This window comes from Aulonocara sp. 'chitande type north' Nkhata Bay, linkage group LG10, assembly GCF_057382095.1.
Source record: "Aulonocara sp. 'chitande type north' Nkhata Bay isolate Kocher_YH1m ecotype deep benthic linkage group LG10, A_spYH_male_GT1.1, whole genome shotgun sequence".
Taxonomy (NCBI): domain Eukaryota; kingdom Metazoa; phylum Chordata; class Actinopteri; order Cichliformes; family Cichlidae; genus Aulonocara; species Aulonocara sp. 'chitande type north' Nkhata Bay.
In genome coordinates this window covers 30,742,341-30,814,429 of record NC_141353.1, presented here as the reverse complement: position 1 = coordinate 30,814,429, position 72,089 = coordinate 30,742,341, and the positions used below count along the sequence as shown (strand labels likewise).

Here is a 72,089-nt window from a genome sequence, read left to right as displayed (position 1 = left end):
AATGGCTACAAGTGGGGACATAAACTGACCTCAACATTTGAACTTGGGGTGTATTTAATATAAGCATCCATCATTGCTTAGTGTGTATAGATATTACCCAAAAGAAGGAAAAACACAGTACGTGTAAGAATAACCATAGCTGTTTCTTAATATGTAAAGTAAGTGCAGCTTGTTTATTGATTTTGGTGCAGTTTTTTATGTTCTTCACTTACTTTCTCCTGACATATTCATCGCGTTGAAATAATTAGAATAACTTTTCTTTGTTTTTCTCATGAACCACAAGTCAAATTACATTCTCAATGGAAAAAAAAAATCTTGATTTCAGATTTTTTTTTTTGTGATCAGGGCATTTGATGCATTTTCAGAAGTGACATTTTGATACTGAAACAAGAAAAGGTTAATTTCTAGAAATTTAAAATGCATTTCTCTGTTTTTCTCTGACAGGAGGCCAGCTTGTCTGTCTGGATGCTTTTTAGTGACAACACAGCCGCCACTCTGACTTACTTTGATCCCAAAGACTACAACCTCAATGCCTCCACATTGGATGACAAAGTTGTGTCAGTAACCCAGGAGCCTCAGCAACGCTGGCCTGTGGTGGTGGCAGAAGGAGAAGGATCTGGCGAGATGGTGCGTGTGGAGATGACCATCTGTGAGGCCTGCCAGAAGACCAAACGCAAAAGCGTCATCGCATCTGCTGCAGTTTATGTCAAGGTCCGTTTTGGCCCCGAGGAGGACTCTGAGGAAGAGGCGACCACGGAGGGGGAGATTGAGCTGGCACCCGTCACCAGGCGTCCAATCGTCGATCCGAACATTAGTGGACGAATTTATGAGACATCTAACGAGCAGCCTGCCAGTGTTCCCATTGATTACACCAATTTACCTACTATGAGTATCCAAGAGGAACCGACTGAGGGTGAAGAAGAGGAGGAGGAAGACTTTGTGCATTCGCCTCGCAACATGACTGACCTTGAGATTGGCATGTACGCTTTACTGGGAGTCTTCTGCCTGGCCATTTTAGTCTTTCTCATCAACTGCATTGTCTTTGTGCTTAAATACCGCCATAAGCGGATCCCACCTGAGGGTCAGGCCAACATGGATCACTCCCACCACTGGGTGTTCCTGGGAAACGGCCAGCCGCTGAGGGCCCAGTGTGATCTGTCACCACAGCAAGTGGAAAGTCCCACTAACCCTCTGGAGGGCGTACAGACTTGTTGCCACGGGGACCACCACAGCAGTGGCAGTTCCCAGACTAGCGTTCAAAGCCAGGTACACGGAAGGGGCGACGGCAGCTCTGGGGGCTCTACAAAGGAGAACGGCGAGGATGCCAGTTCACCCACCTCTAAGCGCAAGCGAGTCAAGTTCACCACTTTTACCACCCTTCCCACAGAGGAGCTGCCCTATAACTCCATCCCGATAGCAGATGAAGAGGACATTCAGTGGGTTTGCCAGGATATGGGCTTTCAAGACCCAGAGGAACTGCACGATTACATGCGCAGAATAAAAGAAATAGCCTGAGATACGAGGTGCAGCGTCGAGCCCCACTCTCGGCTTTCTAAGAAGAACGTTCCTTTCTATTTTTCTCTTTTACACCTAAGTGAAAGATAATTTTTTCACAGACTAAAAGGTCAACTGTTGTTTTGGTTAGTTTCTTTTAGTTTGCACAGTGCTGTAATCTCATACACGCTCACACAGAGGAGGACGCGAGGAAGCCAAAGACCTGACCAGAGGATCTCGATTGCTAGAGAAATCTGTAAATCTTGGCTTTTGCAAACCTGTTTCACTGGGAAGCCGAGCCATGGGCGACGAGAGAGCTGCTGCGGCTCTCTTATTTTCAGGATCTGATTTCAATGAAAGCCTGATACGGACAGGTGTATGGTACCGGTCGTGGCTCGGTGGGACTCTGCAGTACTGTACCTATTCCAAACAAAGAGGCCTTTGATGAGTAAATAACTGTCAAAGACTCTCATGAAAGCTATGTTTTAAAAAAAATCATATTTTTTCTTTTGTTTTTTTGTTTTTCGCCAAAGTAGGAAAAGCGTTCTTTTAACGGTAAAACGTTCTTCATAGTTGTTGTTGGTGCGGCACACTCATGATTTGTACTCATGTTCATTCCTTACATTTTTCTACATTTCATAGGTAGTCAAAAGCAGTGCCCTACTACTACTAGTCCTCATGGTCCTGAACAAATCTTAATGCCTTATAATAAAAAAAATGGTCACAGTTCACTCGTATATCAGCGCGGACACCCTGTTTTCTCACAACGGCTAGAGCCAGTGTAGTAAGAGCTACTATGTAAAATACTACGACTGCTCTCCAGCATGAGGAATAAATACAAAGAGCTTGTGCATTGCGAGGATCTCTAACAGTCTTTGCATGGAAGGGGATCGTGAGGCACAATCAGCAACTTTTTTTCCAAATTTGTAAATGTTTATATTGTAATTATATAATCATTCATACACATAACTAAACTGAATATGTTATCATGCATTACACGCATGCCATGCCATTCCAGGCCAGGCCAGGCTTACATACATGCAGACATTCCTCTCTAGTATATGTATATATTGCATCGAGCTGGAGCCAGTTCCAGCTCGAACATTCGACAAGCTGCTTACTCCAAGGTATACGAGTGGAAGCTGGTTGAAGTCTTGAATATTTTATAGTCTTGTGGTGGGCTGAAGGTTCCCCTCGGTAATGTTACAACAGAACTGTAGATTTTTATTAAATGGTATCACATCTGACTGTTGAACGAGGGGACTTGCTATGCATCAGACTTGTAATAGATTCCAATCTTTTGATGATTTACTTCCCTTCCCCAAGTTTGGCTGGCCCTCCAGCCTTTTGGAAAAATAATAAAAAGAATAACTTCTAATGGAAACATTCTCACTGAGCACAAGATCCTCTAAACTCTGCAGGAAACGCCATCCATCCTTAAAGAAGGTTACGGAATAAATCATTGATTCTCTTCCATCATTTAAGTCATGACCATCTCATGCTGTCACACTGTTTTCAGACACACCTTTATGTGGGCCCTGTTTCGATTCTCTATTCCGGTGAACTTGTGTGTAGAGGTCACAAATTTACTTCAAATATGAACGGTGCCAGAGCGTAGTAGCTTTTGCGGGGAAAATGCTAAATGTGCTTCTGTTACTCCAGCTGTGAGGATGATATGGGTGCGGGTGTGAGATCATGTAAATGTACCTCAGGCTTTACTGACAAATCAAAGCGGTTGAAATCAACACAGCCTAAGTGTTGTTGTGCAGAAGTGTTAATTGCTGTCTTTTAAATGTTTACTGACGTGGCTTTCAGGTAAGCTCAAGCAGAAAAAATGAAAGCTCTGGAGAGTTAAGCGTAAAATATCTGAAGACTGAAAACGTCGCCAGGCAGAAAGATGCATAGTAACCAGGAGCAGGGCTGATAGTATTTTTAATTACACTTGCCCTGTTAGCTTGTCTGCTTTATAGTACTTAGAGAGAATAACTAGAGACGACTTTAAAGGTTGATGTTATTCCAGCTCTGATCTCACATAAAATAAGTTCTTTTCAGGACTAATGAGACAAGCAGATTTGAAAAATGGCTTTCCATGTAACTCTGCTTAACTTCTGTAGTGTGCATCTAAGGGCTTGGAGTTTTCTTTTGTGTTAACTGTCTAATTTGGATCCTGCAAATAAGCAAACAAATGTGACATGCTTCTTTTTGTGACTCTATTTGTCACTCAAAATGTATTTTGTTGCCATTTTACCGCCTTTAAGACCCTGGAAAGGGTCTGGGTAAAGACCCAATCCAGAATTCCTCTCACTGTGGCAGCTGTTATGCAATACCAGCTTCTTCAGATGAAAATATAGAATTAAAGACATACTTTATCTGTACTTTAAAAATTTCACTGATTGACAATCTGAAGACACGGTCACTCGTAGCAAATACAAAAGCTGTTACTTTATTTCCCATTGGAAAACCACATGTTTCAACACTCAATGTGACTACCTACCAGCAGCTGGATTAATCCTTTCAAGGGGCCAGTTCACCGCAAAATAAATACAAAGACATATTTTAAAATATATGGTATGTGGTATTTCCAGGTATAGAGGTATCAGCAGGAGCATTGTTCTCCTTCTCTTGAATATAATGAAACCAGATGGTTCTTGTCTTGAGGCGCTCAAGGTTGTTAAAACCTCAACAGCAATGTCTGTTTCAGAAATCCTGAACCAGTTCCTTGAAAAAACCTCTACAAACCTCGCTTGGAGCGATTTCTTCTTTAAACTGTTTTCTTTCTACTGTCTGCAAACACTAAAAACGAAGCGTGCAGCTTGTTAACATTGCAGCTCAGCTGTAAATGAAGGCTTGACGCTATTTATGTTGTTTACATGATGTCACTCTGTCACTAGGGTGTGCATCGTGTCATGGGTAGATTGATGCTTTCTCCTGCACTGTGTTATGGTTGGAGGGTGTAGTTGGGTGAAGAGAAAATAGTTCCTGCTGTACATGTAAGTGCTCACCACAAGGTTTGTGGATCGCTTTGTGTAATCAGGTCATGATCTATGTGATGAGAGCTTTTTTTTTTTTCTATAAAACTGGGAAAATCCCAAAAAAATGACATGATTAAATATCACTACAACCCAGAGGTTTAGTGTAGGGTGAACTGTCCCTTTAATTCTTGTCTGAAAGTGGGCGTGAGATTATTTCTCATCACTAAACTGTACTTTTCCATATATTACTTGTATATAGACCCACAGCTGATCTACATAAATCCTGGATTGGGACTTTAAGGGTTTGATTTGCTGCATGCCCTCTCTGTGTTCCATGTGGTTGAAAAGAATAATGACCAATTCTGGTTTTAATAATTTTTAAATCTGTGTTATCGGCTACAAACGAGACGACGGTCCAAGCCCGACCTCCTTCAGCTACGACATCGACATGTTTTCCTGTGAACTAGAGAGAAAAATCAGTTTGAGTTTTGACTTCAAATGACGGTCTCTCAGGATGAATGTAGAATTCCTAACTAAGCCTGGTTCTTTTGTGATTAGTGTTAACCTGGTTAGTCTGATCTGGTGACTTTACAGATTAAGTGTCTAATAGCAGCTTCGGTTTTCACATGTTTCTTCCCCTCCTCGCTGACGTACTCACACAGTATTTAATACGTTATTTTTATTATGATTTTTACATCCTCCAGTCCCTTCCTGCTTTGGCAAAGTGTAGATATTGCTCATTTTGTATCTTCTTCAAGCTGCTAATAGAAACTTAGACTGCTTATAACATGTAAATGAAGATTTTGAATTGTATCCCCACCCTCACCCCCGCCCATGGTGAAATGTGCACAACGTGCACGGCTCGGTTGGCTGTGCCAAGTAACCACCACACTGACTATAATGTTGTAATGTACAGAGCACTGTTAAATTTCCTGTATTCTCTTGAAAGCAAACCCTTGTATTTTCCCGTTATATGTAAAGTACTAAAGAAAATGCAATACACAAATGGCAGTGTCGTCTTTACTTTGCTTTCCATTGTTAACACGAGTGGGAATTTTTTCATCATCTTACATGTTTTTGGCACGATGTGTGCTCCGTGTCAGCGTGAGTTATGTCAAGAATTCAGCCTCAGTAGCTTCATATATGAAGGGACGCTCTGACCTTGAAGGATTTTGGCTCATTGGGTGCCTAATATCTCACAGGGGGACCTGATTTATACAGCATGTGAAAGTAATGGCGTTACGCACTTTTTTGGAAGTTATCATTTGTTTATGCCGATTTAAAATTCAAACCTCTTTTTATCTTACGGGTAACAGATCCATTCAAGGGCAAGGATGTGGAGACAAAAGACGAGGTTAATTTAAAGCGACTGCTCTTTTCTTTGCGGTTTTTGTATTTTAATGATGCATCGTCTCCTAGTGCGCGTCTGCCCGTGTGTCCCTGATAGAGAGTCCAGCTTATACTTGAAGGTTATATATCAGTGCTTTTCACCCTGCCCTCAGCTGTGTGCATCTCCCGCAGCAGCAAGAAGCTTCTGCAGAGGTGGGTATAGAAACCTACTGTAGTGTGTTTCGTCTCATCCAGCGGCTCCCATCCATTAAAATCCATACTTGGAGGTGTTTACTCAAAGTCTGGAGTGTTTACTCCTTTAGTTCACTTCACTTGGGCAGCTGAGATCAAAGCCCTTTGAACTCAGGTGAGACGCAGGTCGTTAGAGAGCAGTAAGTGGGGTTTTGGAACTTGGGATATGGATGCTGACTTCGGATCGTTGGAAGCAAACGAATGCACGATACAGCGGAATACGCTCCACACTAAATGGATCTTTATATATCTGAGTCATACCAAATATTTTCAGCTGCTACTGCTGATCAAATATGAGTCAGTTGTGTCTGGTTCTGGGTTTTCTTTTAGGTGTAGGTGTGAAAAATGTATAAAAATCTATATAGAGAGAAAAGTGTGTATCAAAGTATGCCGATTCAAATGGTTGATTAGCTGGAGTTTCAAAGGAAAGGATTCAAAGGAACCTCTTACAAAGCATAAATACATTTTTAAGGAGAAAACGCAGCCCACTCTCGGAGGTGCTGCCACACTGAATCCATTTGCGTCTATGAGACTGAGTGCCCGAGGCGTCTGGGCTCTGGTGAGCAGTGGCCTCTCTGCAGCTGTCAGCAGCTTCTATAATCGTCCACCATACAGTGCGGGGCAATATGTGTTAACTTGCTGTATCTCACCTTTTGGTGATTGAAATCTATTATGTGTTTATAATAAAAATAGCATGAAGTACTATTAATACACATCTGACGCACCCCAGACATGGAAAATGTGACAAAGAAAATTAATCTGCTTTTCACTTAAATAACAGAAAGCTTTACCCGAGAGTCCTGTGGAAAAATGAGCATACCCACGATTCAGTACCTTCTAGAACCACACTTAGCAATAACATCAAGTAATTGTTTACTGTATGACTTTATCAGTCTCTAATGTTGTTGTGGACGAACTTTGGCCCACTTTGCTTTATAATGTTACTGCAGCTCATGCATTTATATATAACCTTCCACAGGTTTTCAATCGGGTTGAGGTCTGGAGTCCCATGGCTGAGGAACAAGCCCAAATCGTCGCCACACCACCACCATGCTTCACAGTTGGCATAATACAAGTGCATTATTCTTGCAGTTTTTCAAATCTTTAGCCATGCTGCCATGTTCTTTTTAGAAAGAAGAGGCTTTCTTCATACAAGCCACACTTATTCAGGCTTTTTCTAACAGACCGTTGTGAACTTTAACATTTAACATGCTAACTGAGGGCTTAGGTGTAGCTCTACATGGTCTGACCGTGGGGTGAATTTGTTAGAACATCCGCTGCTGAAAAGATTATGGCACCTTGTTAACACACACCTGAATGCTTCAGAGCAGCAACCTGCCAACATTTTTATTTTATAGAGGTGCTCATGCTTACTCATGATCACCTGATCAGGTGCATTTGATCAGTGGCTCTATTTACGCTCTTAATTCCCAGGGAAGCAGGAAGGGTGTGCTTTTTTGCAGGCTTGCATAGAGTCCTGTGGAAACTGTCTTGTTCACATGACTGTATATAGCAATGATGCTCAAATAAATCATTGCCAAAGTTTCAAATCATCAGTGTAAATAATCCCTGTGAGGCCTTCCGGCTGCTCAGTTTTGGATTTGTATAATTTCACCGAGAGCCAGTTTCCCCAACATGGTCATGTTGGGCACACAGCTCTGGCTGTGAGCACACAAGCTCCACCGATTGGTTGCTCAAATCTTTTGCCTGCACTCAGAAGAAAGCTGGGTGAGAGGGAGAAGGTTAAATCAGACCGAGGATGAAATAAGGGGCTGCAGGAAGGCTCAAGATGAAATAAATAAGAATTATTTTGAAGCATGACTCATGAAAAGCTACTTTAGTCCAAGAATACAAATACGGAGCTGGAAATGAACAGAGCACGTCCACTTTAAATAGCATCATATTGTTGATGATGAACTAACTCCTCAGCCTTTTTTAACAAACTGCAACAGTTTTGTAATATTCTTCTTTTTCACTGCCAGCAAATTGTTTTATACAACACATGAAGTGATCGTAAGAATTACTTCCTATTTTTCACCATGATGGTGATGGTGATGGATTGTTGCAGCATTAAACGTCAGTAAATCATGTTCTTGGGGTTAAATAACACATCCCCTCTATTTATTTATTTATTACTGAGTCAGTCACACATAAGTACTTAATGCCAGGTAAGTACACTATTTGCTGTTTTTGAGTAAAATTGGACAAAAAACTGTCATCGTTACCTCTAGGAAAAATAAAGCTACATATTTTGTGACTGAGAGCTGTAGGTAAGCAGGAAATGATATTATTCATGTGTGTTTTTACTATTTTTTTCAGAATTTACAGTCAGTCAGGAGAAATATGGCAGCACAGTCTCTCAAAATATCTTTGCACATACATGCGTTTTCAGATTTCAGCTTTAAGTAATGAGTTTAATGACGTGCACTTCAGACTAATAAACAATCTCCATAGTGAGGATGTCTACAGTTTCACTTCCTGCATTAACAGTCTGGATGCAGCTTTCAAATGGTCCGGCCATACTTACAGGCTATGGTATGATATAATGCTAATATATGGAAAAATGTACAGCGCACATTTATGCCATTTTGTCATCCGATTCTCTGCTGGAAATCTAATTTAGCAAAATTACGCACTTGATGCACAGACAAAGAGTACAAGTGCACCTCTGGCAATAACAGGACTTCTTTGTCTAACTTATTATTTTTCTGATGTGGCACGACTGGCGTTTCAGCAGTCGAGTAAATTTAGCTCAGTGGTAATTTGGTTCAGCGTGGAGTGCAGAGTTGACTCAAAGTGAAATCAATCTGCAGCCCCGCTGTGACTATACCAGCCATTTATGCCTTATCTAACCTGTAATAAAGGTTCAGTTCTGCACTGGGGGTGCCAGAGTACCAGAATTCACACCAGACCTCTAAGGAGGAATCCCACTGCCGAAGAAAAATGTATGATATCCGCAGTGCACTAATGCAGCACTTAAATACTTTGACTTTGGTTTAATTACAGCTATTTTCTTTATATTTTACAGATAGATTGATGGGAGGAAAAGGGGGGGAAATGTGAATTTCTGTAGCTGGTGTTGCAGCTATATTTGTGGCCCAGTTTTTGTGTTTTGTAATGGCTTTGTTATTTTCTTGCTGTGGATAACAGACCAGTCATAGACACTATGATCTCATGTCAAGATATTTCCAGAGTGGCTAGAATGAAACCTGACAGCAGAAATATCTTTAACTATATAAACCATCAACGGCAAATGTCAGATTTTGGTGTCAGTCCTTCCGAATCAAAGACACGGGCTTCTTTCTAGACAATTTTCAAAGAGGTTCAGCAACCATACAGGGAGAAATCCATCACAGGAGAGGCGGAGATAATAACTTCACACTGACAGCTGCCTCTATAGACTAGAAATACAATGCTGAGACAAGACATGTTGCATTTTACATAATAGGCGAGCGCCACAACTCATTATGTAACTGGTGAAACTATTGATGTGGCTTTGCTGTTCCTCGTCTCCTCTGGAGAGATGACAGTAAAACATCACAACCTGAAATGGACCCGAGAGAACATTTTTATTCCCTTCAATTATAACTCCTTTTGTGCAATATACAATGCAAGTTAATGGAAGTTGTGTGTCTGGTGCTTTTTAATGTTTCCGCTACTCTCAACTAGCTCCTTTTGGAAAAAAAACAACCGTTTTCTTATTAGTAGATCATGTTTGGTAGCCAGTTCTCATGAAGTGGTATAAGACAGATCAAAGTGCTGCAAGATTTGTGGACTGACCAGTTCAAAGCACATTGGTGTAATTATCCCACAACAGTAAAAGACAAATATGAAAATGCAGAAGAACTAACGGATACGTGATTTCCTGTTTTCTTTCCTGACATTTCCCAAATGTCTGCACCGTCAAAATGATAAAATATTTTAGTTTATATTGATAAACAGTGATCATACCATTAGTGATAAAAAGTTCACGAGGATTAATTTGCATCTGTAGAGCACTGTGCAAATGTCTCGAGCGACACCTTGTTTGTGTTTTGCTATTTTGCTGTACGATTTTACGAAGCTACGTTTATTCTAACACACTGTGAACTATGTTAAGAAAGCTTTCTTGTAATTTCTTTAAGTAGTCTTCTTGAAGGACATTCAAAGCTTATCTGTGGATCTTTGCTGCCTTTTGTTCCATTTTCTGTCAAGATTATCCCAAACTACTTCGATGTTGTTGAGGTCCAGGCTCTGGGGAGGCTACTCCATGACTGATGGGGTTCCATTGTGTGTTTTTCTATCCGAGTATGCTTTGACTGCTCTGGCAGTATGTTTTGAATCATCGTTCTTGTCACAGAACAGGTGTGGGTGTGTTGGGCCCAAATGCAGGACTCGTGAGACAGGATATAAACTCAAAAGAGCAGCTTTAATCTGGAATTCTCTTTCAAAGTAACACAATACAAAACCAGGCAGAGCTGGAGCCAGAAAAGCAAAAACTTAGAGACAAAGGGAAACCACACAACAAGGGAGCATATAGAGGGAGCATATAGCACGAGGGAGGACATGACAAAAAACTGGGGAAAACTGAGGGCTAAAGTACACAAATGAGGCAGTAAGGAAGCAGGGAAACAACCGGTGAAATCAAGACAGGTGAACAGAATCTAACTAATGATACAAATGGATACACAACTATACACAACGCACATGAGAAAAGAGACTAACACACATTTTTGTTATTACCATTTTTATTATTACAAGACATGATTTAGAGTATAGACCTGTCTAGTGGATGGTTGTGGCTATTGATGAAGTAGCCACATCCATTAAATACATGTATGTGTTACATACATGTATTTAATGGTTGCAGCTTGCTAGCCAAGCATTCTAAAGTATAGTGATAACCAGTGTTGATCAAGTTAATTAGTAACTGATTACTTCTCCAAAAAAGTAATCCTATTACTTAAAAAAAAAAGCAATAGACCTTTCAGTCCAATTCTATTTTTTCTGCATAATCCATCATATAAAATTGAATCTAATGAAAAAGTCTCTCTTTAAAACTTGTTTTATTAGTTTTTAATCTTTTAACTTTATGCACATTGCATCAAGCAAAAATTAATTATCATGCAACTGTCTTTGACTTAAAGAAGTTTGTTTCACATTTAACCCTCTGATGTATGAATTATGAAAGCCTTGGTCAAGATTTTTTTCTTAAGTGCTTTTATTCTTCTCAGGACATGAAAAAAAATGTTCAACTCTTTTTTTCCCCAAAAATATGTTTTTTTATAAAGTTATAAACTTGTCCACTCCAGTGGACTACATGCGCCTGAGCACTTAGCATGAAATACTGTGAATTTACTATAAAAATTAATTACCTTGTGTTCTATTGTAAATATACAAACACTTGTTTGCTTGTATCCTTTGAAAAACATCTCAGCAATTTTTTTGGAACTTTCAACTCATAAGGCCCCAATGTTTAGACGTAAATAACAAAACCAATCAACAGTCCTAGCTGTGAATCCTACACCTGAATATGGCAAACTATCTCCAACAAGAGAAACATTTTTGAGTCTACACAGTTCTATAACGATGCAGGACAGTATTACCAAGCCCTTAGTAGCATGCTGGAAGAAAACACAAACTGACATCTTAGTCTCTGCATCTCCAAACACTTCTGTGTTCATCACACCTAGGCTGTCCGTAGTTCCTATGTCTCTGTTCTGCTCTGGCAGCCACTCTCATCATCACTGGACTTATCACTGAACTCATCATCACTGCACTCATCAATGAACTCATCATCACTGGAGCTGGATGGAATTTCCTGGACTATTCTGTACGCTGCCTTATTCTTTGCTGCATTTGAAGTCTACAAAATATGATAAAATAATTATTATAGTAACTCAAACTACAGCTGATCTGCACAGAAATATACATTTTAAATGAGTAGCTTATAAATGTAACAATTATATGCTTACTTATAACCAAAACAGTCCCAAAAAACAGTGAGACAATTTATGACTTATGTTAAAAAAATATAGTGGGTAATGCATGATGTCCACTACAGTGGACACATGGTTAATCGTAGTTTTCTACATATTAGACATAACAATTTCTTATTCCAAACAGATAATATCCTTCCCTAGATGTTACTGCATATCATCATATTTTTTTTACCTGTTGGGCTCTTTTAGCATAGAAGGATTGACAGGATATGCCAGCAGTGGTCGGCAGGGGTGACAGTTTGTCTGCCATCTTTGATTCAGAGGAAATTTACTTGCAGTTGCACTAACTGAACACTGAATTGACCTCAATGGAGCATGGCAGCAGAGAGCACTCTAGAGGCTAATATGCAGTTCCACCATAGAAACCAATGCATTAAAGAGATATGCACGTTTTAGTAGCTGTCCACTCCAGTGACCACTATGCATCAGAGGGTTAAACCGATTGTCTGCATATTCGAGCATATAAAATAAAATAATTAGAGTGTGTTTACACTCACTCTTTCAAATAGATGCAAGTAAAACAGCAGAAAATAAATAAAATCAAAAAATTCAGCAGCACTAAGTCCTGTTGCTCTTAAATCTATCTTCACCTGTTTAGCAGGAGTGGAGCAGGTGGAGGTTTGCCCGGTGCAGCAGCGGTCATGTCAGTGGGAGGATCCGGGGTTTCTCTGTGAATTTCACATTCCCGTGGCAGTGTGCTAAATTGCTTGCTCAGAAGTTTAGGGGTTTTTTTGCTGTTACAGTAACGCGTTACTCCCCATCTCTGGTGACAACTCAGCCTTTTATGCTCTCATCCAAACGTAGTCACTTCTGGCTCCAATAAACCAATGTGACATGTTGAGGTTTCAAAAAATGTGGATTTTAGAGAACTATAACTGCGGCCACCATTCTGGAAGCACTAATGATTTCCACGTCCTTCCCATATTTGTCATATTTACTGAAGACCTTGAAATTGATCAAATCAAACTCTGCACTCTTCCATCCATCCCTGTGTACTTAAAACCACAATTAGATATTTCGTGCAGCTTTGACACAGACATATTGCACTTTAGGTAACAGACATAATTCACAGCTTTAAGTACTGTGAAATCATTAGCTGCTGTGAAGCAAGTGTGTCCTCCCACTACTTAACTTGCAGAACTCCAGCATGCATTACCTTTTTTTTTTTCTTAATCTGAGGGATTGGCTCTGCAGACCGAGCGCACCTTCCAGCTTCCTGGTCTTTTTGTTTTTTTAAATTCCTCTGTCTGGGTGTTTGTTTGTTTCTTTGTCTTTTGGGGATTGTTTTGTTTCATAAGGGGGGGGGGGGGGGGTCGTTTTTGCTACCAAGGACAACAAAACCACTTTTCATCACGCTGGGGAAGACGGCTTTTAAAACTTTTATTGAGGCTCAAGGTATGCCTTTGTAAGCATGTCATGTCTTCAGCCTTGGTTATTAAAAGCTTAGTAAATTGAGGGGATTGCAAGCTCACCTATGGGAAGAGTTTCAAGGCTTTCTTGTGTGTGGAATCATATATGCTCTTAAAGATTTAAAAATCATAAAGACAAACACTACAGCTGTTATAGATCTGGTTTTCATTCAAGCAACTTTATTACTTTTACTGAAATTGCAAAGCAGGCTTGGAGACCTCAACTATACGGCACACAAAACAAGCATTTATATTCTATTTATTTTAATGAAATACCAAATTAAATATTTAATTATTCTTTCACAAACACAAATTGTCTTTTTTTTTTTTTTTTTTTTGTCTGGAATCATAACTTAGATGACAAGGTTCAGTTATTATTTGCTGGAGCTTGCATGCACAACAATAACAGTGTTGACAGCTCATACCATCACATCCTGACATACATCCTGAGTCACTCAGTTTCAGGGCATTTCTCAGTGACCAGTAGCGCACACTGATTGTTCAAGCGTATGTGTGAGGAAGTCTGTTGGGCTCCTCGTGCGTTTTTAGAAAACAACAGTCAGTGCGCAATAAGATCTCACTGATACCTGATATAATCTGCACTTGTGTATTTAGACTGTTGCTCACTGCTATGTTAGCAGACACTCTGAGCAAATGCCACCCCAAAACACCTTCTAGGCATCATCCCTGCGGTGACCTAACCTCAGGGATGATGCTCTTTTCCAGCTGCAAAAGGGCTAACACATTCTGCTGGAAAATGAGAATCGTATTTAGACATTTATATATGTGACATTTAATAACGGTAGGGGAAATAATTATTTGAGCTCCTGCTGAATTTATAAGCTGACTTCCAAAGAAATGAACAATCTCTAATTTTTATGGAAGTTTTATTTTAATGGCGAGAGACAGAATCAATCAAAAACCCAGAAAAAACACATTACATTAAAGTTATAAATTGATTTGGATATCATTGAATGAAATAAGTAATTCTGGTTCCCACAGATGGCCGTGTGCCCATGCTGCAGTCAATCACTAAAATCAATAAATTACACATATTCCCTGTCCACAGAATCAATGTCACCATTCTAACCTCTCCACCACCACGGGAAAGACCGAAGAGCTCGCAAAGGGACGTCAGGGACTGGACTGTCAACCTGCACAAGACCATCAGCGAGAAGCTTGGTGAGAAGGTGCCATTCCCTGATGCTGTTTAGCAAGAAATGAAAGAAAAATTAAATTACCATCAATTGCCCTCCATGTGGACCTCATGTGCTGAAACCAGATGGAAAGATCTTGTTAATGGTCTGAAGAAAGTTGGGATCACAGTCACCAAAAACACCATTGGTAACACACTACGCATAAAGGACTGAAATCTTGCAACATCCGTATGGTCTCTCTGTCCAAGACGGCACATGTACAGAACCACTGTTTGCCAAAGAACACCATCCCCACAGTTAAGCATGGAGGTAGAAGCATTATGCTTTAGGGCTGTTATGCCAGGGCAAGAAAAGAGCATCTAAATAAGAGGCAAGAAGTCAGTGAGTGGCCTAGCTAATCTTCAGACCTTAGTCCTGTAGAAAATAAGTGGAGGGAGCAAACCTAAGGAATATACAGTGTCTTTTAGTGATGGGTCGGTCGCGAACGAAATGGCTCTCAGAGCCAGATCTTTGAAGTGAACGATGCGAGCCGGCTGTGGGTTGTTGTTGTTGTTTTTTTTCTCCTGCCCTCTCTTTCACTTTTTTCCGGTTCACGCTGCAAGTCACCCTTGTGTTTGCGCTGAGCAGAGACGGCACATTGGAAAGGTACAGTAAAGAAAATGAGTGACACCAAGAAAAGAAGCAAAGTCTGGAGCCATTTCAATCTTATTGACAAAACAAAGGCAGAGTGTAGCGTCTACAAGAAAAGGATATCATATAGAGCCGGCTCCACAAACAACATGCACAGGCACCTAAGAACTGTCCACCCATCAGTGCAATGGGAAGATAAAACACAGTCAGTTGAGTGTGATATTAATATTTCTAAATGCCAACCTTTCCCTTAATTAAAGATCTGGGCGTTTCCCCCCGCCTCCCCCTTTTTTTTATTTAATTTATATTTTATTGTGTTGTGGTTTGCAGCGTTTTGTGTTGTTTCACTTTAAATTTGTTTAAAAGGAAAAAGCTGAAAATGTAAGTAGTTAAAAGTTGAAATGTATGAAATGTAAATAGTTGGATTCTGTATTTTATAATTTATTTATTAAATTTTATGTGGAGTGAATAAATAAAAGTATATTCACAGTGGCCCCTAGAGACAAAGCACGTACAAACTCCAAAACACAACGGAAGTGCTCCAGGATGCTAGGGGCCGTGTTGAGCTTTTGTTACCTAGTGGCTACACAAGGCAGGAAGTACCAACAATCAGATTGGGTGTGTGGTAATAACAGGTAATTGAAGTTTTTTTTTTTTTAAATTATTTGAATATAAATATATATATTAGGGGTGCAACAATACTGTATAGATATTGAACCGTTCGATACAGTGCTTTCGGTTCGGTACGCATATGTAATGAACAATAAAAATGTTTAATTTATTTTATCAACTTTCCTTCTGACGATGCTGTCTGTGTTGAGCGCTCAGTGGATCTGCGCTCGACAGTGCAGCCTAGGCGGAGTAGTCGAACGCAGATTCACTGAGCGCAGGGCAAGCTAGCGAGACAGAAGTTAAGCTCTCCTTGCAACATGGCAAATTGAACCTCCCCCACCCTCATTCAGATCTGGCGTTTGGAACTATTTTGGTTTTCATGTGACGTATGACCCTGAAGGTAAGCGCGTCATGGACAAAAGTAAAACAGTATGTTGGATGTGCCACGCAATGCTCAATTACATGGGTGGGAACTAGTGCGTTAGCGCAGTTAGCTCGTTAATGTGTTGACATCGTCCAGCCCCACGGGGCGATCCGTGGTAGCTCGTTAACGGAGATTTGCCGTGTTGTGGCGTTAACGTCACTTCAACGAGATTAACGCTGACAGCACTAGTGGGAACAAAATGAATATGACTGCACATTTACTCCGACATCATCCTAGTGCAAAGACAAGTGGAAGCAGACAAAAACAACAAGCACGCATGCTACAAACTTTACCCGAGTCATTTAGACAGCCGTTAGCACAGGATTCTCCTTATGGGGACCTGATATGTTTAATGTGCTGCTGAGAATATAGCCCAGAAGAAGCGGATAGTATAGCTTTTATTTTGGAAAGAGCCATTTCTCTGTAATAAACTCTCTTTTCCAAAGATGAGTGATTTCTCGATCAGATAGATTTATTTTTTTTATTACTTTGTTGTTTCAGCAACATTAAATTTAAAAACTGTACTTTTTAGTTAAAATATATATTTATAATTTTAATAAATGACAAATTAAAAAGGCATGAACATTTTTTTGTATCGAAAAAATATCGAACCGTGACACCAAAGTATCGAACCGAACCGTGAATTTTGTGCATCGTCGCACCCCTAATATATATATATATATATATATATATATACATATACATATATATATATATATATATATACATATAGGGCTGGGCCATATTATACCGTTCACGGTAATACCGGTATAATGTTAGGCAACGATAGGAAAATGAAATATCGCGATAGAATGGGAGTAAAACGCGCATGCGCAGTGCCTTTGTTTTCATACGCACATGGCCGATTGTTGAGGAACCAGAATTGGTTTGTAAAAATGGTGCAACTTCCGTGATGTGGAACTGGTTTGGTGTTTGTCCGTCAGATACACAACAAAGCACATTTTTTTGCAGAACATGCAAGCGGCCGTTGTTATTGTCGTATTTGTCGGACTAAGATGCTCTTAAATCTGGGAGTAATCTGGGTCCTAAACTCCGTATATTTGACTTCAGGTCAAACAACACTGCAGCATCACTGAGAGTTGAAAACTGTCTAAATTCTTTCATCTTTAATAAAACGATCAGCATTGCTGCTTTACCAGGTGTAACTATGAAGTTTAACTTCCAGGCATCCATGAAAACAAAATGTATTACATTTAACGGAGTTAGAAGTTAGCAGGAAGCTAGCGGAAGTTAGCTCGCTAGTTTCGCTAGTTACCTAAGCATGATATAGCATGTTCTGACTGAGAGATTTCTGAAAAAATTCAAACGTACAGCTCTGCTATCACTTCCAACATAAATGAAGACAGGAAACTAAACAGCAGTGACGTTTGTAGGGTTACTGAAGTTGGGCTAGCTGGTATATAATGATGTGCTACGTGATCGCTAGCGACACAGCTTTGTTAGCATAACATAAACAGTGAAGCTGGAGGACGAACGCTAACACTTTTCCACTTATAAAAGTTAACGTGAGGGTTCCTGATGGTTAGAGACAAATGCAATCGCATGGCAGGATGCTGTAAACGGACCAAACTTCAGTCAGGAGAACAACTGAGATAATCCATCCACAATACGAGGTTAGTCATTAATATACTGCAACAACATGGGAATAGAGCAGCTGCCAGAGAATTCAACATTAATGAATCAATGGTACAGAAGTGGAGGAAGCAAGAAGGAGTTTAATAAAGTTTGATTTATCTGACTGCTTTGTTTCGCTTAATGTGCCTTATAATCCCGTGCACCTTATGGTCCGAAAAATGCGTACTGCACACTGCAGTTTAATGTTGCAAAGCACCTCTTTTTAACTTCAGTGGATATTATACATGGTTATGCTCAGGATATGTCAGCCCATTTCTACTGGAAATGCCTTTGGGTTAAACTTTCAGCAAGGAATTTGCATTTGCACTGTTACATTTTTATAAAGCTTTAATGTACATAAAAACCAGCTTCTTGTTTAAGTGAAAATAAATGGAAGGTTGTCTTTTTGCGCTAGTAATGTTGTGGAGTTGTATTTTGTCTCGCATCAATTATATCGTCAGTTATATCGTTATCGCAAATTTTCAAATATATATCGTGATAAATATTTTTGGCCATATCGCCCTGCTCTATATATATATATATATATATATATATACATACATATACATATATATATATATATATATATATATATATATATATATATATATATACATACATACATACATATACATATATATATATATATATATATATATATATATATATGTATGTATATATGTATGTATATGAGTGTTTGTGTATTAATACAAAAACAATAGACATATGAATTCAATTGTGTAATTTAAGTGATCTGGGTAGCTCTGTTTTGGAAGTACAGTTAATGCTAGAAATGTGCTTTGGAGTTTGTACGTGTTTCGTCTCTAGGGGCCGCCATAAATATTTATATATAAACATACATAAAGAAAACCACGTTTTTTACATTACTAATTCCTTTTGTGCATAATTTTATATTGTTGTTGATAATTAATTAATTAACTAAAGCAACAAAACAACCCAAAGAGCCGGCTCTTTTGAGTGAGCCGAGCCGAAAGAGCTGTTTCTCTAAAAAGAGCCGGAAATCCCATCACTAGTGTCTTTAAAGAGCAGTGTACCAGATCCATAATGTGTGCAAACCTGGTGACCAACTACCACTGTGCTTGCTAAAAAGGGTTTCTCCTGATACTAAGTCATGTTTTGTGTGAGGATAAAATACTTAGTCGCTGATGTGCAAATAAATGAATAGCTTTTATGTTGTGCTGTTATTCTGTTTTTTTTTGTCCATCCATCCATCCATCCATTCGCTTCCGCTTATCCTTTTCAGGGTCGCGGGGGGCGCTGGAGCCTATCCCAGCTGTCATAGGGCGAGAGGCGGGGTACACCCTGGACAGGTCGCCAGTCTGTCGCAGGGCCAACACACAGGGACAGACAACCATTCGCACTCACATTCACTCGCACATTCACACCTAGTGGTAATTTGGATTATCCAATTAACCTATCCCCACAAGTTGCATGTCTTTGGACGGTGGGAGGAAGCCGGAGTACCCGGAGGGAACCCACGCAAACACAGGGAGAACATGCAAACTCCACACAGAAAGATCCCGGCCTGATGGTGGAATTGAACTCAGGACCTTCTTGCTGTGCGGCAACAGTGCTAACCACCGTGCCGCCGTGCTGTTTTTTTTTGTTTTGTTTTTTTATGTTTGGTTGATATTGTCTCACTCATTGAACTGAAATGTCTTTCAAAGTGAGCAAACTTACAAATTCAACAGGGTATCAGATAATTACTTCTCTCACTGTACATAAAACACAGCATGAAAGACAGTGATAGGGTTGCAAAGTGGCTTGCGGGTGAGCAGCTGTTGAGGGCAGGCTTAAATAGTAAGGTCTGCATGAGTATAATATTTGCCAATTAGATGTATAGAATAGCTGATTTGACAGGTTTATGGACATGTTCTGCTAAAATAATGCACATTCTTCAGTTCCTGTACCAGTAAAAACACCAGTTAAACTGTGCTGGACTGCTTTTGTGGGTTGCAGCAGCCTGTTGCTCTACTTTATGAAGGATGACAGGTAAAGCCCGCTTTTTAAAAATTATTTCTTGTCTGTTGCCATTGGGTTTTGCAGCAATCTCCGTGTAATGACATGCAAATGCACCACTCAGACAGTGGAAATGTGTTTTTAGTCCATTGCCACCTTCACAGCAGGTCTGGGAAGCTCAGTCTGCTTTGAAGTCTGAGCTGAGCTCCTGATGAGTTCATGTCAAGTCTGCAGAGGCTCCAACGTCACCTACTTAGTGTCATGAATTGCAGAGCGTTGTATCACAGGCAAATGTGGCACTGTATGCTGATTTTTGATGAGAAGAAAAAAGCGATCTGTTTTGATTACTTAAGCGAAATTACATTTATTTGTAAAACATATTTTCTATTGTAGTTATAGTTGATTTTAAGGGATTTAATGTCCGAGCTGCAGTGATGTTAGGAACAAAAGAATACAAACTAAACTGCCTAAAATATAGACACAACACTAACAGTTTTAACATTTTCAGTCATGACCATTGCCCACAAACATGGTGGCGGTCAAGCACACACAGACTTAATAGGAACTGTTGGCAGCCTCTATTAAATGGCTGAGAAAGAGAGGGTTTACAGCCTCCGTGGGAGTCAGCGTCTTGTCAGGGTCCATCGGCAGCAAGCCCTCTGCAAGAAGGTGATAACCCTGAGCCTGTTTCCCAGCCAGCATGTCCAACTTAATCATGAGTAAGAAGAGGAAATGCAACGAAAGCAAATAAACCCTCAACCGCAACAAACCGACCCCGTGTTTATGTAATCCACATGACAGCTTGATGAGATAGATTCACGTATATTGGGTGCACTAAAAGTAAACACAAAAAAGTGAAAAGAAAAAATAAAGAAATCAAAAGTTTAAAAAAAATGCTCCACAAACATAATTTCACTAATCTCCTGATTTGACTTCTTTTGTTGCATTCCTCCTTGTAAACACTACCAAAAAAATCTTTTTGAAATGTGCAAATAAATATTGGAAACTCTTTTCAGCATAAGAAAATTGCTTTGTTCTGTGTTTCCACTATTGAGCTCAGATTATCATATGTAAATATTGCACTATAAGCACCTGTCCCTAAAAAGCAACAAGAAGTTGCACACAGGGATAAATATATAGGGTCAAAATTGTAAATCAAAGCTCCATGAAAAAAAAAAGCTTTATTGGATAAGGTGTTCTTTACACATTCATTAATGTGTAAATAAAGATGAGAAGGACGGGAGGGGGGAAAAATCAATAATAATTTTTTCTATAGCGATATGATTTTATTTTTTTGTCCACCTGTAAATGCCAACAGCAGACATTATTGTGTATTAAGGAATATATATTTCTTACCCACTGTAAGGTATGTGTGCTATGTTTGAAGCATTTTAAGTTCAGAGGAAGGATGCCGCATCTAACGTCTTCGTTAGATGGGATTACTGACATTACATTAGAAGGTGAAGGGTTAAACAACCACTGCATGCCACCATGCCCTGCTCTGCTTGTATATTAAGGGAGTCCATCATGTTACAAGACTGCCGAAGACATGCTTTACATAATTCATGCTTCATACATGATTCATCCCTACCTGTAAAACTAAGTCCAGTCAGGCTCCCACTGAAAAGAAAACTGTCGCAGTGGTTAGGATGCTTTGAAAAATGCAGATTTTATTAACAAGTTTACATTATAAGATTTTTTCACCTACCCAAGTAGCTGCAAAATGTAATGTTTCAGCTATGCAGGGTTGAGGCTGTGCTGTGAATTTGTTCTGGGTTATGGAATGCAAAGATAAAGCAGTTCACAAAGACGGTGTCCTTGGGTGTTTCGAAAGGCAACTATAAATAAAACTTTATCCTTAATATTATTGTTATTATTTTTTGTCCGTTCCTGTGGGAGGAGAGAATTTGTTGCAATGGCAAAAGATACATAAATGTGAAAGCATAAAAGAAGAAAACGCAGTGGCAGGTTGTCAGAGAACCTTCACAGAAGTAACAGAAGTACTGTAGTGTACCATAGCACAGCATATATACGCCAGTATATCAATTCAACAGCTAATGTAAATGCTTTCCTTTTTGAATAGTATTATATAAGCTATATTTTCATACGTTATTATTATGTATCCACGTTATCTTCTGCAGTGCTAATCCCACTGTTTTCCAAACCTCAATATGAAACAGACTATGTATAATCGTGACTTTGATTAAGTTTGACAGACTCAGCGCTGCTCTGCTAACGCTACGCCGCAGGTGACTGGGTATGAAGTACTCTCAGAATCCTTCACCTTTGTCTTGCAAGTCATTAAATCCAAAAAAGGCTCAAAAACTTGCCCTTTTTTTTTTTTTTTTTAAAGAGAACTACAGGATAACGTAACATCTTCATGGTTGACATTTGCCTTCAGTCTTGATTTTTTTTTGTTTTGTTTCGTTTTGTAATCCACTCCTGAAATGAGCTTCAGTTATTTTTTTCCCCATAGTTTTAGATTGTGATTGCTTCCTTACAGATTGCCTGATAGTTGTTGTCTTAACTTTTTCTTTCTTTTCTTTTTTTTTTTAATAAAAATTGTACATTTTTTTTTAACACAGTCAGTCCCGAACAAAAGTTTAAGACCACTTGAAAAATGGCAAAAAATCATATTTTGCATGGTTGGATCTGAAGGTTCCAAGTAGAGCTTCAACATAGAACAAGAAGAAATGGAAGTGAGAAAAAACATTTTTTGAGCTGCAATTTATTGAAAGCAATGCTTAAACTGAAACAGGCTGTTTTTTTTTCAAGTGGTCTTAAACTTTTGATTGGAACTGTATTATTTTTAGTACACCCAACCACCACATTAGCAACTGATAACTAAAAAAACAAAAGCTGTAGCTGAAAATCCGACATTTAAATTGCTTAAAATAACTCCAAAGCATATTTCTATCATCATGCAATGACAATGAGATAACATTGTCGTTGCACTGTATTTAGTATCGCTGATAAGTTGCAATTAAAATTTTGTAAGAATAAGAGGCTCAAGTAAGGCAGCTGTGATCAGACTATTTTCAAAGCACAGTCTGTTTCTTTGTCTGATCAGAGTCCTTGCAGATAAAGAAGCTTCACACAGATATGTGGATAACCATGAATCCAAAATGGCTTCCCGCTGATGGTGAACCCGATTGCTTCTGTTGCTATCGTCTTCTGTGAGGTTGTTTGGCACATGACAATTTGTGAGTCTTTAATTGAACTAAAAATAGTTTAAGAGTTGTGCATGACTGATATTTTTTTAAATCAACATCAGAACAAACTAAAGTACCCCCTCGTGGTTCTCCAAAGTACACCCAGGGGTTTTAGTACCTCATTTGAGATGCACTGTTTTAGATTAACTGGAAGGTTTAAAGAATTCATTCGTTGGCTAAAATAGCAAATGAATCTTCTTTAAACACAGTGGAGCCTTATTAAAGTAATGGATCAACAAACATGCTCTGATCTTAAACAAATTCATCTAATAAATAACATAAATTAACATAATTTCTCCTACATTAAGTTGCAGATATAAAAATAAACCGGTGACCAAGTGGACGTGCTTTCCTTGCGACAGCCCTGTGTCTTCATAGCGAGGCTGTAAAAGAGTTGGCCTCCTGCGCCGATGAAGAACTACGGGTGCTTTCTACTACATCAATCATTCCTTGGAATCCCATGAATAATTTCAACACTCTTAATATGTTGTAGTAATTTTCATTTATTATTGATATCTAATAGCAAACAATGCACACTACCTGCTAGTTAAACAGGCCATCTTTAGCGAGCAAATGGCCTGGAAACACTATAAACATTCGTTCTACGCTGGATATAATAAATCATTTACAGAACTGGCTATGCCGCTCTCCAAACGGCACCGCCTATGCGATCTGTTAAGTCAATACTACCCCACAGTAGAGTTCTTTTTATTATTTGTCCCATTTGTTTCGAATAAGACAGGTAATCAGGTTTGGAGATTGAATTGTTGCAATAAAGGTGGTTATTCTAAAATGGCCACGGGGTGCAGCGATTGTTGAGGCTCTTTACACATTTAGGCCCAATAGACTGAATGTAACCTGCTGGGATTGATGTGCAGGTGTGATGTATACTGTTTAAAATGGAGCCATCAATAAAGACAAAAGTTAGCTGAGAACTCAATTGATGAGATGGGATCCTCAGAAGAGCTGTGTGATAGATGGAGAAATCTTCCTCCCTTTAAATTTCCCTTCTGTAATTTATCTTTCCTCCTTTTGTGGTTTCACCTGAGCGACATACGAGATTTATAGTAGCATCGGTACAAACTCTGGATTGTTATGATTATCAGTTTCCACTGAGCTCCGTTGATATAGCCTAATGAGAGTCCCCACACTGGCAGACAATCATTATTATTTTTGTTTTTCTTCCCTATCCATCCAGGGCCAGTGGTAAATCTTATAGTCTGCTATGTTAACAGGCTTCTATTAATTTTTCTTAGGGTTCTGGAGCTTTCAGAAGCATGAGGCTCACCTTCAAAACATCCCCCCATATTCTATCCTCAAAGCTCTGCAGTATTTTGCATTGCGCTTCCAGGAGCATCTCATTTTTGACCTCTCTGCCCTCAACAGCAAAGCCCTCCTTCATAACATGTGCAGTGAGTTTTATGCAGTTTTTTATAACTCCTCCCTTTGGTGAGGCTTTAAACGGTGGAGTCCAAAACCAGTAGGTGATGTCATTGACACTGCTGCCATCTTTTATATGCAATTTGTACTTTTAGCAGGAAAAATGTGCCTGACGAGACCAGGCTCAAGTTCCATCTGCTGGATGGTTCACACATGAGCTGCAGGCTTGAACTTTTCTCGACAAAAAATGTCCAACGGCTCAGACGTTATGTAGACTAACCTGCCAGCAAACAACAACAAACTCTCTGTCCACGTGAGAGAGAGCAATAAATTCACTGTAAGTGAGTAGACGTCATGTGCCCTGAATCCTGGAAGCTACAGTGTACCCAGGCGGCGCCCTCACCCAGACCAAACGACGGTATTATCAGGAGCGAGAAAGGGCAACGACTGACGATGTCTTGACATGACTGTTTCAGCGTGTTGGCTTCATGTGTGAAAACAGCCAAAGTCAATAAAACAATGAACAATATAACAATAACCACTTGACAGATTGCAGATAGTGTAAAAAAGGTACAGAGAGGAAAATCACAAACTGAGAGAGTGAAGAAGCAAATTGATGCACCAATAAATTCTAAATCCACAGAAAGTGAAATAGATAGAAACAGAGAACATATTTAAGCCCTCCACCTCTTAGTCACATTTCCTGGCATCACTTTACAAAACACTCATTTGAAAATGTTGGCATTAAGTATGTGTGAAAAAGCTCAGAGGTTCACTCACCAGCTTTTCAGCGCTTTTCACATTTATCTTACACATATCTTCAGTAAACAGTGCTGATTCATATGTGACTATGTTAAGTGTATACATCTAATCAAGCTGGTTATATTAAAACCAAGGGCATGACAAAGCAAGTCTTTTCTTTTGCATCATTTTACCCTGAAATGAAAGCATCAACTGACCAAAGGTGCTCCCAGCATCTTCTGGAAAAAGTTCAAAGTCATCAACCAGCAGTGAAAGATCAAAGAAGCAATTCACATCTGACCAGCAGGTCAAAACTTTCACTTACATAAGACTGACAGGCAGAAATATTTGTACAGATAGTAATGTTCCCAGGAGAATGAATCATAATGGCTTTGGTGATTACCTGGCTTTTCCTCAGGCAGGGTCTCATTTGTATTTCAGAGTAAAATGCCTCTATGGTATGACTTTAGACCTTTGCAGTCTCTTAACTTGTCATTTTGTTCCATAATTAGGTCAAACTTTTAATTTGTCCAATTCACTCAATATTTTAACGGCAGTTTTATAGAGTTGAGAATTACTTTGGTATTTACATACTGGCATTTGTTCCAAAATCCTTAAAATAACCTTAAAATAATCCAAAATATGAAGAAGCCATTTATTAAAAGGTAAGCTGAAGAGAACTGAGACCATACAAACTTTCCCTGAAAGGGTCCCAAGTAATGGTGCTTATTAACAGCTTTTCTGAGCTAGCAGTGCAAAAAAAAAAGGCCTCTTGATACATTGCTACACCTGAGTTAAGTGGGATTTCGTCTCATAACATAGGTTATAATATTGCTCATAACATAGGTCAAAGGATAAGTAGGCCTTGTTTAATTAAAGTGGACCTATTTAGTTCATTTTCAGTTCCAGATTTATCTTCTTGCACTTAAGTTCAAAATAATCAGTTTTGCTTTGATACTAGGTAAAGGCACAGCCTAAACAAACTCTTTTAGCTCCACCCCTATTAAAGCCACCCTCCCTTTAGGCCATCTTTCTTCTGATTGGCTGCCCCTCTCAAAGAACAGCAGATGGGCGGAGTTTCTGTGCTCACTGCAAAATCAACATGCCTGAGTCTGAACTCCACATGTATCCAGTTTTCCAGTTACCATTTAGTATTTGTACATCGACAGACCTCACTATCTGAAACTATGATTTTGTTTAATATAAGCATCACCCCCGTGTCAGTGTAAATTAATGTCATAAAAGGAGGAAAATAGGTCCTTCCAAATGAAATGCTGTAACGTGGCTTTCACAGACTCCTGGCACAGATAAGTGTCTGGTGTTCTACAAGTGAGATTTGACACCACTCCCTGACAAAAAAAAGATCTGCTAATAGAAGCCGAAACATCTCAGACCCCAATCTCTGCTCCTCTGCATGTGTGAAATTGGGTGGAAATGTGATGACTGGGACAGCTGTGGTGTTTGTTGTGAAAACAAGCTACGCGTAAGTGAGGCTGAAATGGCAACATTGCTTCCATTTGGTAAAAATGGGACTGAGCCATTATTTACTCTGCTGGGTTGATATGCTGACAGATCACAAGGGGGTCTCTCTTTTTCTAAGCATTCATACTTCAGACATCGAAGCCATTTTAAGTTTTTTCCCATACTGTCCCATGCATATTAACTTCCGCTCACTGGGGTTGGTGCAGTTAGAGCAAAGGTGGTGCTGCGGCCTCTTCATTTTTTCAATATGCTCTTTTAAGATCAATCTACAAACTTAAGTATTTTCTTTTTTCCTGGACATACCTAACACTTTACGAGTTTGACTGCATTTCAGTTGCCTTCTCCTACAACTGTTTTAGAGACCGTGTGTTGATAAGATTATCTTCCATCAAAGCAGATATTGTTTGCCATATGATTTCCAACAAACAGCGTCACTTTGTGTGACTGGCTTTTGCCTCAAACTAATTAAAAGCACCACAGCTCAACATTTAATTTCGGTAGCTTGAGAAGACGGTGAATGGGTTTTTTTAAACTCCTGTTTCATCTCACTGGTGACAGATTTTGTTTGAACTCATTCATTTATTCAGATGTTGAGAAATGTTTGAGCTCATCTTTTCATGTTTAACTACTGGCTGCAGTTCCTTCAAGTGTCCTGCTCTTCTACAGTAACACTGAAGGCTTCACTGTTCCAGTCAAGCTGCATTTGTATGTATGGTTTGGGTTGAGTTTGTTTAAGGAATTGGTTTTGTGATGTCACACCGGATTCGTTTTACAAGGCTTAACTGAAAGTGCTGAAATATATTTGTAGGAATTGCGCTTCAGAGTAGAACAGCAGAAAGAGAAGGGCAGAGCAGATCCAAACCGCAATAATACCTACATGTTGCAAAAAGGAACCTGAAGTCCTGGTAAAAATAAATAAATAAAAAACAGCAAAATATTTTTAAAATTTAAAATGTTTAACCGTGCATTCTAGACACCGTGCCATCACTCATGGGTCTGAACTCATCATATTGAAGACTCTGGACATTTATGTTGATATCATGTTGGCTTTTTGGAGCCAGAGATCGCCATAGTTGAAAGAGAGGGTGGAGTGCATAGTTATATGCACTAGGCTTACAACTAGCCTAGTGCATATATAACTAGCCTGCTAAAGCAAGCCTGATCAGCAAGCTGCACTCATAAACTCTACTGACATCACTCACAGACACACATATCTACTGAATGCTGCTTGGTTACATGTCATGTCTATGTCAGCACACTTCAGCCACACTCCTAACTTTAAAACCTAACAGATTCCACACAGGTGAGCAATATTTTTTTATATCTATATCTATATATATAGATATAGATATATATATCTCACCTGTACTCTCAAATGCCCCAAAGGCTTTTTAATGCTAGAAAGTCAGAGGGTACGAGGATTGACTCACTTTTTGAGTCAGCCTCAAGTGGCTACTCCAGGAACTGCAGTTGTTTGTTTGTTTGTTTTTGGGGGGGTTCTAGTCCTGGTTGTTTTTTCTTGCTTGTAACGAATATCTTAGCACCCTGCCAGCAGCTCAAGCCATCTTGTCTCATTTGAAAACCAATCACGGTTCACAGAATCCAGCATGAGTCACTCTTGATCATCTGCTTAGTCAAATACAAGTTAAGCCTCCCTTTGCTGCGGCGCTGCGTCATTTTAAATAGCTTTCTAACTTTCTTTCACTAAATTTAGGTTTATAGTTACAAGAACACACACACACGTACAAATTTAAAACATTTCACCTCATTTTCTTCGACACCTCTGGCCCTTATCCTGCTTTCAGAATCAATGAGATCTATTTTAAGCCATATTAGTAAAACTAATGAGAAAATATTTTCATGCATGAGATTTAAGTTAAGTGCTTAAATAAAAGGGCGTCTTACAACATACTGTGCACCTCACGGACCAGTTTGTTTCCTTTATTTATGCCCACAGTATGTACACAAGGATTTGGTTCAGGAAACAAAAATAACCTTTCAGAAAAGGCCTTCGGTAATGGAGTGAACAGCAGAAACTAAACCAGTGCAAACCTAAACTTCATCATTTATTCAGCAAGTGATTAACCTGTATCTGCTCTTTATCCGTAACTTTAATGTAATTCATTTAGGAACGTAAAAGGTTTTTAGAGCTCTCTGACATAATCATATTTTGTCTTGTATCCCTTCCATGGGATATCAGATCTAATAAATCTAATTTTATTTATATAGCACACAGCGAATGAAATTTTAAACTGAGCACACCCTTCTCCCTGTAGATTAGGAAAATTTTTACTTTGAATAACTGAAGAAAATAAGATTTTTAGGTATAAAAAAATGACAGCTTGTCTGCATAGTGTCCTTGTTTCATACAGGCTGGGAAATATTTGCTTACAGAAGAAATTATATTGTTTATGGACAAAATAAAAGCTGTACTAATGATACTGCCCTTTCATTCCAGAAACACATCGGAGCAGAGCACACATTCACTGATAGAAATCGGGTAGATGTGCTGAAAGAGTGGCCAGCTGAGCATCAGTCAGTTCCTTTTTGAGCTTGTGATGATGAGCATGTGACAGAGTTATGATCGCTGTATTGTTCGGTAAGAGGTCACTCTTAAGATAAGTGCACTCAGGGCACTCAGGACACTCAGTGCCCAAAGTGCTGTGACTACTTCTGCACTTGAGATAACTCTGATTCTTGCAGAAGGGACAAGGTAAAACCTAAAAAAATTCCTTCAAATCTATAGACCAAAAAAAACAAAATCCAAAATGGAGTTTGTGTGAGGCTTTATTTCCTTGAAGCAAAGAATAGAAGAATATAGATATTCTTATGTCACGGCTGTAACACTTGTTTCTCTTCATTTTCTTATTTATCACGTGTGTAATTTTATAACAGAATCGCTTTGGGATTAAACAGCATTTTGAGCCAAGGACGGAAATTTTGACTTGCTTTTGTTCATGAAAGTGAATTCAAGCGTCTCACCAGATAACAAAGGCTTTAATGCAACAGAAAAAAAGGGAATAGTTGAGTGTGGAAAACCATCCCCTGAGACAATAAAAAACAATTTACTATAAGCTGGAAAACTGCATTCAAATAAATACATATTTTTCTTTTCTGCCAGAATTTGTTTTTCATGTGATTGATTGATGCCAAACCTTTCACCCGTATAGACTGTCAGTTATTATTTGTATCCAAACTCAATCTGTGGAAGTTTGTCACTGGAAAAAAAAGCTAATAGCTCAAAACTTTTTAGAAAATAACTCAAAAGTTTTTCGTAGTTATTTTGAAATTTAGAGTTACAAAACTTTAGAAAATGCCAAAAATCTAAGTTTTCCACTTACTATGTTGAAAATTCGAGTATCTAAGTAAAACAAATACATTTTAAAAAAAAGAAAGGGCTGCAGAAACAATACCTTCCAGATCCCAATCACCTTGTTATCCACTAGAATGTAGCATTTTCTTTTAAATCCTTTTGCAATCAGAATTATGATCTCAATGTGCTGTTGTCCCAAACACAGCTTACTTCTTCAAGATCAGCTCTACAAATTCTCTACAGGCTCCCTTGTTCAGGGTTTATCTGCTTATTTCTTCATTTTTATTCCTGTTATTTCACTTATTACATTATATGTGGTATACACAGTATGACTATGTCTAAGACAGGACAGGCAAGAAAAAATGAGGGGGAAGACATTATAAAAGGATAGAGTACAAATAAAAATATACAAAACAAATATACAACACCTGGGACACTTCAATAGTCTTTTTGTGGTGTGTGTGTGAGAAAGAGAAAATGTACCTGAAAATGAGGGTGGGAACTTGCAATAACGCCCCCTTGGTGCCAGAGGCAGACAGAGATAAATCCAGAGGAACCCCCTCCCCCTGACACGGATGAAGTCCAAGCCACTCTGGATCACCAAGGGAGTTGGTCAATGACCACGCCAGAACATCCAGCCACGTGCCCTGGAACCAACATGTGCTTGCAGCCCAGTGGGGGGTAGCAGTGGCCAGCAGGGAGCAGTGGGGGGGATGAACCCCTTCCTCCATAACCATGTTCCATAGAGGCCAAGGCTCAGCAAGCCTCAGACACAAGCCCAGCCATGCACACACACTCACCATTCCCTCACTAACTCACATACCCACCCACCAAACCACTAATGACACGCGGAAACATACAGGGACATGCACACAGATCTAATGGAGATGCAACCAAAGCACCAAACAAACCGCCCGTAGACCACCGTACCTGGCAGGGTGTGTGGAACAGGGGTTTAGGAAGATGCCCCTCCAGTCAGTGTTGAATGTGCTATGTTGTGCAGGTGTGCTGTGGAGTGTGAGTGTACAAAGTTTACAAGATGAGTATTGCTGTATGAAAACTAGTGCTGGGTGTGACACAAGCACCCCTCTGCTGAACAGTAGTGCTAGTCCCCACCTCCACCCATCCCCAAGACCCTCCATGTTTAAGTTGCAGATAAAATTAAGGGACAGATAGCAGTGAAGGGTTGAATGGGGCTATGGTAGTAACCCCACCCATTAGTCTCTAGTTAACACACCTGCCCCCAAGGCTCTATGGTTGTGGTGATGTTGTGAAGCATAATGACTATAGTGTAATTAAAAAGGAGGGGCAGGTCACCGCAGTACAGCCAGCAGAGCCACGTGAATGGCTCTACCCACTGTGATCTACACCACTTACAACCCTCCATCAAGACCCTGCATGTATGAGTGATGTGTTCTATGAGGGAGGGAGAGCCGGGGTATGTTAGACCGGGAGGTAGAGAGCCAAGAAAATGTATTTTTTTCTACAACTTTATTTCAGTTTTTCGTTTAAGTCAAAGATTTAATGAAGACAAATCGTTTAAGTCCACGACAGTTACAGGTGTGTTAAAATGCTATGCAAAAATAGACTAACGTACGCCTTAACAACAGTATACTACATTACCCACAAGCGAATGAGTGCAAAATATCCTACGGCAAGCAACAAGCCTTCGCGTATTTTCCCTCGCCTCCGCGTACGCTAATAACGAAGTTAAGCAGAAGTTTTTGTAGAAGTGTGCCTGTGTCAGTTCACCTGGTGTTGTTACGTTTTAAATGTTAGGAACGGTTATTTATACCGACTTTAACAACGCAAACAGCGGAAGAGTTTGCCAAAGTTAGCCGCAAAGCTAAAACAACTGGCTGGGAAAGCTAAAAACAACTGTAGCTAGCGGCATATGTATAGTTAGTTAGGTAACCTCTTTTTACTAGAAGCTTCATTATGCGTCCTGATGTTTTCAGTCACATATGAATTAATCTTAAAATATGCAAGACCATGGTCGTACTAAGAGAGGGGATGTGTCCTGGACTGGATGAAGACTTATTACGCGACCTTCGTGCTGCTGATATTAAAACAGGTGAGTTTGTGGGGCAATGTGTCCGTTTTAGCCTAATCACAGACAAGTTATCGATAACACATCTGATTTCTTGGTTTCACAGTGGAGGACCTGGTTTCATCAGACATTGAGGGCCTTGCTCAGAAATGTTCTGTATCCTATAAGGTATGTATACTTTAATCCTAATCATAGATCCCTAAAAACACGAGATAGTGACCCTTACAAGAGTGCACTGTCAGTTTCCAGCTTACCCAACATATTACTCCAATTTAATCGAGGTGCTGCCTCGAAATTATCCCTATCACAGCAGTTTATTTAGTGGTGTTAGGAAGGAATTTAAAGTGGGCTTGTAATGCTGCTCCTCATTTTCTGCCACAGTCCATATTAAACATGGCCAAACTTTCTTATAATGAGGTCCGTGTATGTACAAGTAATCCCTATGAGTCATAAGCTCAGGCAACTGCTTTAAACCTGCAATTTCAGACAGTTTTTTTTTCTACTCTTGGCTGGGTGTGATGTCAAAGAGAGTAAATCTTCTTAATTTGGTCATCTCAGGTGCACAGCTTTTATGAGACCTGTTTGTTTGGTCCAGCCAGTCAGCAGAGAGTTGTCTAAAAGGGCATGTTTGAGAAAGTGGATGAACTAAGGAGCTGCACAAAGGTTAGATGGGAGATAAGATAAAATTTTGTGGGTGTGAGTCCTGCAAAGCTATTCTAGCATAAGTCCAAGAATTGAAATTCTAGATTAGGAAATTAGCTTAAAAGATGCCCTTTAAATTAACACAGAGATCACCCACATGTTATAGCTGGCATAAACACTGTAGGCCAGTATCTTCCTGAGCTTAGATACACACTACCACATGCAGCATGAGTTTCCCATTGTGTAAGTGGTTTATATTATTATGTGGGATACCTTCTTTTTTAAAGTCATCCATAATGGAAGCAGACCTCCCACTGGGTGCATTATATATATACCCACTGCAAACAAGCTCATTTGGTTAACAAGCCAGGAAGGGCTGTTTTTTATTACTGGGTTAAATCAAGGTTAAGCATCACATTTGCTTCCTATCCTTTCCTATATTTTTTGTCCAGATCTGCAGTTAAAACTGGTTTTATGCTTTGTGTTGATATAATAGAATATCAGCATGAAAAATGTATCTAAAAAGAAATGAAAGCGATATCTATATTTCCACAGAAAATGATAAACGGTGAAAAACTTTCTAGCTAAAAAAGAAGCTAAAAACCTCCTTCTGAGTTCCCCCACAAAGTCCTTCATTATCAGTCTGAACCTGCAACGATAGGTCAGCTCTCTTAGTTTTAAATCAGTGTGCAGTGAGAACCAGAAAAAAGGCAGAGATCATGAAAGAAATCCTGTCTAACTCAGAACTGGCCTTCTGGGCAGATAACGGTAAACTATGTTTTTTAGACCATGAATAGTGTTTTCCACCAAACTTTTCAGAGATATAAGAACACAAATGATCATGAAGGGTACCCGCGAGGGTTTTATAAATAAAAGTGTATCGGGGAGTACTTGTGTGGGTGGATGGGACACTGAAGCCAACCCAGACTTTCTTGGTAAAAAGATGAGTGAGCATTTCCGTCAGTCAACCATCCTCTGTGGTCTCTGTGTCTGGACATGCAGACTGAACATGTATAGGATGAAAATTTTGCAGCCCCAGGGGGATTAAAAAGCTAAGAAATTGCAAGAGAACATTTAGAAAGGTGCAAAATAAATTATGCCGTCTCCATACTTCTACACTTGCACCATATCTCTCCATATAGCCTCGCTGTAATTTCACTTTCTACATTTTTAAAGCCAGTTTCATGGAGGAAACCTTCACCTGACTAATTTGAAAAACATCTTCCTGTTTCTGTACAGTAAAGCGTGTAAGAGAAATAATGACCAAAATGCATTTTTATAATGGAGAGAGACTTTGAAGATGTTTTCCCCATTAGATCATTATGCTTTTCAAATATTGTTTTTTTTCCCATCACTGCCTGCAGCAGGCTCAGGCTCATCCCAGTGGCCGAGCTAGACTTTCTAACCAGCTTGCTCAGCCTGCAGGCATCCCCTGAGCTGATTACCGGGCATCCCTGTGCTCCATCAGACTCCTGCTGTTGATCTGAACCGTTGTCCTGCCCACACAACAGAGATGAGGTCAATGCTAGGTCACCTATACATTTATCTGACTAAAGCGGCCTCCTACAGTTAAATTAAAGCTACACAAGACAAAGTTTTCATGTAAAAACATACCTGTCTCATGAGCCCACAAGCCAAATTTGGAGTGCCAACCTTCTTCCCACTAATTGAGACCCAACAGATTTGTCTGATTTCCCTAAATAAATTTCAGCTGTTGGGCATGAAGTCTAACAGGAAATCTTCTCTGCCCAGAAAGAGAGACTAATCAGAGTTTAACTCTGCTTAACAACATTAAGTGCTCTTTCTAGAGAAAGCTGGACTGCCCAGCATTTGATATTTTTGCGGTTGAGCTTCATATGAAGCATCACACATCAGCCTGGTTAGTGAGCAGTGTTCTTGTGCAGCTGTGATGCTGGAGGAGCCAGTGGAATACGGTCGGAGTTTTACAGTAAACTTGAAGCTAAACACAGCTCTGTGCACTGTCTATTTAGTGGCGTCTGACATGCATGTTTCCTACATGTTGGTCGTGACTTTGCAATTCGAATTGATTGCTGGTGGTAATGAGAAAGTCAGACTTTGAATGCCACGTTACGACTGACTTATCTTGAGACAGTGTTGATGTGGTGGAGGTGGTGAGCATTTTCTAACATGGACGTCATCAATTGTGTTGAGAGTTTTTAACTTCAAAGTTAGGATACGATTTGCATCATTTTCACACACACCAAAGCATTCTGGGGCAGCTGGTGCCCTTTGGATGGGCGGGCATTATCATCCTGAAAAGGTCGCTCCTATCAGGATGGAAATGTTTCATTGTAGGTTAAAGGTGATCACTCAGAACAACTTTGTACTGATTTGACTTTATGTCAACAGAAGTGGATCCAAACCATGCAAGAAAAATGTCCCCTACAGCTTAAAAGAGTCAAGAGATCGCCTCACAGCTGGGGTCAAGGGTTCAGCTCTTTCCTTTAAGTTGTACTCATTTGTAGCGGCTGAGCTGGAATACTGGCAGAAACTGAGCTGATTCGCTAATTAAACTAACTGCTAGTCCCTGCAACCATTTGGATAGTATGCCCAAAATGAAGCTTAAAAAATAATCCACGATATCACTGTCTCAACTTGTTTTTTTCCATCTAAAGTGATATGACATGGAGCAAAACCAAGATCTGGCATTTACTTTAATTATGAAGCAAATGATGAATGAGGGCATTATTAAAAAATATCCTTCTAATCACATGAAGACAAGCTGAATTTTTGCATTTGGATTATAATTAAAATGGCCTAGAAATAAAACTGTCCAATCTGGCAACACTGAGTTTTTTGTGTTGCAGCTGATCCATGCAACATTTGTGTGAGCCTCATATGCTGTAATTTTTCTATTTCAGGCTCTGTTTGCCATCCGCCGAGTGCTGCTAGCCCAGCACACAGCATTTCCTGTGTCAGGTGCTGATCTGTATGAGGAGCTATTGAGCTCAACAGCCATCCTCTCCACTGGAAACCCCAGGTAAAGACAATGCTGCTCACACAGCAGAGCACGCTTCTTTGTGTTTCAGCGGCTGGAGGGGATTTAACGACAGGCTCGATGCCATAAGGAAGGTTCATCTCGGGAATCAAATATGCGTTCCTGAGGACACATTCTTAGGGTTTGAAATGCACTGGCTTTATTTTTTTTTATCTTTTCCACTGGATTAGAGTCTTTGAAAGTCTAATGCCATGATCTTTGATGAACAAAACTTTCAGTCTTTGCAAAAATAAATTTAAGCAGCTTTGTTGGGGGATAAAAGTTTTATTATGTTTGCCAGCTTTTCTGTTCATCTTTGCAAACCTACACGGACACTGCAAAGCATGTAAAGTCAATAGTATCATACATTAGCAAAGATGTTTTGTATCTTACATTGATCCATTTTTATCAAACTAGATTCTTCATTCTCAATCAGTGCTGAAATTCAGTTTGCATTGAACTACGCCGGATTATCCATCTGGAACATGGCTGCTGCTGTTGTTAAAAATACATCTGAGCAAAAGAGTCTTTTAGAAAAAGGCCTGCGTGCCACATTCCTGCACTGAGGAAACATTTTAGCAGCTAAAGCTGACTTTTTTTTCTTTTTCTTTTTGCTTGTTCTTCCATTTGGCTGGTAAACGTAGCCTAAAGTGGTTTCTGATATATCAGCTGCATTAACTTGGCCTCCAGCTTGACTACTTTCCTCTGAAAAACAAACACCACTGGCAAGTCTTTCAGAACATTTTTTGTGGTACATCAAAAAATTAAATTTTCATGATTTGACAAAACCTCAAGTTCCCTCTGCAACCAGCACAACATTGTATTACAGCAGTACTTACAATTAACCTGTAAAACTGAGACACTGAATCCGATGAAAGGTTTCACACAGAGGTGTGCACTGGAATCCGAAATTCAGCTGTCTGTATGCCGTCAAAGAACAAAGCATTCCGCATAAATATTCCACTTTTGGATGGGAAGTACTCTTCAGCCAGGACACAGACGTATCTGGACGAGTCTGTGAATTGGGGCAGCATGGCATAATTTATAAGCTGCTACCTTTTCCACAGTTAAACTCACTGTTGTAGCATAATTAATGACCACAGGTGTTTTTTGGCCTCCCCATGGTTCTTTTTTTGAAAAGTGGTTTTCATAAATTAGTTAGTGCCTTGGATTAGTGATATGAAACTGAATCAGTCGTGTGAGCACAGTAGTGGGATTTGTGTGTGTCTTGGCTGCGCTCTACTGGTGGAAAGGTGAACTGGTGAATGATGCGTTTTGATGTCCATCGTGTCAGTTTGTACTGTGAGTACGCTGTTTGCTTCATGCACAGACAGAGAAATGAAGCACACACTTACTTAGCTTTAAGTTTATTAGAGACTACAGCCTAATGTAGGTTTAAGCCTAAAACTGTCTGAGTAATAGTCATTTCTGTTTAAATTAAAATAAATAAAAAGTTAGAGTAAATATCACGAACACGTCTTGTTTTCTATGTGGTTTTTTTCTTGTTTTTTTCTTCAGTACATGTGTGTTATTAACTTAAAGCCTGAATACAGTAGAGAGACAATCAGTAACATTAAAAAAAGGAATAATAGAAGAAAGAATATGATAACTTTTTTTGTCTGTTTGTTTTCTGTTTTGTTATTGGAGTTCAAACTTAAATAAAAATTGTTGAAGATAAAAAAAAAAAAGGAACAATAATAGGATGATGGGATATCTATCATAAGGCATAGGATTTAGATTTAACAGGACCCCAGTTCCCACCTCTCCCCCTTTAAATTTGTCATTTTAATCGCTTTAAAATTTGAATTACAACATTTTTAGGACAGATACAGATATTTAGTGATTTAAAAAGCCGATATTCCAAATTATCGGATGTTATATCCCAATATTTGGTATATCAGTTTAATTATGTACTCATTTACATAGACTTCCCTGTTAGTACAGAAAATAGTCCTTCCCAGTAGTATTTGTTTATTTTTCTTTTTTCACTCGTTCAAAGGCACTTATCCCTTTCAGAATCAGCATTATTTTTAATGTTGGGATTTTTTTTAAACACTTTTTTATTTAAAGGAAATAGTGATTGAATCTGCTGGCTGCTTCTGTGGAACATCTGGAATTTTGTAGTTATTCCCTTCCATAGTATCCGACATGAGTGGTTCCAACTTTTAATGGTGAATTGTTGTGTTGCTGTGCTTGGGCCCACCAACATGTGGTAAATTAGTTCTGTTTTCTTGCCACAGGCGGGTTGATTGTAGAAAAGACATTAATTTTAATGACAAATAACTAACTAGTGCTTCTTCTGTTTAATTTCAGTTTTAGAGAAGAATCCAGTTTCAATTGAAAAATCCAAATATTTCGTTTTTATATATTTTCTTAACCATGAACACTGGAGATGCCTTTAGTGCCTGAAAGTTGCAAAAGCCTTTAAACACTTTCCTTTCTTCTTCCAGTTGTTTTGATGTACACCCAGTGAAGAGGAAACTTTTTTTGGTTTGATTTCAACAACATAAATTTAATGTAAATAAAAAATCAGGTTAACTTTCCTGCTAAAACATTGTAAATATGGAAAACTTTCCTTGGACTGTCAAAAAGTTTTGAGCTCCTTGGCTATAGCTGAACGCTTACTGTACCTGTCTCATTAAATATCAAAAGGGAGCTACTTTTTGTCTTTAGCAGCACAGAAATACTCCCGAAACTTGCATTTAATAGACTTCAGTCGCAGCTCAAGCAATAAAACTCAAAAGCAGTTTAATAGTGAATGAATGATAAATAGTATTTGCTTGTGTGGCTGCTGAATATCAAACAATATGTACAAAGTAAGGCTAAACAAACCTTATCAGATTTTCTGGCCCTACACAAACGGGATGTGTGATGATGACTGATAGTGATTCAGAGCCATCTCATGCAGCCCACGAAGTAATTGTGCCAACACTCGATAGGGCGGTAATAGCAGAATAGCGTGTATCTGAACCATTGTAGAGATGTTTGGCTGTGATCAAGTGCTGAAATTCAGCACCAAATCAGAAGAGTCACTTAAAACCTCATTGAGAATGGCAGCGATTTTCTTCTGTCTGAGCCTTCTCATGAGGAATTCAGCCTTGAAGCTCAATGTCAATGGTTAGTTAATGAAGCTTAACACAAGTATTACACAAGTATCACAGCTCCCCTTAAGTAAGATCCTGCTAATTACCACTATTTGTTTAAATAATCATTCTGGAACGGGGTATGGCCGGCAGAAAATATCTGTCGACGGGAATCTTAAAATCATCTTTTATAGAAAAGCAGAGTGCAACAAAGGCTGAGCCTCTTCATTGCTTCCTTTCCTTGGGGTCCAAGGACTGCACAGTCTTCTGAGCACACTGATGAGGGCAGCCTGTGGGAGATTTTGAATCTGTGACTTTTCAAGGGCAATCACTTTCATCCTTCTGAGTCCTTACAAGAACCTAACTTGACGATCAACAGTGCAGCTCTCACAGCACTGTTGTCACAGAAGGCAAGAATAATGCAAATACATCCATACCCACCAATTCTTCTCTTCAGAGTCACGCCATGGGTGGTGAGAACTGCTATCAAGCAGCCACAGGCTTCCAGCGATGCTTAACCTTCAAGCTGGAGGACCTTGGTTATGTAAATTAAACTGCATGTCTGTCACATCCGTCATCACGAGAAAGATGAGATTCCACAAACTGCACAGATCACTGATCTGAGCTTCAACAGACACAAATCAAAATGCTGAAAGAGAATAGTTCTCCGTTTCCCTGACTTGGATTAGGCCTGCTGTGAGACCATAAACTTGTTTTTTGGTTGTTGTTTTTTGGTAGAGATCTTCATTGAATTTTTCTTTTCTTCTGGGACTAGACTTCAACCGTGTCTGGAAAACTGCCTATGATAGAAGTCATGAGAATATAATCATTTATATAATCATTTTTTATTACTTTTGATTTTTACTTTCTTTGTCATTTCTTTTGTGAGTCCAGTTTAGTTTCAGCTATTTTCCAGAGTGGGTTTGTTCATTTCACTTTGGTTTTAGAGGTCTAACTGGAGATTTATTCTTCAGTATGAAATGTATGCTGTAGCTACATCGTAACCACAAACGCCTCTCAAACCCCGTGCCAGGGTTGGGGAAGTCCAGGCCTCGAGGGCCGGTGTCCTGCAGGTTTTAGATGTCCTTGATCCAACACAGCTAATTCAAATGGCTAGATTACCTCCTCAACATGTCTTGAAGTTCTCCAGAGGCCTGGTAATGAACAAATCATTGGATTCAGGTGTGTTGACCCAGGGTGACATCTAGGCCTTCAGGCCTGGACTTCCCACCCCTGCCCGATGCCATAACCTACAGCGTAACCTGACGTTCTCCTGTCTAGAAATGTAACCACACGTCAGGTCGACGCAGACCAGAACTATTGCGATTGGCCTCTTCATCAATTCCTCCTGTGCAAAATCTCATGATAATAAGAAATACCCAGCCAATATTTATAAAGGCTATTCTGATCATTGCAGTGGATGCATCAAGACACATTGGCAAAGGGTTAAACCAAACCAAGTGTTTTCAGGTATTTATTTATTTATTTTTGTTTGTCTTTGTAGTTTTACCTTTTATACCAGCGGGCCATGGGCCGATACCAGTCTGTGAGTCGTTTGGCGAGAGTTGAGGCTCGGGTGTGAAATATTGTTACTGGTTTTATTTTGTTGTATGTATCTGTGACACCTCAAAGGCCGGTCCGTGAAAATATCGTCGGACATAATCCGGTCCGTGGCGCAAAAAAAGGTCGGAGCGCTGTTTTATACCACCACAGTGGATTTGAAATCAAACAATAAAGATGTGATTGAAGTGCAAACTTTAAGCTTTAAGAGGTTTAACAAAAGTATTTCATTAACTGCTGAGGAATTGTATAGATTTTTATAGCAAGTGCCCCATTTTTAGATGCTCAATAGTAACATAATTTTATATATAAGGATTATTTTTAATACCTGAAAATCTTCAGCTGTCAATGGACTGCCTGCACTCTAGACTCCATAGACATTAACAAAGAGAAACTCTGCTAGGCCTTTACTGCAGCCACCAGCAGGCATTGCTTGTTTAAGAGTCTCTCTGCCTTCGGTGTTGTCTTTAGTAACTGAAAGCATGCTCTGTTGGGTCGACAAGAGGTGACTGACCTGGTGTTTGAAGAATTTCCCTTTCCATTCCTTTGAAAAATGTTATTTCAGTATGATTTAGGTCATTATCCGTTTGCACTGCGAAGCTCTGTCCCGTCAGTTTTGCAGCGTTTGCTTAATCTGAGCAGAGCATTTGCAGTTTTGGGAAGCTGACTGTTTGCCACCTCTCTATATGTCTTAGTTGGTTTTTCAATCTAACGATGCTCTGCTTCACTTCCATCGTCATATCTTTGTGAACAGTGAACAGCTACTAAATGCAACTTCAACACTTGGAATAAAGTTCAGGTTTTTTGGAAAGAACGAGTCTCATCCAGCCATAACGCTGCTTGTCAGTTAATTCTCCAATTACTTCTGAGCCTCTGAAAATGAGGGACTTTGTATAAAAATGGCTTTAATTACTGAACAGTTAATGCAATACTTTTGCTAAACCCTTTGAAATAAAGGTGGAATTTGCACTTCAATCACATTCATTGTTTGATTTTAAATCCATGGGGGAGATGTAGCGGGACAAAATGAGAAGACAAAATTGCCTCATTGTCAACAGACCTGACTGTATGATTAAAATATAAACTGATACTGCAGAATAAAATGACTCTATTTTTTTTGGTCATTAAAGTAGAAGTGATGTAAGAAGAATAAGAGGAGTCTACATGTGACTTTGTATTCTGTTACCAGCAGCTGTCAGTTTCTGAACCAACTGACAGTTTTTGGTGTTGTCTGCTATCGACATATTTGGGGCAATACTCAGTAAGCATTTAGGCTCAGCCGTCAGCGTTGACACAAAACACAAAAAATCGACCAAAACACACCAAAAACTCTGTTTTTCTCGCCTGCAGCAGCTTCTGGTTTCCTCAACTTTCAGCTGACAGTTTTCTTAATATTTCTCAGTGAGGAGTCGTCTAAATCAGCGGTCCCCGCCCCGGGCCTCGGACCGGTACCGGTCCGCGAGAGTTGAGGCTCAGGTGTGAAATGTATGGTTTTCAGGGTTTTTATTGGTTTTCAGTGTTATTTTGTTATCGTTTTTATCGTTAACTCGGTTTTCCTGGGTCTTTTCACGTGTGTTATGAATAAATCTTCTTTTTTCGGTACCGGTACTAGTTTTATTTTGTTGTATTTATCCGCGACACCTTAAAGGCCGGTCCGTGAAAATATTGTCGAGCATAAACCGGTCTGTGGGGACTGCTGGTCTACATGATTGGAGAATTAGCAATTTTATGGCCATTGGTCGTAGTAATTCAGTTTGAGAGTGAATGCTCTTCCTGTTCTGTATTTCATACATATTGCTTACCTTTTCCATTTAAATTAAGTGAAAATCGGAGCTGCATAAAATACTTTGTCGTTACAGTTGGGAACAAAGGTGCACACTATGGATTTTAAAATAAACATTGAGGTGAAGCCGCTCGAGATTTTTATCAGGTTTCCATAAACCATAGCGATGATTTGATGCTTCTTAATGAAGTAATGCAGTGAGAGTCGCAGTTGGCTATTTTTACATTTTTATGGAAATGGATTTGTACCTTTTGACTTTTTATCTAAAAGACATGTTTTTCTGCTAATGGAGTTGTTCATCGTTTGTACTGATGACTCAGCTGGGAGAATCGTGCATCATTGTCTGTGCAGAACATGGCAGGGTGTTTGTACCTGCTGTAACCCCTGGCATCTTGAATTACTCCTCCCACCTGTCAGAATAATTGTAGATGCATAAGACATAACAAATCCAAGCAGTAATGAGCCCAAATGGTCATTTGAGGTGATTAAGAGATATTATAAAGGAGTTGAGAAACACTGCTTGATGTGTTCTGCTTTGGGAAAAAGCTCTGATAGCATCTTCAACTCTATTGGATTGTTTTTGCTTTTTCAGCGTTGTTTATGAGAACTTGACAGTTGCATTACCCCGTGAAGTTTGATGAAGTAAGCACTTAGCATTAATTAAAAAGAAAGATACCAAAATCAGCTGACTCATATGTGAGCTTATCGGTGCCCCAGTAAAGGACGGAGCAGCCCTCCAAGCACAGATGTGGAATCATGCATTTCTGTAGTATTTCAAGCTTTAAGTTATGGACAGGGCTGTAAACAAACTTGACAGGCGTTCTGCTCCTGCTCGGCAGAACTCTGATGTGAAGTCAGGTTGTAAGGATGAGGTTAAAAAGCAGCTCCAGAATGATATGAGATGTTGACAGCAGGTTGTGAAACTTTCGACCATGGCCTTCCTTTTAATCACATCTGTAGCATCACATAAGTCGAGCCCGCTGCTCACTCAGTTCAGTAGGAAATTAATGGAGCTCTGGTGATATACCGCTTAAGTTTCTTGTGGCATGAACGCATAAAGAGAGCGGATACACCGGGGTCGAAGAGGTTGCGTATAAACGACCCAGGGCGTGCAAAAGGGGAACTCGGGGGAGATTTACTTGCACAGCAACAATGAAACCCACAGCAAGACTGACAAGTCTGTAAATCCTAAGCACACTCTCATCACTCACTATACTGATGTGAAAAAATATAGTTGAAAGTAGCATCTCTGACTGGCACTTGAATCTATTTGGGATGGAAACAGTTTAATATAGAAATATATAAGTGAGGAATGATTTCAGAACTGTTTGCAGCTCAAAGGGTGTCGAGTTCAAAAACCAAGTTTGGTGTGAGTAAATAAAAAAAATTGGTTATCTTGAGATATTATCTCACTTCCTGTTTGTCTGCTTCATGTGATAATAGCTCTACAGGACTGAGCTGCTGCGGTGAATAAACAGCCGGTTTTAGGAGCAGCCTTTTTATTTATGCCCTTGTTTTTTATTCATAGAGACAAAGATTCTTTATGAATAATTAAAAAAAGGAGCTGTTTTAAGTGTCTCAACTCTTCATGAAACTATCTTTGAACATTTAGACATCATAGCTGTGCCCACTATCAGTGACTGTCATCCTATGTGCTCACATCAGTCACCCTGAATACTGATGTGTCCCCAACAGATTCCATATCTTGTGGCCACAATTTTGTCATCACGTCGCCATGCATCGCTAACTCGAGGCCACACAATAATATGTTACCGGGATGGTTTCCACTGAGAATGATAATGTGAAAGATTTACTTTTAAAGTACTTAATTACACTTGAGAATATTTCTGCACACCATTTAAAGGCTATAGTTTCAGTTTGTGTTGCACATGAGATTTTATGATGTTCATGCCACAAAATTAGACTTTATATCTTCTGTTATTTATTTAAATTATACTTGTATGTCTCAAAAAAACCTTTCATTCATTCATTGATCCACGTCAAGCCCCTCCCTGAGCCTGATTCTGACTGAGGTTTGTTTTACGGTTGAGAGTTTTTCCTCCTCGTGTCAGAAGAACGTGTTCAATCATCTGATTGTTGGGGTTTCATCTCTAATATTATCCAGTCTTTAGCTTACAATGTACAATATAAAGCACTTTAAGGTGACAGGTGTTGTGATGTGAAGCAATATAAATCAAATTGAATTGAACTCATTCATTCATGACTTCAAGCTCTTGAAAATCGGAAACCCAGTATCTCATATTATTATAATATTCTATTTCAAGTTTGAGTAAGTTATTGTTCAGTGCACACAACCATACAATCATGGGGAAGACTGCTGACTCTGCAGTTGTCCAAATGAAGATCATCAACACTTTCCCAAGGAGGGTGAGACACAGATATTAATTGCTGAAAAGGCTGGCTGCCTGCAGCATTCCTTACCAAAGCATGTTTGTGGAAAGTTGGTTAGAAGTCCATTTAGAACTTTAGGAAGCGTCACACGGAGTGGACTGAGGCCGGTGTGACTTCATCACAAGCCACCACTTACAGACGACATCAGGACCGGAGCAACAGCTGTCACATTGCTAATGTTAATTCCTAATATCGAGCTAGTCCTGAACTAGAGGCAACATCAGAAGTGTGTAATCTGGGCTAAAAGGAAAAAGAGCTGAACTCTTGCTCAGTGGTCCGAAGTCCTTTTTACAGATGAAAGTAAATTTTGCATTTCATTTGTACACTTTACATGTACTGAAAATAAAATATTTGAAAATTTTTCTTTTGGACTTTTTCTTGACACTCTACTTGTGTCCTGATTTAAAGTTAGAAAATTGTATCTTTTTGTATCTTGTACCTTTTTTTTTTTTTTTAAGGTATATGTAAAACAAAGAAACAGACTTGCAATCCCTTTTGCTCTAGGTATAGATCATTGCTGCACATCTAAACCACATCAGACAATCTTAATTGTTTTAATTAAAAAGCGAATGATGTTTTGTGATTCACTAAAACTCAGGCTCTATAGATTTGTAACCTGTAGAAAAACAACAGTTCACTTAAGCACTGAGGAAGATACAAAATCCTTCAAAAAGCAGTTAATGAAAAACCAACGATTTCTGAATGAATTTGAAAGCTGCAGTTGGTGCCTGAGCTTGACAAGAAGCAGCTGGAATTAAGAATTGGCCGAGTATCTTAAGAGTAGTCTGGAGTCAGGCTCAGTTTGTATTATGTTTACCCAGCTGCAGTTTTTGCCGGCTCTACGGCTGCACTTAATGGTTTATTACATTGGATGGCAGTTGTGAGTAATGAATTGTACCTTGTTTCTTGCAGCTTAGATAAACTGCTGGATTCGGGCTTGTATACTGGAGAGATAACAGAGCTGTCGGGAGGCCCGGGAAGTGGCAAATCTCAGGTGAACATTTCCTACCTTACCTCTCCGTCACTGATAATTTCAGCCTCATAAATTCACTCCTTTTTAGAATTCCCCGTTCTCCCGTAGAATAAGAAAATGCACCTTCCAGAGTCGCTGTTTAACCGAAACAAATTGTTCATGTTAACTTTAACTATCCCCGACATGCTTCCCTTCGCTTGTAGGTGTGCTTTGGTGTTGCAGTGCACATTTCTTACCAGCTGAAACAGAGTGTGATCTATATCGATACGACAGGAGGGCTGGCTGCCAGCCGCTTGCTTCAGATGCTGCAGGCTGAAACCAGCAACACAGAAGAGCAGGTGAATTACCTGAAGCTGCATTGAAAATTTTGGGTTATTTGAAGGAAAATAAAAACAAGCAACTTCTGCTTTACAGATGGAAGCTCTTCAGAGGATCCACGTCTTCCGTTTATTTGACGTTTACGCTCTGCTCGACTGTCTGTACAGTCTTCGCAGTGGTGGGCTTCAGCAGGTTTGTTGACAATTGCTTTTTTATTTCGCTTAAAATACACCAGCAGTCTTTCTGTAGCTGGGGAACCTTTGTAGAAAGACGAATCAAATTTCAGCAATCTAATTTTGTCACATTTTGTATTAGGCGTCTGTTGGTGGCGGCTCTGTCAAGGCGGTGATTGTGGACTCTGTGTCAGCTGTTATCTCGCCTCTACTGGGAGGCAAACAGAATGAAGGTGATATCTCTCTCTGCTGGTCCATCATAGTCAATCATACCTCAGGCTGTTTTTACACCTTCAGCCATAAAACTGAAAATAAATGTCACAACACGTTTAAACACATCTGTGGAAGCATGACAGCCAGTCATAAGAAAGTGGCAAAATAACACACTAATATTTGTGGTGTCACATTAAACCGCAAACCATTACAGTTTAAGCATGAGCTCGAACCTCTGCTGTCAGTTATAAATAGAGCTGTTTTCATTAAATATGTAATTGCTTAAATTCGAGTCTGGCCTCTTGGGACTCAAAATAATTGAAATTCGTAATCCAAGTGAACTTCATTCAATTTGTAATGTTTGTAGAAAGCTCCAAAACTGTCATCTAATTAAACTGACAGTCAGTGCACCAAAATTCAAAGGTTCTTATCTAAAATAAACCTGCCTGTAAAAAGACATAACAATGCAAGCTATTAGCACTCTGCAATCTCTGCTGGTCTGTGTAGTGCAGCTCCTGATTGCTGAATAACTCGATTCAAAGAGAAAACCAGAAGAAGAAAATCCAAAAAATGAAATCAAACTATCGGATAACATCACAACACATGAAGACAATAACATTTCTCTTACCTGGAAACCTTTCGGCCTCATTTTCAACTCCACATTTTTATTCCTGGAATCCTCTGTAGTACTGTATTTTTCATACATAAGGCGCACCGGATTATAAAGCGCATTAAGCGAAACAAAACAGTCAAATAAGTCCAACTTTACTCAACTCATTCTTCTTGCTTCCTCTACTTCCGTACCATTGATTCATTAATGCTGAATTCTCTCGCAGCGGCTCTATTCCCATGTTGTTGCAGTATATTAATGACTAACCTCGTATTGTGGATGGATTATCTCAGTTGTTCTCCTGACTGAAGTTTGGTCCGTTTACAACATCCTGCCATGCGATTGCATTTGTCCCTAACCATCAGGAACCCTCACGTTAATTTTTATCAAGTGGAAAAAAGTTAGCGTTCATCCTCCAGCTTCACTGTGTTTATGTTATGCTAACATAGCTGTGTTGCTAGCGACATAGCGCATCATTATATACCAGCTGTCCAACTTCAGTAACCCTACAAACGTCACTGCTGTTTAGCTTTCTGTCTTCATTTATGTTGGAAGTGATAGCAGAGCTGTACGTTTTAATTTTTTCAGAAATCTCTCAGTCAGAACATGCTATATCATGTTTAGGTGGAAACTAGCGAGCTAACTTCCTGCTAACTTCTAACTCTGTTAAATTTATAAATTCTGTTTTCATGGATGCCTGGATGTTAAACTTAATTGTTAAAACCTGGTAAAGGAGCAACACTGATTATTTTATTAAAGATGAAAGAATTTAGACAGTTTTAAACTCTCAGTGATGCTGCAGTATTCGTTTGACTTTGGAACCTGAAGAGATGGAGTTTAGGACCCAGATTACTCTGGGAGGCTCCTGACTAATGCTCCAACAATCCATCAAGCGGTGCGGCTTCATAGCTTCAAAGTCGTACTAAAACATTTTTTGACAGATTTTTGAGCGCCGTGTACCACATAAAATCGGTTCAAAGTCAGTAAGTACAACCAGAATTCATACATAAGATGCACCGGATTATAAGGCACTGTCGATTTTTGAGAAAATTAAAGGATTTTAAGTGCGCCTTATAGTCTGAAAAATATGGTACGTTTACATGTATTTGGCTCCTCTTCCTTTAAGGCCACCTTAAACCAGGGTTGTCAAACTCAGTTTTAGCTGGAGGTGCTATGTGTACAGAAGTATTTGGCTAAATCTCTTACCTCTGAATTCAGGTGTTTTCAGTCACAGGTGTATTAAATCAAGCACTTAGCCATGCAGTCTGTCTTTACACATATTTGTGAAAGGATGGGCTGTTCGAAAGAGCTCACTGAATTTGAGCACGGTATGGTAATAAGATGCCACAGCGTGAAATTTCTTACATCTACACTTCCTGTAGGTATGAGGTGTAGGTGGTATTGTTCATTTATCCTTATAGTTTATGTAGTTCAGTGATGTGTTAATGGATTAAAAGAGTAAACAAATAATTGATTTTAAGTTTGCATGCATATAAAAAATAAAAATGAAAAAGTTGCATAACCATGATTCTGTTCAATCAAGAACAAACACTGACAGTAGGAGGTGTTTGTTTAGCTTACTGTTGGGAATGTTAATAAACCTACAGCCTGCAGTTTTCAAGAAACTACACTGATTGATAGGCCACATTAAAATTAGCAAAGGACTGGATGTGACCCACAGACCTTGAGTTTAACACATGTGCTTCAGGCAAACAACAGTGAGAGAGGAGTGTTGGTGAGGAAGCCATATTAAAGTTATCCACACTCGCTCACGTCATCCAGAGCTGAGAGTAGAAAACTGCTTGAAACAGTCTTCGGAGCAGGTTGAAGCTCGAGATCATTTAAATGCTGCGTTTACATATGAGCATCCAGCAGAAAATAAGAAAAGCATAATAGGTCCTCTTTATAGATGAAGCAAATGCACTCCTTTCAGTAAATAAGGACGTCTTTGGTTTTTACAGCCCACCATCTGTGTAATTCATTGAATGTTTCCTATGCACTCCTTAGAAAAGGAGTCAGCCCTTTACTGCTGGATTATAATTCCAAATGTAATTTGTGAGCTCGGGCACACTGCTGCTGTGCTCAACTAATTACAGTAATGAACAGCACAGTGGAAAATTTGTATCCAGTAATTTGGGTTTGGCACACAGTAGAGTTCATATTACTTCTGAAGAAAAAGGTAACATTTTTAAGGTTTTAATTAAGGAATATTCAAAGCACAGAGTAATGTTTGGATTGTTATGGTTATGAATTTGGTAAAATATTAAACATGCAACAGATCACAAGATGATAAATTTAAAAGCAAAAACAGTCAGGAAGCAACTGAAAAACATTAAAAAACGCATTTTAAAAAATAGAGGAAGGTGAAAATCTCAACGTATGTTGACATGATCCGTGTGACTTTTATACTCGCTACAATTAAAGAGTGTTCCTTATATTTCATGCACCATTTCAGCCTTAAAATGACTGAAAATGAGTGGACCATCTGTAGTTACTTTCTGCCACATGATTACCACCACATGCTTTTGTCGTTTTATTTTGTCAGCTGCGACCAAGCTTATTTGGTAGTGCTATACCAAGACACCAGCCATCGGTTAGCCTGCTAATATGTGTAATTTAGCACCAAATGTAAAGGTTAGCTTGCTACTTTTGCAGATTTTTATTAGGAAACTTTGGAACAACAAGCTTTTACAGTTCGATGCACTGGTGAAATACAAATGTCTGTACCTAAAGTGACAGATCCGTCATGGGCATCGCTACAAGCTTCAACAAGCAACCGCAGCTTTTTTAAGTCAACTCGAGCAATTTTTAGGAATGCAAATTTCGCTGTAATAAATTTAGCTTGAGCTGCTACTGTTGAGTTGCTTTGAAAGTTCCTGTGACAGAGCCTGAGAGTATTCTGTACATGAACTAACCTCTCTACAACTTCCTTTGCCTCCAGGCATGTCCTTGATGATACAAGTGGCAGGAGCTCTTAAGACGATGGCAAAGGACTTCAACGTTGCTGCTTTGGTACGGACGACTCAGTCTTTGATGTGTGCTGCTCTAAATGCAAGATGCACTTCCAGTGTCAATCTAAAGTCTACACATACTACTTCTTGTTATTCTTTCTGAGAAAACTAAACATTTTACTGCTTTTTTGGGTTAATAAATAGGATTATAATAGTTCTAAAAAATAGTTTTAAAGTAAAATCAACCCTGTTCAGTGAACTGCAGGTTTTAATTATGTTTTAAAAAAAGGAGTATGCACGTTTAAAAAGCATGCACCACAGAAAACTGATCTTCACCTCAAGTGATGAAGTTATTTGAAGGGAGATAAAGATAATTTGGTAGCCTTTCAATAAAAGTGGGACGATCTGCTTGTCCCACTTATATCTTCCGTCTTCTAAAGCTTGTGTTACGCGTGGGAAGCTGTACCAAAGCATGGTGCGATAATCTCCTGAGAGTGAGGGAAGAAACTAACACGATGGTGTCTGGGCCCACAGGTAACAAACCATGTAACAAGAAGTGGCAGCGGGGAAGTGCAGCCCGGCCTCGGCGTTTCGTGGAGTCACATCCCGAGAACCAGGATCCTGCTGGAGCGAGTAGAGAAGGCGGCGGCTGTCAGCCAGCCCAGTCTGCGCTCTGCAAAGCTGATCAAGTCTTCCAGACAGGTACAAGAAGCAGCATTAACTTGCAGAGCAACCAGCTCAGTGTTGATTCTGTCGAGGGGTTTCGTTGTTGTCAAAACATCTTGTTAAAATGGAGACTTTGAAGTCGTGTTTGCCCTTTTAATAAGAACCGGTCTGGTTTGATAAAGACATGTTTTATTCCTCCGCCGAGACACGAGCCAAGGCGAGGAACGTTTTCCGTTTGTTTGTCTTCGAGATTAAAAACACTACCAGATCAGATTTGAGTAAAATTTCTGGAGAAGAGGAGCATGGGCAAAGGAGAAGCCTATTAGTGGGGATAAGGATCACTTACATTTATGCTTAGCGTCCACACTCCTCCTGTATTTAAACTGGGAAGGCTATTCCAGTAACGTAATGTTGCTTTATCCATTCCAAAACCAGTTTTGATGTTTGTTTGGGGTCATTGTGTTGATCCCAATTCTACATAAAGTTTCATCTGTCTAGCTGCTGATCTGAGGTGCTAAGTTCATCCACCATGAGAAATGAGTTGGTCTGTTATGGAAGCCATGACAGGTCAACTCGTTTTTCAGACTTTTTGGATGTTCACTTAGTTCATCCCTTTTTTTTTCCTAGCACCACGAGTTCACCTTTGGTCTTCTTCAGTGGGATTTTCACTGTAATTTTCAGACACAGGCCTGTGTTTGTTAGTAAATGCAGATTATTTCTGAAACTGCACTAAAACATGTCTCAGTGGGGATTACTTTCATTTCACAACTGAATTTGATTTGATAGCATCTTAGTTTGAACGTATCCTCTCGGGTTTGATAACGATCACTGATATTCCTTCGACATCAAAGATCTTTTAAACCAACATTTTTGTTAAAAATAATGGGAGGAAATTCACTCTGCATTTTCTGCTCCGGAGTTATAAAAGACGGTCGTCAGCGGAAACAAAGCAGCTTCAGAATGAACCGAGCCAGTGAATATTTAATATTGTGGCAGCGTTGTGTTTAACTAGGTCTAAATCAACTGTCATGTGCTCTGTTTCTTAGCCTTGTCACATCAAAGAGGAATTTGACTTGCAGTGGTGGAGTCGCTCAGAAAAAGGGTCCTCGGGAAAGAGGAAACTGGATGAGACGGATTCCTGATGAGAGCAGCCGTAATCCTCTGCATAAATGTCACACCAAAGGTACACGCATGTTTCTGGGTCGAATTTGGGAGAAAGTGTCTTTTTGAAGTACTCTGCTAGCATTCAAGCGATAACTAAACTTTATTCCAATTAAAAACGGTCGCCACAGTTATTAGCTTCAAAATTGACCTATTTAGATACTGCCGGCGTCATGCTCTGTCAGTCATCTGCTGCAGCTTTGGCATACTGGCCTGAGATTTTATTCTTACCTGTTGGAAAATCGGGAGGAATATAAAGGCTTTTCTCGTGTTTCTTTCAGGCATAGCTGGGTAGGCTCATGCGAATTCTTCTCAGAGTGTGAATACGTTCGAACATTTAATTAAAGCCACCTCATAGCCTGAAGTATCCCACGGATGAAAAAGGCAAATCTGAATTATCCCTGAAAGCCATTCTGATGCAGCAGGCTGAAGGGAAAAAAACCTCTCAGCATTTCACTGGATCATACAAGGAGTCTCACGATCGAGAAAGGGAAATGTATTTGGTTTAGCTGGAGCAACGCCTTTTTAAAACAAATTCTCTCCATATGGTTTTGGGGAAATCTGGCACAAGCAGAGCTCTCCGGAGATTCGCGCATGTTCATAACTTGTAGCTTCGGAGGCCAGCATTTATGCCATTCATCTCTGTGACACCACAGCTTTTATTGCAAGTGGCTCCAATGCAAATCAGTGCGACGCTCCAAACACAAACCGATGAAAATGAGACACGCTGGAATGATGTTACAGGGACATTTTTATTGTCTTTGTCAGGTTTGTTTATTCCTAATGGCAGACAGATGTTTGTTTTCAGTGCAGGAGCTGAGCTTTAATATCAGAGTGTTCTTCAGGCAGTCGAAAGTATTGCTTGATGCTTATTTAAAAAAAACTGGTTCATATCCTAGACTTGTGTGTAAAATCAGTGTCAAACTGTACGTTACTCATGATTTAGAGGCTATATTCTACATTGTTACAAAATATTCTACACCTCATATAATCATAGACTAATCTAGCACTCCACCTCCAACCTAAATGTGTGTTGCATCTGTTGGTCCGCATGAGCAGAAAGGTTCAAAAAGAATAAATTAAAATGACCTGAGAGCAGTGGCATTTGAAAACATAGACAGTCACGGTAACATCCCCAAACTTAGAGCTGCCCTCTGAACAAATAACATCACCAGAAAACCAGCAGTTCATGGCTGGGTGAAAGCAGTGTATAAAATGTAGTTTCCTCCTCTTTTATTAACAGGGAGCTACGACACGCCTCTTGCGGATACATTCCCAGATCCAGCTGGGGGTCACTTTCTGAGCCTGGCTCTGTTCTTCGGGTTCGGCCAGAGTGTGCGTGGCGGAGGCTGCGTCGTAATCTGGCACGAGGTCCCCGTCGTACGCCACGAAGTATCGCCTCAGCTTGTTAAAGTCCTGCACCGAGTCGGGCAGGAAAAGCTTCACGCCGCTGAAGATGTCCAGCAGTGTCTACGGGGAAAACAGTGAGGTCAGCAGAACAGACACCCTGCAGCAATACTTTCCCTACATTCAAGGGAGCAAAGTGCTCTGCTTTTCTGCACTGTTCAGGCTGTGTAATATTACCATGTCACTGATGGAAATGAAGAAAAAGACTATTTGATATAAAGACATAAAAAGGCTTTGTAGAGCTCAGTCTGTGATTAATATCAGTCCAACTCTAACAGTCAGTAAACCTTAACAGAATCTCTTCACGTCCAAAGAAGAATTTACAAACTCTGAATTTGTTGCAGTCTCACAGGGGACACCTGCATTAAAGGATGCACACCCAGGCCTTGTTGAAATATAAACTATTGTGGCAGTAATTAAGGAACAAACAGCCAGTTTCTGCTTGTGATTGCTTGAGATAGTGGAATGGTGTTAGTGAGGTGGCCACATTTCACAGAGTGAAGACAAACTCTGTAAAGGTCAGACCAGGATGTGAATAAACATTCAAGTTGGATCTAACAATCACAGCGGCTGCTCGGCCAATACTCAGCACAAACCGGCCTGTTGACCTGGTTCAGTTAATGACCTCATATACGCAACATTGTACATGTAAACTTTTCTTCAGAAATTGGGAATTATTGGCATAATTCTAGCTTCAAAAACAGTCCATAAGCTGGTTAAAGGTTCCCCTGCCCGTTCCTGTTTCTGTCCTTTGACAGCAGTTACCAGAGTTGCAAATATAAAGAGCCACTAAACCGCCAAATTTGGAATATTTGTATCTTTAACACTGTACTGAAAACGAGAAAAAAGTTTTAAAACTGTCAAGATTTTATTAGTCAGCTGGCCTCTGAGTGTTGTAATCTATAACCTGTCAAAGCCATAAACAACACACTGATGCACTAATTTTAGAACAGGATTACAGTTTTTAACAAACAGTTACTTTGTTTTATGATTGTCAGACCTTAAAAGAAACTTAAAGATGGATTTAGTTTAATAATCCTAAATAGCATTTGTTTCTTCACATTAACTGCGTCCACAGAACACATTTAAACACACGTTGTGTTACTAACCTTGTCATTCCTTGGCTCCAGTTTCTGTGAGGTAGCTTTTGCTTTAGTTTGTCCGTTGCTGTGGACACTCTCACTCTTCTTCACCTGATAAGAAACAGTCTAACGTTAGGTCATCACTGCAGCTTTGGGTTTGCGCCTTGTGCAATTCTCGTGTTCTGTAACGATGAAACTTTTCTTTAATGTAGCACATGAGATGTAAAGAACATTACCTTCTTAGCACTGGGTGCGTCTGAGCTGGGAGTGCGAGGCTGGGATTTCACTGCCTTGGCTTTGGGTGGAGTGCTGCTGCCTGCAGAGTGCATGTTATTGATTACACTTATAACAAAGCAGCATTTGCAGCACTGGGGTCACTTTAAAGTGTCCACAAATTTATTTCTGCATTATATTAACTTGAATTATGAACCAATGTCTAGAATAAAGGACATGCATATAAACATATCTGTGTGAGCCTCCTTCTTTAAGTAGAGACATTAAAGGTGAACAGAGTTACTTTACTCTTAGATATCACTATTAAATTACTGCAGTTGATTAGTTACGATAAGAAATATTTCCTGTATTAGAAGTTTCTGAAATGTTGTGTTTAGTTGCGTAAACTAAGTTTAAAACAGTTAAAGCATCATGCAAATATTTATAAAGTTTTGCACGATGCGAGCAAACCTGCAGAATCTAGACAGGAGTGTTTGGTTTATGTGTAAAATTCTATTATCATTGGTGGAAAACAATTTACTGGTTAAAAAAAAATATTTTTATCTTCAAGGGGAAAAAAAAAGCAATGCTCTAATAAATGTCCACTAACCTGCAGATAAATCTTAAAATCTCACATATGCATTTATGGAATTTTCTTAAATAAACATCTGCATGATGGAGACTACTTTTTCTTTATGTGGGTGTTTCCAGGAAGGGCAGAGACGCCTGCAAGTTGAAAGCGATTCATTTGAAATCTCAGGGTCCCTCCTCAGTCTCAGGCCAGACTGTCAACAAGCTCAGTGCATATTCTGCACATTGTGTTGCAGACACAGTCAAAGCATCACCTCAATCATAACTGGAGGGTTTTACTTATTGTGTGTGCAAAGATGCTAAACTTTAACCCAGTTACAATGAAACAACGAGGCCTCAAACATTTTAACAATACCTATTCTGCCTCAAATACAAGGTTATGAATTTACTGATTATGTAAACAAAGCTGTATCAATAGCATTGGTGGCATTTTAAAGGGAAGTTTCCAAAAATTAAAAACAAGAGTCTTTAACCACAAATAAATTGTGGTCATTTGAATCTTCACTTTTTAAAGTATTAAGTGTAACTCAAACCTAATCTTAGGTAAATCCGGACACACAACAACAATGTAATTTCCCTTTATGTACGTGACTTGTGAACTTACTCGTCTTCTTGGGCGGAGCGCCTTTGTTGGAGGAGGACGATGGCGAGCTTCCTCCGCTGTCCCCCCCCGATGAGCCCTTGTCATCGTTGGATGTAGACGGACCTGCTGTCACTTTGAAGTCGCAGTTCTCCTTCGATATGCGGTACAGCTCCTGTGCAGAGTGATGAAATGACAACATGGGCTTCGGCCAAGAGATGTAATGTTCTGTGTCAGTGGAGATTGAAGACCCGTGCCGGATTCAAATAATTAAGCCCAGGCATGTTTTACTGCCTCGGCCAATATTTCAACTCATCCGTCAATACTCGCGGGAAGACTGCAAATTTGCTCCTCCTCCCCGCCGTTTCAATCATACTTCATGCTGTCCCCCTGGGTGCTTTGTTTAACAGTGGGATTAATTATTCCATTCCTCCCGTCACCTGTATTACTACACATCCTCCCATTTTTCCCCCATCATATTTTACAATAGAAAGAAATTAGCAACAAGCATCCCTAGAAGATACGCCTCAGTTTTAAATGAATGGCTGATTTCTAAAACGTCTTTTGTGCCGTCTCAATAAAACTTCATCACTGAGCAGCGGCTAATTCTTTCTCAAGCACTACAAATCAAAAACGCTGATATCCTACTTTAAGCTGGTGCAAGTTGGTGGCGCTCTTCCAGTCCTTGTCATCGCGGATTCTCGTCATGCGGGGGAAGCGGATGGAGATGCCATCAGCGGTGTGCATTTCCGATTTGGAAAACTCTGCGCCTGTGATCTCCCACACAGGTGCTTTCTGTAGCACAGGAAACACATAATCATATATAAAAGCCACAAAGGGTCACTGCATGCATTAAAAACACCTCCCATCTCAGAGCCCGTCATTATCTCGGCGCTTTTCGGGGGTAATTCATTTAAAGGAATTCCTGTGGATACACGCAAGAGACGCTTTCAACTTCTAATTTCATTCAAAGGGTGTGCAGTATCCAGATATACAACTGTGCTCTGCGTGAACAGGCCCGCTGGGAAATCCAAATGTGCTGAGTAGTGACATCTCACCTCAGGATCGCGGATAATGAAATCTGGATAATAGTTCTTGATGATTTTCAACCAGCTAGGGATTTTGCTTGGCTCCTACATTAAGACACAAACACACACAGACACACAAAAGATTAATTTTCAATTTTATGATATCAGCTCAATATTCCTGGTTAACCTCTAAGTGGATTCTCTCTGACCTTGCTGATTTTGATCACATCCAGCTCTTTCTGGAGCCTGGCCAACATGGCGTCGTCGTAGCCTCCGGAGCACTTGGTGACTGTGCACCATTTCTTGGAGTCTGGGTCGTAACAGCCCATTAGAAAACTGGACATGATGCCCCCTGGTGGGTAGAAGAAGACGCGCAAGCATTAGGTGAACTGCTTCCCACAGAATAGTCTCTCCACCAGCACCGACTTCTCAAAACCTGCCTCTTCAAATTATCTTTTTTTCTCCTTCCCACTCACTTCCTACAGCCTCTTACGACAAGCGTTTCATCTGATTTATTGTTTCTGCTCTATTAGCTCGTTTTCAACTACACGAGTCGTTTCATTAAGCACGCTTTGAAAACTTGTACCTTTCTCGTTGTGTTTGTTATGTTGTTGCACACTCATTAGCCAGCCTCCTCAATGGCCCCTGCTTCAAATCTCACCTGCTTCTCTATTTCACCCATTGGCATCTTCTCCTTATGTAACAGCCTGTATCTGCACATTTTTCATATGAAATCCTCCAATTTGGTTATGTTTTCCCAGAGTAACGGAGCTGTCTTGTTAATTTCATCATCCTATCTAAACATAATACATGCAAGAATCGTGTATTTATATTTTCGCTTTGTGGCTGAACGTGAAGTGTCACACCTGCAGAAGGCTTGACCCCGTCTTTCACAGCAAAATTAAAAGTTGGGGGCAAAAGTAAAACTGTCTTAACCGTTCAAAGCTGTTTTCATACATGAACTCCAACAAATGTCTGGAGAATACAGTCAGGAAATCATCTGAAGCTGTCCTTTTTCCCCTGCAGCACACAGCAGGAGAGATTTCGCATCAGACTAATTCTCACTGCTGGAAAAAAATTGTTCAAGAGAAGTAGCTGCCTGACTGAAGCGTGTGTGGACTAACTGGACTATTACACACACGCTGTACTCGCACTGCACAGATCATCGCAATCAGATGTCACTTTGTTAAAGGCCTTTAATGTCCTGACTGCGTCAGACATTTCATTTCAGTTCAGTTCAATTCTATTTTTGTAGTTCCAATTCACAACAGCAGTTGTCTCAGTGGGCTATCGTACTGGAAGATAAAGACTACAGCCCAGACAACCCAGTATAAGCCTGTACTTGGTGACAGTAGGAACAAAGAAATCCCCTTTAACAGGAAGCAGGAACAGCTATCCACCACAAGAGGGCGTAAAACAAAAAGAGCACAGAAAGAGGCCACAAAATAAAGAGAAATCAGTCAAAAGTTAACGGCGTGCAGTAGCGGCATTTAACCACACCAGGAGAGAAAAGGGGTGACTGGAGAAGTGCTCGGTGCATTATGGGAAATGTCCAAGCAGTCTGAGTCCATAACTAAGGAATAGTTGAGGGTCACCTGATCCAGCCATAACTGTAAGCTTTATCAAAAAGGAACATTTGAAGCCGAATCATTAAAGTAAAGATGGTATCTGTCTCCTGAACACAAGCTGGAGCTTCCACAGAACAGAGAGGCCCTGACAGCTTTAGGCTCTGCCTCCATTCTACTTTTAAAACGTGTAAAAATCACAAATAAACCAGAGAAAAGTGCTCTATTTGGATAGTATAGTGCAACGAGGTCTTTGCATTCCCACATGTGCTTTTGTTGGGTAATGTCTATAGTTCAGTGATCCATTAAATGTGTGAAAATGGCTTAAATCACCTCATTTTATGGCGAAACAGAATTGTCAGGGTGAATAAAATAAAGCATCAAGAATGGGAAAAGACTCCATGCCTAATGAAGCAGATGGTTAAGGCTTTACAGACCGTTTGAGCCTTTCCCGTAGAAGGCTCCCAGCACCACCAGGTCAGCTGTGTCTGCCATCGCCCCTTCATTCAAATAGTCCTTCTTTACTTTCAGCCAGTGGCGCTTCCCCGGCTCATAGGTGCTCTGAGACACGCAGATATAAAGCCTCATCATCGCAATGTTTCAGCTACACGTACAGTTTAAGCATAACTTGAGAAATTGAACAGTAAATAAATCTGATTACCAAACGCCGTCATCAATGAACCAACTCACCTTTACGTCTTTTAGCACCAGACCTTCAAGTCCCTCCCTGATGACACGAGTTATCATATCCGCCAGATCCCCTGCTCTCTGACACACACACAGACGCACACGTTTTTAACATGTGTACGCATACAGCACAAAGACGCATTCACAGTTATACTTACAGTGACGTGCTTCATCTCTGAGAACAGGATCCTGTTGGGGACTTCAACCATGTTGTCATGCAGGAACTTCCTGCGTTCACACAGAGGCCTGAAGAAGACAGAAAGCCAGCGGACACGTGAAAATCCACGTTTTCTCTCCGCAGTGCTCTAAAAGTTTGTAAACTTCTGGCTTTGCCTGGGATTCAAACTCCACTCGCACGGGTAAAATCCTCTGCTGCATCCCCACCTCCACATTTTTGCTCTTTATAGTCCTCACCTGATCTGCTGTGCTGGTGGGTTATTCCACGAAGAATCAATTAGTGCCTCCCAGCTGAGCCCCACAGAATCAGCCAATGTTTTGGTACAGTAATTTTTAGGATACCAGATAAAATCAGCCAAAACAAAATATGCCCACCTATGCTGTGGAGGTCCATTGTGAATAAGGGAGCGGCTGAAAGAAGCTTCTTCTTTTAACTTTAAGTATATTCAATAAAGGCATTCAAAGTTTTACCTTTATACTACGAAAACACTCAGTTACAGGCCTTTGAATTATCTAAGGGTGGGTGCAGCACTTTTTGAGAGTAACTTCATAAATTTAGTAAGTACAACGAAATTCTCAGGAGTGGAAAACACAGTTAAGCTCTGTGTAAATCAACTTTATACTTTATACCATTATTTCTATGAGCAACTCTGAGCATAAATATCATTACATGTGTCACAATTTTAATAGGAAAACTTCACCGTTTAACTTATATTACATACAGTTAGAGGAAATAAGCACTGGAAGTCTGGATGTTTAATCTGTTGTCTGATAATACACAGGAGGGCATTAAAAAAGTGCATTGTGGGTAAACTCACGGGGCTCATATCACCATGAGAGAGAGGTGATTAGTCAAAGCTAGTTATGACTTATAAAAGGTCCCTTTTTATGAACTCTCTGATGCCAGGCAATCAGATTCTGGAGCCAATCCCCTCTGGCAGGAGGGAGTATTGGAGAAGTGCTCAGTGCATTCTGGGAAGTCCCCCAGTAGTCAGTGCCCAAAGGAGCATAACTAAGGAAGGATTCAAGGTCACTTGATCAAGCCATAACTCTAAGCTTTATCAAAAAGGAACATTTGAAGCCGAATCATTAAAGTAAAGAACTGAAGTTTCCACAGAAGAGAGAGGCCCATGGCTCCATGCCCAGTGAAGTGGATGGTTTAGGCTTCACCCTGGACATAAAGTTTTTGAGTCACTCCCCTCTGGCAGGAAGCTGCAAACCCATCGGGATCAATACTTCACTGCATTCAAACAGCAGCTTCTTTCCATCTGCAGCGGAACTGCTCAACAAAGCCTCCTCCACTGATTCACTTTATAATCACTGTTTTCCATTAACACACCATTATGCTTATTCAGCCCATTAACATTTGCACATTGGACTCCACTGCACTCCATATACATTTGAAAATTTATATTTATATATTCTCATAGTGCCTCTATAGAAGAACAGCTTAAGTATTTGTCCAACAAATTGAAGATCTCTGGTTCGTTCCTGCGAGGAAGAAAAATCCATTTGTGGAAGGCATAAAAAAAAAAAAAAGTATGTACCAAATCAAACTCTACCTGAGCACACAAGCATGATTTTGTGCTTTTGTATCAAACATTCACTCACATTTATACTTGGATGAACACAGTGAACAGCAAACTGGGGCTCAGCATCTTGTATGAGGATACTTAGGCATGCAGACTGAAGCAGGGATCAATCCCCAACCTTCCAATTAGCTCTACAGCTACCTTCGATATAAGGGAGCAGCTGAAAGTAGCCGTTATATATTTTTCTTTTGCACCACTGTTACACAAAGTCACATTACTTGGAAATAAATGTGATTCTGGTTCTGAGGTTTGCATAAATTAATTTTGATTTTTAAGGATCCTCAGACACCCTGTTACATGAACTACTCTTGCTCAAGTGGATGTGAATTTGAAGGTCACTAGATGCTGAAGACTGGTCCTCAGTGTCCTTCATTAATCATTTCAAAGTCCCCCTGTTCCAGACATACAAGCTCGAGTACTGATAATAAGTTATTATTTTCTTTCGTTAGAAAAAAAGGACTGCAAATAAAGTGAAATCTTTCCATAAAACCACAAATTAACCACATAACAGCGAGTGAGCAAACCACAAGGACAGAGCAGCCTATTAATGTTAAAAACGACATGCTTGCATCATCCCCATAAGAGGTTACTCTGCACAGTGAAGTGCAAAGTCATTTCTGAGACAAAGGATGGATTGAAAGAGCATTACCTCTCCATGAGACTCACACCATTGAAGTAGATACAGTCAAAAACAAAAAGGCACACCTTGGCGTCTTGAAAGGCTGCTTTCTGAAGGGAGAGGAGAGGAAGGTTTGTGGGGTGACAAGAAAGCCAAGAGGGAGAAAGTAAAAAAAGCTGTGTGACAAAACAAAGAGCATAAAGTGGCTGCAGTGTTCTCACCTTGTGTACACCCAAGGTCCCGAAGGGCAGGGGTTTACTGGTCTTTGTGTCAATTAGGAGGACTTCAGCATCCAGTATCATGCTGTGGCCACCAGGAAAAGCCTGAGGGATGTATTCTTTGAAATGGGCCACCTGAAACATCAACACAGACACACACAGGGAGCTCAGTTACTGAGTGGAAACAAATACCATGTGACAACAACAACTATTACAACAAGCACAAACCTGTAAAAACAATAGGTTTCATTAATAAAGTGCATTATTTTCAACCAAAAAATGTTTTAAAAAGCAAAGATCAAATGAGACATTTGATGCTCGTGGTTCAGGCTTGTACCCACCATCCTCTTTTATAACACTGTGGGGGATGATCTAAACAGTTCTCTGCCGTTATCATTCATCAGAATAAAGAACATTAGGTACCTTGGACTGTTGTAATTAGACTCCATTCCCACCCCCACAGAATGTTAACCTAGCATTAACATAAATTGCCTAATTACAGCGGCTGAGGCTGCATAATTAGCCATTTGGCTGATGGGCTGCAATGACAAGACGGTCACTCAAGACAAAATGTCTGAAGCCTTCAGGCTAGAGGACTAAAAGTGGACCGCAGACACCATAAAAACAAGTACCAGGCTTTAAAATGCCTCAGAAAGCATAGGCTGCACTTCCACATGAGAAGCCTGGAAAAATATGGTGTGTATACATCACGCACAAGAGCTACATGGCTTTTTCCAACTTGTGCCATGCTTGGCATCCTCTTCTTTATGATTGTTGTGAAGTGCGTTTTGTGTGCACCGAAGCAATTTCAAAGGGCTAATGAACATGATGCAGAGCTATTTATTCCTGCACGTTTAAGTCTCTGTGCATCATGCTGAGAAAGCAAATGCTGGAAAATCACTGTGGGAAATGTCTGAATTTCACGCTGGGAAAATACCTTTAAGCTGCTAATCCTGCCGGGGCAAACCTGAACACACTGCATCCTGATGAGCATTGTTACATTAATCAGTAAATAGCTTCACGGACCGGGAGCCCGCACATTTGCATCTGTGCTGTCTGTGCATGTGCGCGATAAGACTGACTTTGTGAGGCAGCACTGGTTTGAGGCTGCGACTGAAGTAGCTGAAGTTGTCTCCGTTCTTGTGGACCTGCACGCGCTCGCCATCGTACTTGATCTCAGAGTACATCCCGTTGGGGCATTTCTTCATGGCGTACTCGATGGATTTACACGCCTCCGCCTGAAACCACAACAAGGAAACAATCGTTTCTGAAGTTCTAATTGCTTTATGTGAACTTACTTTTCATGAAAGGTTTCCCAAGGTTGATCCAATTTAAGAAGACAAACAAGAAAAAAAGGTTATCAATCATGTAGGATTAACAGTAGATTCAACAATTTCCTTCACAATATGAGACCATTAATAAAAACATCCAGTGAGAATCACCAAGTTCGAAACCACGAAGGTGATGAAATTTTGTAAAACTTAAGTTTATGTCAGTATACGCCAAAAAGAGGGCAAACGGTGACATTTAAGTCTCCTCCTGGGATCTTTCAGGGTTTCTGTTGCTGGGAACCTCAGCAGCACACCTGGTTCATTAGAAAACCTTGAATTTCTTTAATCATTAGGAAGTTTTGCAGGCAACTACATGATGTGGACAGACAGAAGATGGCCAAAATTTATTTATTATTGCCATGACTTCAAAGTGACTACTCATTTACACAACACCAACCTAAATGACTATTTTGTATCCACTGAAAGACGATCTAGCGCTTCATCTTCTGCCAGCTCATGTTAGGAGAACAAAGTTAAAACTAATAACACCGAAGTTGCTCGCCTGTGGATCGTTAGAGAACAGCCTGTGCTAATCATTTGTAACCTAAAATGCGATGCGGGGATAGCTGCAGCGCATTTCCATTTTCTTTTATTTGGTGTAATTAAAGGGCCGCTGTGTAATGTGCAATTTAATGGTCTGTAAAACACATTTTAAATCGTGCTGAATTAATATTTGCACTTCAGGATGGGTTGGGGACAGTTACGTGTCTGCAGTGCAGAGTTATCTGTAGGATCCAGCTGCTGCGTGTCTGGCTGTCGAGTAACAAACCATCAAAAAAAACCAATATATTCTCTAAATATTCAGACATTTTAACTTAACATAAAGTAAACTTTGGCTCATGCTAAATCTTTAAGCAGGCTGCAAACAGACAGAGTGACTCAGCTGAATAGCCAGTCGTTCTCTCAGTGAATGTGTGAAGTTGGGACTGCTTTGTTTAGACTTGATGTATGGCCATCTTAACGACCGCTGCACAGAAAAGTACTTTTGCTCAGGATGAATGACGACAGACAGAAGAGCTGACCTTCTAAACTGAGGATTTTCTGTAATCCACATCTTTTCCTTGCATACAGAACTGCACAAAGCCTTTGAGCACACATCAGATTTAACACCTCTAATCACTACATTGTGATGTTTTTGCAGTGAACCACGGCAAACAAAAGTACGAGTTGCAAGATTTACTGCTGCAGAAGCCTTGAGGCATGCTCAGAGCTCAATCTACAAACAAGATGTTTGTCTAGACTATTTTAAAGAGAAACGTGGAAGTACCGAAATGCGAACAAGCACCTGTGCTACGACAACTTCACTGCCTTTGACCAAAGTACGACACAGTGACCATATTCTGGTGTTCATTTAGGCTGACATCTGAAGGCTGTGAATGCTGCAGCACAGGATCCACATCATTTTCATCAAACCCCTGATTAACCCAATCCTCTTATAGACCACTCCCACCAGGCTAGAGCTGCTTCCTCACAGGTTAAAGGTGATCACTCCAGGCAACTTTATATTCATCTGTATCGTCACTTCCCTCTAACACACACCGGGGTCAGGGGTTAACTTTTTCTTTTAATTTGTTACCGTGTCTGTATCCCTAATTTATATCCTGGTTTATTTCCACAGGTAACATCCGTCCCGTCCCCTGACACGTGTATTAAATCGGCAAAATAAATGAGGCCATTGCTTGGGGAAAAGTATGCTAATACTTATGTAAATATTTTAATTTTGTACTGTGCATGTGTGTCTTGTGTGATTTATGAGGTCAGAAAGGTCAGATGACAGACATCCTCTATTCCCTAATTGAGTTAATTAAGTTGAATTAGCTCACATAGTTTTTAAATGTGACTGCTTCTTCTTCTTCTTTCTTTTTTTTTTTTTACATCACTGTGGTTCAAACACCTCAGCTTTGCATTCACATGAAGACTCGGAGATTAAAAGCAGACAAAGACCGTGTGTATGTGCATCTGTACTGTATAATTTGACACTTTTTATTAGGAATCCTTACCAACATGGGCTGGACGGGGGTCATAAGTGAGGCCTCGATAGTGAGGAGTTTCTTAGGTCCTGAACCATTGGACACCTCCTGCTGATTCTTTAACACCCTTTCAATCACGTCTCCCAGATTACGCGAGGCCTTGAAGGCATCGTAAGCGTTTGGATCCACTGCATCCAAGCTGCATAAAGAGGCAACAATGACAGGCTGCTATTAAAAAAATAAAAATCACAGATCACATGATGGTCAGCCTGCATCTGACTGAGAAAACACAGCAGTGTCCTTTCTCTCTAGGGCAGGGATGAGCAATAAGCTGAACTCAATTCTGCTCAATATTAATTTTGTCTCTTTATAAATTACTGGTAAAGTCCTTCACAACAGTCCCAGTTTGTCATGTGGTCCCCTTGGGAAAATTACTGCGCACCCCTGCTCTCTAAATGCCTTCACGCAGCATAACAGTGCCTAACAGATGCCCTCATTGTAGGATCAAGGATCGTGCTTTTTCAGTGCATCTGTAGCCTTGATTTATTACGTTTATTTTTACAGAAGCCCACATATCTTTACCTGAAATGTATAATTTATGACCACAAAGAATGAAAGGTTGGTAAAGATCATAAATTACACAGACAAGATGGTCATAGTCACCATAACGTTGCCCAACAGCCACAAAAATCCTGGTGTGCACTTTTTTTTGTCCTTTTTTTCTCTCTAATGAGGACCATAATTTACAAAAATGATGTTACTGTGATCAAAATGAATTGAAATGAGAGATTAAGAACAGAAACACGGATGATGGGAGTCACAGGGTAGTTTTTCCATAACCTTCTTCACAGTGACTTTTTGAAACTGGACGAGCTGCCCTCTTCTGGTCATTTGAGAGAATGCAGATTTAATGCAGCTTTAAAGCAACTGCCTCACTATTCAGACTTTCCATCTTTGCGTAAAATAAACCTGCCTCTGTCATGTTCAAAGAGAATAACTAAATAATCCAAAGATACTTACACGTGTTTAGCACCAGCGTTCATCTTCAAATCGTGCTTAATTAGGCGAACGATGCATTTCAGGTCATTACTGGTGCATCTGTAGGGAAGGGAAAATTCAGACTATTACTGTGAAGCAAATTCTGAAGCATTACAACATTTCGGGAAGACGAAATCTAAAAGCAAACAAATGACAAATATAAAATGATTGGATTAAAATGCCTTAAAGTGAATAATGGAAGCTGCACACACCTCAGAAAGAACCTGCTTCGTTAGAGGCAGCTGAAAGACGAACACTTGAGCACTGCAAGTTCACTTTACTTGCTTTGCCCTATTAATGTTATAGTATGCTAGCAAACCCTTTAGTTGGTACAGCAAAAAAATAATGTCCATGTCTGTTTACAGCTTGCAAGATGCAATTTATGACAAACAAACATAGCCTGGTGTCTGCTGCAGCGGAGGGGAGAATGTCAAATAAAGATCTTGGGATAAGGTACGCGTTTGTGTTAGACATGCCCGAGGCAGGCAATCGATAAAGGAGGGAAAAGTACACAAATGCAGGCAATAGAAAAAGCCATAAGAAAAAAATAATAAGTGGAAGGAAATAATTGTACTATAAATACTGGAAAATGGAACCTCTAAGTACGTCTTCCTGCTTCTACGGAGCTATTGGAACTTTTACAGGCAGTAAAGCAAAGACGTCACGCGGAGAGGTGCAGCTACAAACACCAAGGTCAGCCTTATTGGGGTTATTTGTAAGAATTACCATATCTTTTAACATTTTAACACTCAGCCTGACTGATATAAAAAATGATTATGTGTTTTATTACTTTTTGGCAATATCCTCCAGCTCGTTCTGCTGCTCATCCTCCTTCGTCAGCTGGGAAAGTCGGGTCAGGGATGCGTCCACTTCCTGGATGGTAAGGAGACTTTTGGCAGCTGGGGGAAATGATTTACTCTCATCAAAGAACATCCTCACCGTCTCAGACACGTCACCCTTAAAAGGAAAAACGAAACAAAAACAGACACGATGTCAAGAGCCTGTAATTCTGCGTTCGTGTTAAGGGTCTGTCCACTTCGAACACCGAAATACTGTAAGAGTGACGATTTATGGACGACAGACCTGCTCCAGATCGCGCACCATGTCATCCTGGTTGCTCCTGAATATGCGGCTGAAGAGTTTTACAATCTGCTTGTCATTGAGGTTGTAGATGCTTTTCACAACACCCGGCAGGAGCAATTTCACAGTCAGGTAAAGATCGCCGTGGAACTTATCTAGGATGGAAGACAAAGGAGAAAATTCACAGAAATGTAAAGATGACGTGCTGGATTTTGTATATATACAGAAAAAGGTAGAAAAAAAATAAGAGAGAGACAGCTACCTCCACTTGTGCCCTTCCTGAGGAACTTTTCAATAATCTGCGTCTTTGTATTGTAGCTGTTGTTTTCGGCCACCATGGCACAGAGCTTGCGAAACTCTCTGAAGAGGCAGTCTTTGTGCTGGGGGTCACAGAGCTGGGTGGACAGCGCGCTGCCTTGGCTGGCATTGGCAGGGGAAGATGACGCCCCAGGGCTGCTGCTAGAACTGCCAGCCTTTGTTGCTGTAAGGAGAGTGAAGGGGAACAGTGCAGAGACCATGATTTATTGATCACTATGAAGGGGCCGGAGTGGATTCTGAAAAATGTCAGCCTTTGTACTTAAGCCCGAATTCTCTACAACACTGATACTGGCTGAAACCATTGTTTTCAGAGCACGCCACATTCATATTATTTTTATTCCTATTCTGGCCGTGGCCCTCAGACTGTAGTGCACGAGTTTCCCTGCCTATTCAATCCAGTTTATTACTGGTGGCTTACATCACCACTGGGAATATGAAAGCAGTTTTGCTTCCACCTGTTTATTGCTTCAGTTTGCTGACTTGTGGATACCTGTAATTGAGCTATAAGCTGCAAAGGGAAACTACTAACAGAAAACCGCTTTAAAGATCCCACATAAGTTTGTTTACTTTTCTAAAGTGTTTTCATTTTAATTTAATTTAATTAACGTATGCATTTAGGTCCATTATGGAAAACTGCCAGATTTAGCCTCACAGGCTCATTTCCACCTGCAGTCCCTGGCAGGTTGACAACATTCATTCTATGCATACAAAAGACCCAGAAGCATGTAAGTGATGTGCGTATTTGGTTTACACAACTGCTAGTGACTATCTTGTGAATTCTTTGCATGTTAACGCGTGTAAATTAATAATTAATAAGGACTGTTTTTTCTTTTTTCTGAGTGACTTGAATTTCGACATAACTCACCAGTGAAGCCTGAAAACTTCCTTGGCGCATTGACAGATGGGTCAGCGGGGGGAGCCATCAGCTGACCGGTGGTGTTCAACTTGGCCTGCACCTTCTTTTTTGGACTTGCATTAACTTTGGCCATCAAGTCTGCAAGACAAGGGGAGTGGATTTTGAAGAAAGAAGACCTGAGATGCCCTAACTTATTTATTTAATGTTGACAATATACTAGTGAGATCACACATAAGTGATGTGTATGGGACCTAGCTGTCACAAGACTACATATCAAAGAGTTTGCTGTATAATGCTATATGAATACATAAGCCAGGGCATGCCTACAGTCTTTATGGCTGTTTGTTCATTATCCTGTAACCTGCATTTAACAGCCTACACAAGGAAACCAGGAAATTAATCATTTTCCTCAAGAGAAGCAAAGAAAGCACAAGTTGCATGTATGCCCTAAATCTATACACAACCTATGCAAGTACCCAACGCTGCTTACAGCATTTATACTTGTGTCTCTTTTGCACTGCAACCAAAATGCTAGCTGTTGAGTTTCTGGCTTCAAGTTGATCCACTGTCTTCCAGTCAATTACAAAAAAATCAAAACAATTCACAATTACAATAATGTTCAGTTACATTTCCAGGAAGGCATACATCAGGTTACAGCATAGAGTTTCAAAGGGGTTTGCTCCTGCATAGATTTAATATAGATGCATAAATCCAAATTAAATCTCATTTTCCCTAATGACAGTTTAACTATAAATAAATATACAATAAATGGGCGAGTCAATTACTGACAAATATTTTTGACACATTATTGCAGCTTTCACTTGACAAACACTAAGTAAACATGTTGCCATGCCTTCACTGAACGGCCATCTAATTATCTGTACGGGTACAACAAGTAAGTTGACACTGGGCGGGAAGATGTGAGCCACACCACTGGTTTCATGTCAGTATCCCACATGTATTCACAATACTACTAGTATATCAGTCAGCTGCTGCACTTCAACTGATTTGCGGGATTGTGAATTGAAATTTCAAGAATAGATCAGGTCACATCAAAAGTGCACTGCAGCTGAGATTCACTGACTGTTGACTTTATGAACACAGGAGCTTGATCTGATTCCAACAATGGGTAAAATTTTCCTTTGGCCAAGGCTTAAATATTGCCTGTGAGCAGTAGAAGGGTTTAAATATACAATAAATGTATGTTCACAGACAATTTTTCTGCATAAAAAGCATTTTAAAAATGTGAAATTTACATTTTGAGTGGCTTTTGTACCTGAAACGTGTTTATTTATGATCTCCTTGTCAGCATCCTGTAATTCCTCCCAGCCCTCCAGGTCGGTGATATCCTCGATCTTCTTCGTGGTGGCTCTGGCTCTTTCCAGCTTTTCGAATATACACTTCACATGGTACCACTCTTTCATCTCCCCTGCAGACTCACTGAAAGGGTTTGGCACAACTTTGCCTATGCGCACTATTCCCTTCTGGATTTTGTCCTTGCATTTCTTACATCCTGCTGTGCCACGTTTGGCATATTCAACGAGAAACCTCTGATCTGCCATATCCGGCTGATTGGAGAAACTTTGATGCAGGAAAAGCCAGGGAGGATAGTTTGGGAGAAGACTGTGCTTTTGGGATACCGAGGATAATGCAGAGATTTTCCTTGTAAAATGTAACTCATGAAAAGACAAAGGTAGACGCTCAGCACATGAATAGACAGAAAAGGCCCTACACAACCTGAAGTGTTTCTGACATCTAACAAGTTTTCCACTGGGATTTAGGACTACGCAGATAGTCTTTTGAAGCAATAAAATGAGAGTTTTCTGCATTAAGTTGCAATGATGAACAGTTCAGAACCTAAAAAAAGCAAAAGGATATAATGGTTAATGACACAGCTTTCTTTTAAATACAAGGTACGTCAATATACTAAAAAAAACCTAATGCTAACAGCTCTAATAAAAGGTTCACTGACTCAGCAATATGTTATGCATTCATTGCAAGTGTAAATTTCCTGATTCCAGTTAGGCAGTAACATTGCTTCCCACTGCACATTCACAGGGCTTCTGCAGGGTTCATAAAGGCAAATTTATTACATTGGATCCCTTTTTAAGGCAATTTAATACAATTTATAGTTGTATAATCCAAAATATTAATGATAAATGGAAAGCTAGTAGGGCCAGTATGACAAAACATTATTTGTAATATTTCAGCACTTACATAAAATTCATATAAAAATGTTTTTAACGACACAACTGAATTACTTCATGCAATGCTGACCTAAATCAGTGCGACTCTGGAGCCACATGAGTCTCTTTGATCCCGCTCTTGTGGCTCCAGGTGGCTTTGACAAAACAATTAGCAATCCCTGAAGAAATGGACTACGAATCCAAAAAACAAACAGAAAAACAAACAAAAAAAAGCCCACAAAATGAAACTTAGACTGGTCGTTTTTTGTTTGTTTTACTACTTTTAAAGCTATTGTGTTGTTATACGTTTTATTTATTGTCAAAATAGGCTACTTTTGCATTTCAAAAATTTTTGTTGGTAATAAAATAAATAGATTAAAAAAATAACACTTACAAAAATTATATACAAATGGCATTATCATAATGAAAATACTAACAGTTCCAGATAAGCATAACTAGGCTGCAGCAGAGTAGCCGCATGTGGGAAAATAATTTTGTTTCCTCCACCTATTAGTAACGTTGATAGGCTGACTTATAGTAATGGGCTGTGTAGCCTTCTTTATAAGGCTCCAATATCTTCTGTGGCTCCATTCAGAGTTTTTAAGTAAAAAAAAAAAAAGCCCTACATTTCGACGATAAATTACACAGATTTCAGTAGGCAGTAAACAAGGAAAAGGTCAGGATGCTCCATGCATACAAACATGACCTTACAATTCTCTAACACAAATCTACAAAAAACAAAAGAGCACACGGATTACCCTGTTGGACAGAACAAAAAAAGTAAAAGACTATTACATGTCATATATAAGCTTTGGAATAATGGCAAACAGCTAAAATTTAAAGGATTAACGAACACAGATGTATCAAAGTGCTCTAGAGTGTCACTGGACAGTTTTTCTATCTTGTTTATTCTTTACTGTAGTGACTTTAATGCAACACAATGTTTTCAGTTCAAGGCTAATAAAGGATTTTGGAAAAGACACAAAGTACACGTTGACTTATTTTAATATTTACGCATATTTGAAAAAAGAAAAAAAAACAGCGTGCCTATTCAGTTACACAAACGTGCATTTTTAAATGTTAACGTTAAGCGCACCTCCAAAACATCCGACGTGTAAGTTTGCTGACACAAAGGCAAGTGGATATGCTCACTAACGTTAGCATTAGCAATGCTCACTTTGTTCTACGCTCGAAGGAAATTATCACGTCGACTTAATAGACTGCACACCAGTTATCACAAATACTTTAACATGCTACTAAAAGTGCTACACGTGTTTATGTACTGTACCTTAGAGAAGCCGAGTAAACGGTAATAGGACGCTTTAAACTGCTAGCACTCCTCATTGTTGTTAGCCAACAGCCCAGCGACGTTAAGTCAGCGTAATTGCAATTTAAATATGCAAAGCCTTTCCGGTTTGGCTCCGCAAAAATAAAAGTACTGAAATCTGTAGTAGTTCGATTGAGAACAGTTCCGACTATTTACGACTCGTATGTAACTCCGTTGTACTAATTGCAAGAAACCGTCCTCTTACAAAAATAGTAAGAGGTGCCCTAATTTGTGTCCAAAAGGAAACTTCGCGCTTTATTTTAAAAGACAAGCAACCATTTCCGGAAACTCTCTGCTTAACCCCGATTAACTTGACACAACTAGCAATCCTAAAGGGGCTAGTGTGTAGGCTAAGAAGCATGGGCTGCAGCCTTTTTTTCCTTTCCAAAAACTTTATTTAAACAAATATAAACAGCAACGTATCAATAACAATGACAGTATATTACCAAAGTTACATTCAAAAAGAGGTAAATAAAGTTCCAGGGAACAGTTGAAACGTAATAATGAGAGAATAATGAGAGGTAAAGAGTAAAAATTACATAATAATATTTGGAAACTGTGATAGAGATCGCACCAAAGTTTCTTCTGCATTCGATTTGCTTTGATTAGTCAATAATTTTATACATAT

General features: G+C 39.8%; 3 protein-coding genes across 4 annotated transcripts in view; 2 read left to right on the top strand and 1 right to left on the bottom strand.

Moving 5' to 3' along the window:
* The window catches only part of tmem132e (transmembrane protein 132E), a 443,229-nt gene extending 437,763 nt beyond the window's left edge, over window positions 1-5,466 (top strand). For both annotated transcript variants that reach the window (XM_086309493.1, XM_086309492.1), the window contains exon 9: window positions 445-5,466. In XM_086309493.1, the coding sequence (XP_086165619.1) occupies window positions 445-1,515 (1,071 nt within the window). In that variant the 3' untranslated portion in view covers window positions 1,516-5,466. The remainder of the gene's footprint in view (window positions 1-444) is intronic.
* Window positions 5,467-31,487: 26,021 nt separating this feature from the next.
* rad51d (RAD51 paralog D) lies at window positions 31,488-54,621 on the top strand. The gene is made up of 11 exons (XM_086309490.1): window positions 31,488-32,077; window positions 32,160-32,221; window positions 35,578-35,696; window positions 45,444-45,525; window positions 45,708-45,842; window positions 45,919-46,014; window positions 46,138-46,228; window positions 49,760-49,830; window positions 50,304-50,471; window positions 51,482-51,618; window positions 52,840-54,621. Exons 1-10 carry the CDS (start codon window positions 31,996-31,998, stop codon window positions 51,575-51,577), a joined length of 1,002 nt encoding a protein of 333 aa, XP_086165616.1. The 5' UTR covers window positions 31,488-31,995; the 3' UTR covers window positions 51,578-51,618; window positions 52,840-54,621.
* lig3 (ligase III, DNA, ATP-dependent) lies at window positions 52,240-71,826 on the bottom strand. Its single transcript, XM_086309489.1, has 21 exons — window positions 71,423-71,826; window positions 69,225-69,805; window positions 67,958-68,086; window positions 67,037-67,255; window positions 66,778-66,929; window positions 66,485-66,651; window positions 65,677-65,754; window positions 64,687-64,855; window positions 62,438-62,593; window positions 61,359-61,490; window positions 61,168-61,247; window positions 58,908-58,995; window positions 58,753-58,830; window positions 58,500-58,623; window positions 56,707-56,849; window positions 56,528-56,602; window positions 56,118-56,264; window positions 55,494-55,644; window positions 54,322-54,401; window positions 54,113-54,196; window positions 52,240-53,066 (listed from the first exon to the last, which is right to left on the bottom strand). Exons 2-21 carry the CDS (start codon window positions 69,775-69,777, stop codon window positions 52,833-52,835), a joined length of 3,039 nt encoding a protein of 1,012 aa, XP_086165615.1. The 5' UTR covers window positions 69,778-69,805; window positions 71,423-71,826; the 3' UTR covers window positions 52,240-52,832.
* Between the last annotated feature and the right edge of the window lie 263 nt (window positions 71,827-72,089).

Bases quoted from the DNA above. Each gene is read 5' to 3' on its own strand.
- rad51d (XM_086309490.1), top strand. From the start codon at position 31,996: ATGGTCGTACTAAGAGAGGGGATGTGTCCTGGACTGGATGAAGACTTA. The intron at 46,015-46,137 runs GTTTGTTGACAA...ATTTTGTATTAG, and splicing joins GCAGTGGTGGGCTTCAGCAG to GCGTCTGTTGGTGGCGGCTC. The intron at 50,472-51,481 runs GTACAAGAAGCA...TCTGTTTCTTAG, and splicing joins TGATCAAGTCTTCCAGACAG to CCTTGTCACATCAAAGAGGA.
- lig3 (XM_086309489.1), bottom strand. From the start codon at position 69,777: ATGCAGAAAACTCTCATTTTATTGCTTCAAAAGACTATCTGCGTAGTC. The intron at 67,256-67,957 runs GTGAGTTATGTC...CTCTCCTTACAG, and splicing joins GAAGTTTTCAGGCTTCACTG to CAACAAAGGCTGGCAGTTCT. The intron at 65,755-66,484 runs GTAATAAAACAC...CCTTCCCTACAG, and splicing joins CTGGAGGATATTGCCAAAAA to ATGCACCAGTAATGACCTGA.